General features: G+C 36.7%; 4 protein-coding genes across 4 annotated transcripts; 3 read left to right on the top strand and 1 right to left on the bottom strand.

Annotated features, from left to right (window-relative positions):
* The first annotated feature begins 20022 nt into the window (after window positions 1–20022).
* Window positions 20023–23241, top strand: MFL1 (Mitochondrial substrate carrier family protein). Its single transcript, XM_086431856.1, has 2 exons — window positions 20023–21451; window positions 22958–23241. Exon 1 carries the CDS (start codon window positions 20191–20193, stop codon window positions 21406–21408), a length of 1218 nt encoding a protein of 405 aa, XP_086287982.1. The 5' UTR covers window positions 20023–20190; the 3' UTR covers window positions 21409–21451; window positions 22958–23241.
* An 11083-nt stretch (window positions 23242–34324) lies between these two features.
* LOC147409794 (Concanavalin A-like lectin protein kinase family protein) lies at window positions 34325–45866 on the top strand. Its single transcript, XM_086431855.1, has one exon. It carries the CDS (start codon window positions 43394–43396, stop codon window positions 45440–45442), a length of 2049 nt encoding a protein of 682 aa, XP_086287981.1. The 5' UTR covers window positions 34325–43393; the 3' UTR covers window positions 45443–45866.
* A 14038-nt stretch (window positions 45867–59904) lies between these two features.
* Window positions 59905–61138, bottom strand: LOC147409793 (protein MKS1-like). The gene has a single exon (XM_086431854.1). It carries the CDS (start codon window positions 60824–60826, stop codon window positions 60155–60157), a length of 672 nt encoding a protein of 223 aa, XP_086287980.1. The 5' UTR covers window positions 60827–61138; the 3' UTR covers window positions 59905–60154.
* Window positions 61139–66763: 5625 nt separating this feature from the next.
* On the top strand, window positions 66764–67916 carry LOC147409792 (uncharacterized). The gene is made up of 2 exons (XM_086459738.1): window positions 66764–66953; window positions 67028–67916. Exons 1-2 carry the CDS (start codon window positions 66888–66890, stop codon window positions 67292–67294), a joined length of 333 nt encoding a protein of 110 aa, XP_086315864.1. The 5' UTR covers window positions 66764–66887; the 3' UTR covers window positions 67295–67916.
* The last annotated feature ends 4173 nt before the right edge of the window (window positions 67917–72089 follow it).

Here is a 72089-nt window from a genome sequence, read left to right as displayed (position 1 = left end):
GAAGAGAGACTCGATTCCTTCTTCATTTCTCGGCGAGATGTGTGATTGGCATTATTTTTTCTGTTTTTTTTGTTTCTTTTTATTTTGTTTTTTTTATTATTATTTTTTTTGTTTTGTGTTTACAAAATGTAATGTAAAACTTTTTGAAATGGAAGGAAAATAGGTTTTTTACTTACTTGGCCTCAGGTGTATCTATTGCTTTGAAAACATGATGTTTGAATAAGTCCTAGATTTTTCGTCATCGGCCAAAATAGTAGTTTTGAAAACATTTGAATTTTTGGTAATTTATCTTTGTCGAATAGATATTGTAGATCCAAAATATGAAGATTTTCGAAAAACCTTGTTATCTCGATGATATTGGTGTTTTTGCCAACTACTGAGGATATAGATGTCAGCAGTTCTCATGTTCTTCTTAGAGTCATCCCCAGTGCCCCAGTACTGGGTAAATATCGATCGATTGAGCATGAGACTTAGGATTCTGGAAATTTTTGCCGTTCACAGTTTATACTCATGCGGGCCAGGAGGATTTTCATTTTTGTTTTTTTTTGTTTTTTTTTTTGTTTTTTTTTTTTTTTTTTTTTTTTTTTTTTTTTTTTTTTTTTTTTTGTTTCCCTTATTGCCCCTGCCAGTTACGGTTTTCACCAGACCCGGTTTCCACATTTTTGCGCATCGATGCCTTTTTGGGTTTTCATCGTGCCGGTGGTTTTGATCTTGCCATAGTCTGATTTTTTTACTCATAGCGCCCTTCGGGTTTTCACTATGCCCTTTCAGACTATGCTTGTATTTTTTTGGATTTTTACATTGCAAATCTTGTTTGGAGCCTCTGTGTCTTTGTGGCTTGGTGACTCAAGTTGAGCTGCGAGATCGGCGACTCTACTCTTGTAGTGGTACTCTTTCTTGAGTAACAGATCTAGATTCCCCTCTCGAGTTTGCTGACGACTATTCGTGGCTCGGCAACTCAAGTTGAGCCGCGAGATCAATTACTCTACACTTCGAGTACTCTTTTTTTTCGAATATCCGACCTGGACTCCCCTCTCGAATCTTCCAACGACTAATAAGATTTGAGGTCCGGATCAAGCTGCCAGATCATTGGTGCTGCCACCGTCATTATGATGCTTTAGAACATTCCCTGATCTGAAAGGACTTTTGGTGGGACGAAATGTTGGCTAAGGCTAAGTGTGATGGAAAGGTACAAAAGAGGTTAAGGTCTGAGTTTATCTAAAGTGGGCTAGACATGGGGTTCGTCTATTTTTGTTTCGAAAAGGTGATCTATGTCTCCTCCCAGCGTCTCTCGAACTTGTTTAGGCTGGAGATTTGGGTCGAGCTCAGATCAAGTGTCCGAGTTTTTGAATTTTTTTTGATTTTTTTTGTATTTTAGCCGTTCACAGTTTATCCTCATGCGGGCCAGGAGTAGCTGATGCTTTGACATTTCTGATTTTCTTTTCTTTTGTTTCCCATTTTTTTTTTTTTTTTTTTTTTTTGACGTTGCTTGCCCAGTCTTAGGTTAAGAAATGAACGTGATGGCTCAACAGGGTTGACTAGGGTTAGATAGTTGTTTTCAGAATAGCAAAGATGGCCTTTCGTCATCTCAGGGTCAGATCTCAGGCGTAGTATTTCTTAACGGTGTCAGCATTGATCGGCTGAGGGAAGACTTGTCCGTCCATTTCTGTAAGGATCAAAGCTCCTCCCGTCATTACCTTCTGCACAATGAATGGTCCCTCGTAATTTGGTCTGAACTTTCCCCTGGCATCTTCTTGTATCGGTAAGATCTTTTTCAAGACAAGGTCTCCTGGTGAGAAATTCCGAGGTTTGACTTTCTTGTTGTAAGCTCGTGCAATTCGCCGTTGGTAAATTTGACCATGACAGATAGCTGCGAGACGCTTCAATCAGATTTAGTTGATCAAATCGAGCTTGAACCTATTCTGTTTCATCCAACTCTGCTTCTTTTAAGATCCGGAGGGAGGGAATCTCGACCTCGACAGGTAAGACTGCTTCCATTCCATACACCAATGAGTACGGAGTTGCCCCAGTTGAAGTTCGAAATGAAGTCCGATAAGCATGAAGGCGAAAGGCAACATGTCGTGCCAATCTTTGTAAGTGACTGCCATCTTTTTTCGATGATTCTTTTGATGTTTTTGTTGGCGGCCTCAACTGCTCCGTTCATTTTGGGTCTATACGGTACAGAATTGTGATGAGTGATTTGAAAGTCTTCGCACATCTTGATCATGTCCTTGTTTTTGAAGTTCTTGGCGTTGTCTGTCACTAAACCACTAGGAAGCCCATATCTGCAGATAATATTGTTCTTGACAAACTTCAGAACACTGCTCTTTGTGACATTGGCATAAGAAGCGGCCTCTACCCATTTCGTAAAGTAATCGATAGCGACTAGGATGAAGCGGTGCCCATTTGAAGCTTTTGGCGAAATCTGTCCAATGACGTCCATGCCCCAGAGTGAGAAGGGCCAAGGAGTAGTCATATTGTGCAATTCTGATGGTGGCGCGTTGATCTTATTGGCATAGATCTGGCAGAGATGGCATTTACGGACGTGTTGATAACAGTCACTTTCCATGGTTGTCCAGTAATATCCCATTCTCATGATCTTTTTAGCAAGCATGTGACCATTCATGTGAGGTCCGCAGACTCCACCATGTACGGTTTCGATCAGTCGTTTTGCTTCTAGTTCTGCCACACATCAGAGTAAGACTTCATGATGTGATTTCTTGTACAGAATGCCATTGCTTAGGAAGAATTGGCCTGCTAGCTTCTGATAGTCCTTCGATCATTTGACGTTGCGTCCGATGGGAGAGTTCGATCTTCGAGGTAGGCTTTGATGTCTAAGTACCAAGGCTTTTTTTTCAGATTCTTCAACTTCGACGAGTAAGCAGTAAGCTGGCTCGTCTTGAAGTCCAATCTCAATAGGATCAATGACTAAATCCTCTGAGATACTGATCATAGAAGCGAGCGTTGCTAGTGCATCAGCAAATTGATTCTTAGCTCTCGGCATATAAGTGAATGAGATTATATCGAAGCATGAGTTTAGTTCTTCTAGATACTCGTGGTAAGGGATCAATCTCTGCTCTCGAGTCTTCCATTCTCCAGTCGTCTGATAGACTACTAGGCTTGAATCTCCGAAAACATCGATCTCATCTACCTCGAGATCCAGTGCTGCTTTCAGCCCTGCTATGCACGCTTCGTATTCAGCCTCGTTGTTGGAACATTGGAACTTTAGTCTGATTGCAATTGGCACGTGAGACCCGTCTGGTTTGATCAAGACTGCCCCTATTCCGTTTCCTTTTTGATTTGCTGCTCCGTCGAAATACATTTTCCAACCTGGTTCTTCATCATCGTCCTCAATCTCAGTGAGCAATATGGCTTCGTCAGGAAAGTTTGTCTTCAATGGTTCGTAATCAGGTAATGGATGCTCGGCTAAATGGTCGGCAATGGCTTGCCCCTTGATGGCCTTTTGAGTGACATAGGTGATGTCGAACTCAGATAATAGTAATTGCCACTTTGCAGTACGACCTGTTAGTGCTGGTTTTTCAAAGAGATACTTGAGCGGATCCATTCGAGCAATGAGCATAGTCGAGTAGCTGAGGAGGTAGTGGCGCAGTCGTTGAGATGCCCAGACCAATGCACAACAAGTCTTCTCGAGTGCCGAATACTTTGCCTCATAATCAGTGAACTTTTTGCTGAGATAGTAAATGGCTTGCTCTTTTCTACCTGACTCATCGTGTTGTCCCAGTACACAGCCCATAGACGTTTCTTGCACCGAGATGTACATCAGTAAGGGTCGTCCTGGCGTAGGAGGAACCAAGACTGGTGGATTGAGCAAATATTTCTTTATCTTGTCGAAGGCTTCTTGACAGTCTTCGTTCCATGCTTTCGGCATATCTTTTCTGAGCAGCTTAAATACTGGTTCGCAGATAGGCGTGAGTTGCGCAATGAATCTGCTGATATACTGTATTCTACCCAGAAATGCTCGGACATCCTTTTCTGATACCGGTGCTTTCATTTCGAGAATGTACTTGGTCTTTGCTGGATCTATCTCGATGCCTCTTCTACTGACGATGAAGCCAATAGTTTGCCTGATGTTGCCCCGAAGACACATTTTGCCGGATTGAGTCTTAAGCTGTATTTCCTTAGCCTGTCGAACAACTTTTTCAGATTGAGCAGATGGTCTTCTTTTATGCCAGATTTAGCGATCATATCATCTACGTAGACTTCCATTTCCTTGTGGATCATGTCGTGGAATAAAGCCGTCATTGCACGTTGATAGGTTGCCCCTGCATTTTTAAGCCCGAATGGCATGACTTTGTAATGAAAAGTACCCCAGGGTGTAATGAATGCTGTTTTCTCTTGGTCTTCTTCTGCCATTTTTATCTGATTGTACCCGGAGAACCCATCCATGAATGAGAACATACCATGCCCTGCTGTGCTATCGACTAGAGTGTCGATGTGAGGTAATGGAAAATCATCCTTAGGACTGGCTTTGTTCAAATCCCGATAGTCGACACACATTCTTACTTTCCCGTCCTTCTTTGGCACCGGAACGACATTGGCTAGCCATTCAGGGTACGTGGAGACCGCGAGAAATCCTGCTTGGAACTGCTTCATCACTTCGTCTTTGACTTTGAGTGTCCATTCTGGCTTGAGTCTTCTTAATTTTTGCTTGATCGGCTTGCTCCCAGGAGCGATCGGCAGTTTGTGAACAACGAGATCTGTGTCCAAACCAGGCATATCTTTGTAGGACCAGGCGAAGATGTCTTGATAATTACGCAATAGTTCGATCATTTCTTCTTTCTGCTGAGGGGTTAACAAGGCTCCGATTTTTACAACACGTGGGTCATCTTCAGTGCCGAGATTAACTGAGTCTGTATCCTCAATGTTTGGCTGAACACCCTTTTCATGTCGTTCTAACAGGTCCTTGATTTCTTTAGGAGGGTATTCCACTTCGTCCTCAGACTCTTCTTCAATTCCCATGAGATCGAAGTCGAGTTCAAGATCGAAGTCATACTCATCCTTTTCATATTCTGTTCTGTCCAAAAGTCCATTCGATTGAGACAAATCCCTTAAATTTTGAGAAAACTCCTTTTTTGGTTTTTGGAATATATCTGTTTTTTTGAGATTTTGAAAACTTTTTGATTTTTTTGTTTTTTGAAGACTTTTGATTTTTTTTTGGTTTTTGAAGACTTTTTGATTTTTTTGATTTTTGAGTGCTATTTTCCGGACATCTGAAATAAGAAGAACAATCATGCATTAGTAAAGATAGGGAGCCCTCAAAACAGTCTTTACCCGAGGACGAGGGCTCGTTATGATCCTCGGGCAAACTGGTGCCGCCTAACGGCGTTTTTTTTTGGAGGCCTCGACAGCCTCAAATGTCAATGGGAATTCTTCCCAATTGTGTAGTGTCTCCCCTACTCTGAGGGGGCGGATGAGATGTGAAGGTGATGTGTTGGGTGATTTGGTTGATGGTTCGGAGATAACCATGATCTCCGTTTGATTGTTGTTGTTGTCAGGTTGGGGCACAGTCCCTCCCAAACTCGGTGGGATGACGACTGATGCCCAGTCAATGCCCTTTGGAAAGGGTGATTTGTTCCCTTGGTCAGTAGTGATTTTGACTTTGATGGATGTTGGCACGGTCTCTAATGGACTTTTCTCGGAATCCCCATTGAACAAAACGTCAATGCCTTCTACGAAGGATGGTTGGGACTCGACGATTGGGTCTTTGCGAATGTGCACGGGCTTGAGATTTACCGTTTTTGACCTTTTAGCCGTTGGTGGTTCTGATAAGCCCTCAGGTCTGATATGGGATTTCGGGAAGCTTACGCTGATGTGAGGGACTCGGCCCGGGTTCCAGACATTCGATTCCCGATTTTGCTTTCTTGCTAGTCGAAGTTCTTTCTTCTTTTCTTTCATTTCTGCTATGTCTTTCTTTGTGGGCCTGAACCCTAGACCAAAATAAGGAGTATATTTGCTTGCTTCGACTGGTGTAGCTCTTCCTTTTCCCCCTGGTCCTAACCCTTGCTTGGGCCGGTAACCTCCCCTTTTCATGACCCGACCAACCATAATGTTCGCTCTCGATAGCTTTGCCTTTACATTCTCCTTTCCTTTCTCGATGTGGTTGACAGCCGCAAATTGATACGAATGGTAGAGTGCCTTGTCCTTCGTCATCTCTATATCAATGAAAGGCACGTCTGGGGCTCTCCCCGCTGGAATAAGGTTCTCTGCCAATACTGATACCATCCTTTGCCCCATGATAAATTTGACTCTTTGGTGCAACGAGGAAGGCACAGCCCCGGCAGTATGGATCCAAGGCCTACCCAGTAACAAGTTGAAGGTCGTTGGTATTTCCATGACTTCAAATGTCACTTCAAAAGTGCAGGGTCCTATTGTGATTGGTAGGTTCACCTCGCCCAACGAGTCCCTTTTCGAACTATCGAACCCTCGAACAACCTTATTGTTGGGTTTCACATACGACCAATCGGCGTTCAGCTTTCGGAAGGTCTCAAGTGGACAAACATTAAGCGCTGAGCCATTGTCAATCAGCACCCTGGCAACCATCATGCCCTTGCATATGACCATAATGTTCAGTGGCTCGACATGCCCGTCCCCTCAGGCGTAAACTCACTTTCAGTGAAAATAATAGGATTGTGGGCCATGATTTGGCCAACTGTTTGCTCTAACTGCGCTGGTGTCGTGGTCGAAGGTACATGTGATCCTCTTAGGACTTTTAACAATGCATTTTGGTGTTCTTCCGATTTTTGCATTAGTCCTAGGATGCTGACTTGGTCTGGCTGCTTGTTTAATCTGTCTATTATATTATGCTCTCTCTTGAGGATGAGCTTAATAAAGTCAGTGGCTTCTTTGTCTGTCACTTTTGCTTCAGCTTCTTTATCTGCCGCTTTCACCTCCTCTTTCTTCTGGTCATTCTCGTTCATCTTGCCCTTTTCCTTTTTCCTTCCTCTTTTTCTCATCTGTTATCCCTTGTGTCGTTTCTTCAGTCTTTTCCTTGATGCTTACCCCCTTTGTTGGTATTTTTTTGCATCTCCCTGTCTTTGTCATATTACCGATATCGGCCACCAATGCCTTCTTCATTGTTTCGACCCCGGTGGTTGTGGTGATGGTAGTCTCATAACTCCAAGGAACTGCCTGGAGAGAGCTATAGGGGAATGGCTTAGGTGAATGTATGGTCATGGGGGGTGGATCGGGTTTCATATTGAGAATGAGAGGAGGTAGTGATGATTTGGGTGTAGTGATGGTAGGGGAAGTTATGTGAGGAGTCGATGGAGTATATGGAATGACGAGTGGTGGACGTGGAGATGAAGTATATGGTATATGGAGGGGGGGTCGAGTTGATCCTCGGGAATATGGTGGTGCGTAGGGTATAACAAGGGGAGGCCTGGTTGAATTTTGATGATGGGGTGATCCGTAAGGTATGACTAAAGGAGGTTGGGTAGTAGCATTTTGATGAGTGGGATGGATGGTGAGGTCGGCTAATCTGAGTGGTAGTGAATTTTGGGGTGAGTTGGTTGTGTAATGGTTGACTGTGCTGACTGTTGGTGCTTCTGATCCTTGAGTTAGATGGACCCTGATTTTGGACCCGATAGGTGCTATCAGATCCGAGGGATTGAAGTCGAGTTCTCCACAAATGACATTTACCCTATGCCCACTCCCCTCCCCGTTATGAGTAGGTAGGGGGTTTTGATTGATATTCTGTTGTTGGGGTGGGTTGGGAGGCCCATCCAGGATAAGAGCCTTCTTGTCAATCAAGTTCTGTACCTGATGTTTGAGCTGCCAGCATTGGTCTGTCGAGTGCCCCGGTGCACCCATATGAAATTCACAAATCAAATTGGGGTTGTACCCTGGCCCTTTGGCAGCTTCCGGATTTGGTGGACGTTTGACAAGATACTCACCCTTGAGCAAGATTGGCAGTAACTCAGATAATGTCATGGGTAGCCTGGTAAACACTCTATTAACCCTGTTTGGTTTCGCTTGTTGATTCTGCCCATATAGTGGTGCCTGTTGGTTCTGTCCATATTGTGGTGCCTGCTGCATTTGTGGAGGAACTGTCCGGAAGGGATTCTGCGGTGCTGGAGCCCAGGCAGCTCGAGGTACTGGCGCCCAATGTGCCTGGGGTGCCTGTGGCCGCTGAGCTGGTGCTTGAATGATGAGAGGTTGGCTGGGTTGTACATTATTGACTTGGGTATCCTCTTTTTTCTTGACAAAAGGCACTGATTTCTTTTGTGCCGAGGTCCCCGCTGCTGCACTCAAGGCTGTAAAGTCAAATATTAGACCAGTTCGGATCCCGTCCTCGACCCGGTCTGCTACTTGAACTAAATTTGAGAAGGTGCCTGTAGTGTGTCCAACCAAATGAGTGTAAAAGGCATGCCCCAGTGTCGAGATAAACGTAGTGTTCATCTCCTGTTCAGTCATCGCAGGCCGCACTTGTGAGGCGGACTCTCGCCATCTCTGGGCATATTCTTTCACTGTTTCTTTATGTTTCCTCGTCATCTTAGCCATATCATTCCGATCCAGACCCACATCTGTATTGAACCGGTAATTGTGCCAGAACATTTCAGCCAAGTCCTGCCAACTCTTGATGAGTGTATGGTCCAATCCTGAGAACCACTTGAGAGCCGGTCCTGTCAAGCTTCTTTGGAAAAGTTGTACCAGCAGTCTGTCATCCTCGCCGTATTGGCACATTGATCCGCAATACAATTTGAGGTGTGATAGAGGACACCCAACACCATTATATTTCTCAAATTCCGGGCATTTAAACTTGGCCGGCAGCTGTGCGTTGGGATAGAAACATAGGTCCCTGAATCTTGTTCCTCCCAGAGTATTTGTGCCTTTCATCCGTCGCATTTCCTCTTGGAGAGATTCAATCTGTCGGGCCATTTTGTCGTCAGTAGCACTCTTAGCTTCAGGAGCCCTAAAGTCACACTCGTCATCTGGGATCATCACGGGAGGTGGTGGGTTCTGTGGTATATAAAGCGGAGGACCCTGATATATTGGCATAGTAGGAGGTGGGGTGGTTTGTTGGTCTGGTCGTATTTGCTCGGGGGGTTCGGGGTTTGACCCGGATGCTTGATGCTGAGTTGCCTGTGCTTGCAGAAAATTGGTGCTACTCAAGACAGCCGCTAAGATTTGTTCCTGCCTTTTCGTTGTTTCTAGCAGCTTTGCTATCATTGCATTGGCTTCGGCCAGTTCATTTGTCGCAGGTTGTGGTTCATCTGAGTTACTCATAGCTGATGAAGATGATCGGAGAAAGTATGGAGGCTTCTCAGGATGTTTGTACTTTTTTCGTTTGGCCACCTGTGGGTACAGAAGACCAAGTGTTACTATCTTACTTGCAAAAAGGGAAATGCATGATGTTTTATTAAGTCCGGTAATTATTATGGGATGGTACTCAAAAAGGGAAATTTAGTTAGGTGAGCTTGAAAATACGGTTTGTCAGCGCGGAGCTGGATTGTTTTTGAGAGAAAATAATTACATCAGCGCGAAGCTGGCATCGACACGGGGTCGGTAAAACATTTTTTTTTTTAAAAAGGTAATTTCCTCAGCACGGGGCTGGCATCGACACGGAGTCGGGAAAACATTTTGAAAAGAAATTACATCAGCACGGAGCTGGCATCGACACGGAGTCGGTAAAACGGTTTGAAAATAAATTACATCAGCACGGGGCTGGCATCGACACGGAGTCGGTAAAACGGTTTGAAAGGAAATTACATCAGCACGGAGCTGGCATCGACACGGAGTCGGTAAAATGGTTTGAAAAGAAATTACATCAGCACGGAGCTGGCATCGACACGGAGTCGGTAAAACGGTTTGAGAAGAAGTTACATCAGCACGGAGCTGGCATCGACGCGGAGTCGGTAAAACGGTTTGAAAAGAAATTACATCAGCACGGAGCTGGCATCGACACGGAGTCGGTAAAACGGTTCGAGAAGAAGTTACATCAGCACGGAGCTGGCATCGACACGGAGTCGGTAAAACATTTTGAAAAGCAGTTACATCAGCACGGAGCTGGCATCGACACGGAGTCGGTAAAACATTTTGAAAAGAAGTTACATCAGCACGGAGCTGGCATCGACACGGAGTCGGTAAGATATTTTGAAAAGAAGTTACATCAGCATGGAGCTGGCATCGACACGGAGTCGGTAAAACGGTTTGAAAGGAAATTACATCAGCACGGAGCTGGCATCGACGCGGAGTCGGTAAAACGGTTTGAAAAGAAATTACATCAGCACGGAGCTGGCATCGACACGGAGTCGGTAAAACGGTTCGAGAAGAAGTTACATCAGCACGGAGCTGGCATCGACACGGAGTCGGTAAGATATTTTGAAAAGAAGTTACATCAGCATGGAGCTGGCATCGACACGGAGTCGGTAAACGTTTTTGAAAAAGGTAATTTCATCAGCACGGGGCTGGCATCGACACGGAGTCGGTAAAATGGTTTGAAAAAGGTGATTTCATCAGCACAGAGCTGGCATCGACACGGAGTCGGGAAGACTTTTTTTTTTTTAAGGTAATTTCATCAGCACGGGGCTGGCATCGACACGGAGTCGGGAAAACATTTTGAAAAGAAACTTCTGAGATAAATTGAGTTAGAATAACCTATATTTTTGGCAGCCCCCAATTCAGTTCTCTGAAATCATCGTCGGCCAGGCGGATCTCCAAGGAAGAGGCGGCGCACAATGGCACTCTTAAATCACCTTGTTCCCTGAATAGACGTAGTCTATCCCCCTCGTATCAACAGGGTAAGATCTTTCTAGGCACCGACTTTGATCAAGGACTGCAATTGGTGCTTTGTTAACATCTTTTTTTTTTTTTTTTTTTTTTTTTTTTTGAAAAAGTTGAATGTGTTTGAGTCGATTGATTGGTTGTTATCTTTATTAGATCATAGATGGATCATGAACTTGATTCGCTATGGGTCGTGGACTCGATTGGTTGTGGATCTGGATTGGACCTAGTTGAAGTGGATCTGGGTCGGGAACCCGGGTTGATTGGATCTGGGTCGTGGACCCCGTTTGGTTGGATTTGGGTCGTGGACCCAGTTTGACATGGATCTGGGTCGTGGACCCAGTTGACATGGATCTGGGTCGGGGACCCAGTTTGGTTGGATATGGGTCGTGGACCCAGTTTGAAATGGATCTGGGTCGGGGACCCAGTTAGAAACGGATCTGGGTCGTGGACCCAGTTGATTGGACCTGGGTCGTGGACCCAGTTTGGTTGGATATGGGTTGTGGACCCAATTTGAAATTAACACTCGATGAAGGACAAGTTTGGTTATGATCGAGATTGATAGTGAGCCGCGTTGGGCAAAATTCGTTTGGAGCGAGATTGATTACAAGTGGTAGGCCCTGAGTTTTATAATAAAGTGAATCATTTGATCGTTTTCAAGCTTTAAAACCCAAAATAAAAAAAACTTCGAGAAGAAAAGTTGTCAAGACTGACATAAGGAACAAAATGAAAAAAAAAAAAAATTTTTTTTTTTTTTTTTTTTTTTTTTTTTAGGGTCCGTTTTTCAAGTACGGACCTAGCATTTTTTGGCTGGTCCGTGCTTCAAGTACGGACCAGAACATCAAATTTTTTTTTTTTTTTTTTTTTTTTTTTTTTTTGGGTCCGTTTTTCATGCACGGACCTAACACTTTTTGGCTGGTCCGTGCTTCAAGTACGGACCAGAACATTAATTTTTTTTTTTTTTTTTTTTTTTTTTTTACGGGTCCGTGCTTCAAGCACGGACCTAAGAAAATTTGCCCAGTCCGTTTTCTAAGCACGGACTTGACAATATTTCTTGAGTCCGTGCTTCAAGCACGGACCAGAACCTTTTCTGGCCTTCCAACCTTGCTCTGTTTTTGATCCTTATCCCGTTTTGGCCCCAAATTCCTGGGTTTTGAGGCACATAGCCTCTATTTTTTTGGCTTGGGCCACAAAAAATGTCACTTTTTTTTTTTTTTTTGATGATGCATAAAAAATAAAAAACAGATTTCCCCCTTTTACCTAGGGGGGCATATAAATGAGAACAAAACATAAAAATCCTAAAATCTATACAACTTGCCATCGTGGGCTACAAGAAAAAATGATAAAATAAAATTACAACACACACAAGTGGGATGGATACGACATTAAATTTGGAAATCTTAGTGTCCTTTGTCTATTAATTACGCTTCGATGCATGCGGTTTGTAGGTAATTTTTCGGCTACCCATTCTTCAAACTTTGATGGACACCAAAGTGCACACATCTTAGGTTGGTGAATGGGGTGGATGTTCTCCTCCCAGCCACCCAAAATAGCGATCTCGGGGGCTTGAGAGTACCGGCATCCGGGGTTAGAAATTTAAAGAGGAGGGGGGTGGCTTATGCATAAGGGTGTGAATCGCAAGTGCATATACGTGCATTCTTTGAATCGTATCCATCCTTACATCCCTTGTCTAAAAATAAAAATAAAGCAAAATGTACATGTAAATAAATATTACAAACATTCCCATATGAAACTTGTAAAAAAAATAAAAAGGAAAGAAAGAAACAAGGCAAACGTTAGTAGATAAATCAAAAGAAAACAAACAAAAGGAAAACAAACATCATTTTTTTTTTTTTTTTTTTGAAATAACCGAATCAAGGAAGAGGGTTGGACCCACTAGTGTGTACTCCCCAGTGGAGTCGCCAAGCTGTGGACACAGGGTTTTGAATGTTTTTCAAATCTCCCTCCACTTTGGGGTGTTTTGGAGTCGCCACCATTCAAGTATGGAATTGGGTGTGAATGGTCACCCGATGTCTCGTTTTTTGAAAATTAAGTCATTTTTGATGTGATGACTCTCGTAGGATAATGCACGTGGTCCAACCTTTGATTCAAGGTAAGGGGGTCCATTTATGGGGTAGGGAAGGTGTTAGGCATCCTACTCCACCCACCATAGGTGGTAACCTCGGATCGGTCATTTTTAAAATAAAGAAAATAAAATCGAAAATGGTTTGAGGTGTGCCCTCAAGTGTGAGGGGCTTTGATATAGATTTAGTCCATTGAGGGCACCCTTATTGAAAAAGGGGCCCTTGAAGGACTCAAATCATTGTGGTGTGTGCAAAGTGTGGGAAAAGGGGAAGTAGAAGAGGGGATGTAAAGGGGGTGTTCCTTTTGTTGAACCCACCTTGACCCTTCCTTGACTTCCTTTGACCTTCCTTTGAGTTGGCTTGGACTTGCTTGAAGTTGTAGGAGAGTGAGTTGAGTTGAGGGTGAGGTGTTGAGAGTAGAGTAGAGAGTTTTGATTGTGGAGGATTTTTTTATCAAGTTTTCATTAGGTGTAGTGAGGGGAGAATGGAGGGATTTTTATAGAGGTTGGAGAGGTATTTTGAGGGTATAATGGGGTGAATGAAGAGAATAGTGGTTAATGGCATGGGTTTGAGAGGAAAAGGGTATGAAATTTGAGATGAAAATGAGGGTTTTTTGTAATGATGGAAATGGGTTGTGTTTTAACCCAAATGGTTTGGATCTTACCCAAATCCATTTGGGTAGAGTGTTTGGTGGGATGAGATGAGTGATGGTTGATGGGAGGAGTGGTGGTGTAAGGGAGTTGTTTGGAGAAGGAGTGTTGAGATGGTTGAAGAAGTATGGTGTTTGATTTGGAGAGATGAGTGGTGATTGGTTTGATTTTGAGAGGATTGAAGGGATGATGACATGTGGCAAATGGAGAGATGGAGAGATTGGTTGATTGGTGATGGTGGTTAGATGATTAGAGAGAAGAGTATGGGAGGTATGGGTTGAGGTATGGGTTGAGGTGATTTTATGGGAGTGTTTTAAGGGAAAGTGATGGATAGATATGGGTTGTGATGTGGGTGGTTAAAGAATGAGGGATAGGTTAGGGTGTATAGGGTATGGGTTGAGTTGTGGGTTGTTGATGATGAGAGGATGGGGAATAGGTTAGGTTAGGGTAGGGTTATGGGTTGAGTTGTGGGTTGTTGATGATGAGAGGATGGGGAATAGGTTAGGTTAGGGTAGGGTTATGGGTTGAGTTGATTAGATGAGGGAGGTGGAAGGGGATGATGACATGTGTCATCTCTTGGTGATTGGTTTGATGTGATGATGATGGGTTGGATTGGATTTGGGTAGTGAAGTAGGCTTTGGGCTTTAGTGGTAGATTGGGTAGGGTTTTGGGCTTAGGTGATGGATTTGGGTTGGGTTGTAGAATAGTGTTGAGTTGGGTTTTATGTTGGATTGGACTTAAGTTGGATTGGATTGGGTTGATTTTAAAGATGTATGAGAGTGGTGAGGTGTGCGGGTCCATGGGCCACGTGGGTGACCCCGGACACTTATTAATTGAAAATGCATTGTATTTTTCGTAGGTTTGGGCTTTGGGGCCCATCCCAATTTTCGATTTTTGGGGGCATCTTACGTCGAGGGCCCGCTCAAATTCGGGTGTCTACAGGTGTGTTTGCGGTAAGACTATGCATTAAGGAGTAATATTCATAGCAATTATGTAAATAATGGATTAGTTGGAGTATGAGTTTGAAATAGAGTGATTAATTAATGAATGTATTGGACTGACAAAATATGGGAGACATAAGTCTACGAGTTATAAATGAGATTGGCTTGGGACTAAGAATAGATAGTAATCGAAAATAGGTAGTATTTATTATACATGTCGTGTTAGTGGAATCGTGACAAAGTTTGATAAGTATGATTTCAATTTCGAGGACGAAATTTTTATTAAGGGGGGGAGAATGTAACACCCTGAATTTTTAATTCGTATCTCGAGAAAAAAAATAGTAGAATTTTAAGAAAATCTTGAAAGTGGGATTTAGGGGTAAAATTTTAGGATGTTTCTGATCATTTTTAATGGAATCTGACATCATCATTAGATTCAAAATGATCGAAAAACATAGTTTAGCCTGTAAGCTCGCTCAAATGCGAGTCCGAATATAAAAGTTGCAAAATCCTCGATTACCGAGTCGGACTAGGCTAAAATAGTGACTTTTTGTTAGAGCAATAATTTTTAAAATTTGATTATACCATTGGGTTCATAACGAAAAATTATTCAATATGGACTATTTATATGCCATTTTTGGAGATCAGGAAGTCGAATTATCGTCAAAAATGAAAACGACGTAAAGTTCAGGGGTCACATCAGGCTAAAAGTGTAAATTTTTATGAAGACATAATTTGTAGAAATTGACTGCGCCATTAGATCCAGAACGAAAAATTAGGCGAAATAGAGTATTCATTTGTAAGTTTTGGAGTCCGGATGATCAAGATATCATCGATCAAAACAATAGGCGAAATATCGATTTCGTCCCAACTTTTATATAAATAAAATTTAATTTTTTTTATATATCTCATCTTCTCCAACCGTCCAACAACCAACGAAAAAAAAATTCGTTTTTTTTTCTTCGAATTTCAACTGTAGATCTACGACAAACGGTCCACTTTCGACCATCGTCGCAGAAGAGAAAAAGATTCGCAGCCTCGACATCTACAAAACCCACCCAACCTTTCTTCGTTTCACTTTCTATTTCACCCGATATTGTCAAAAATCAGCCGTATTTGGATACGAAAAGTTCGAAACTTTGACCTCGGATTTCGTCCGTTTCGGGGTCAAACCGTCTTCCGACGTAGAAGGGAGAAACGTCCGCAGCCTCATTCTCTACATAACCCAACCAAATTCCTTCCGTTTTCTCATCTTTTTCACCCCGTATAGTCAAAAATCAGCCGTATTTTTATACGAAGATTTCGTAACTTCAACCTCAGTTTTCATCGATTTCGGGGTCAAACCGTCTTTCATCGTAGAAGGAAGAAGAGACGAGCACATCGAGATCTTCAAAACTACCGGGCCGATTTCGAAAATCAACCGCTTCGAAGTTCGGTTCGTCTCGATTTTCGCGCCGTTCGCCTCGATTTCCGTGCACATGCTTCAATTCCGTCGCCTAGTGATTGTAAGGAACTCTCAATTTCTATTGATAATCGTAGATTGTGAAAATTGCATTTAGGATTTTATTGAAAAAAAAATTTTGGATGTATTTCCGAAATGTAAAATTCTTTGTTATTTCAAAAATTCACGCCAGAAATTGCATGTTTGATATGTTTAATTGTATTTTTAACAAATTATACGTGGGTAGGGTATTTGAATGGGTTATTTCCATAAATTGGGTTTTGTGCACTGCTTGGACCCCGTTTTGATATAAAATTTATTTTCTTTTTCAATATTATTGATAAAAATAAATTCTTTAGTTGGAAAATGTGATTTAATATTTAATGAACTCATATTGAGTTGATGAATATCAGAAAGTGGATGTTTTATTGAAGAAATTAAAAATTGTAAAAATCAGAAATAGGGAAAAAGGGCACGAAACGGTAAAATGTCAGAGTCACACCCGAGGGGTGATGTCTGCATTTTACGTTGTTGTGTTGTGTGTAGGTTGATGAACAGATATCCAGGGATAATATTGTTGGTTGCATGTTTATTTAAATTTCTGTTAGCGTGAGGCGCTCCGTTATGTTATTTATTTTAGGCCGAGTGGCCACACTTGCATGGTAGGAAACTGAATATCTATTCTCAACATTGTATTGTTAATTTGCCTTTTGTTTTAAAATGAAAGTAATATATATATATGTAGCTATTTTGTGAGCTGTTAAAGAGTCTGTGAATGCCTGAAGGGATAGTGCGTCATATCATCCGGAGTGGTGTACTATCCTGGGATGTACGGCAGGGACCACCAAGCTCATACGTGGTATGGGACGCGTATGATAGTAGAGTCACAACTGAAATCCGGGTTTATTCCTCTCTATCTTTATTAGTGAACTTGTAATGTAAAGGTGGTCGTATACGAATGGTTTGTATATTTGGGAATCACATGTACGCCTGATAGGCATAGACGAAGATGATTGGTCAGTGATCACTAACAATCTATAGTAATCGAACGTTCTGACATATCGAAAAGAGACCCATTGCTTACGGTCACGTCAAACGGCCAACCTGAGCCGGATAAATGGTCAACCAAACGTGGTAAGTGCAGCGACCGACCACAAAATCAGGAACTAAAAGTCAGAGAGAAATTGTAAAATCATGTCCCGACTGGGAGCGATCCAGTCGTGAATCCCAACACACTAATTCCAATACTCCACCATTGTGTATTATGTATCTGTTGCTTTACTTTGATATATAAAATGAAATGCATGTTTAATGTTTCCATTTGATCAATTAGATTTGTACATAAAGAAAATGGTATAGTGAGTACTGTTGATTGATGTAATGTCAGTTTGAAAATGTTTAGTTGCTCATCCCTGACCATATGTACCAGTTAATCGTACTTTATTATGTAAGACTTTGATTATTTTAAAATGATTCAGTATGCTTATTCGTTCATGCTAGGAGGGGTTATTGGTAGAAATTGTTTGTTTTCCTACTGGGTAACCATTGTTACTCACCATTTCCTTATCTATTTTTTAGTTTCAGATTCAGAGCTTGACGAGGCAAGTATAGAATACGAATGAGGATCATCTGGTTGGTTAGATAGACAGCTAGAGTTCGTCACTTGGTGAGTATTGGGGTTATTACCCCTACTAGTGTCGATTTGTTCAAAAAAAAAATTATTATAGATTTGTACTGAGTGATAGGAATTTTGTTAGAGTGAGGGATTCCTGTATAATCCCGTAAATTTCTTCTTCCGTACTTTGATCTACCGTATATTATTGGATGTATATAGGCTTCCGCTCGTATTCTATTTTGTATCTGTATGCAGGATTGTATGCCGTTTATCAGGTACTGATTAAACGCCTTGGATTGCTAACATAAATAGAGGAGACCATGCCGAAATTTCGAGGTACCACTTAGTACCTCGAGATCTGACATGGGGATTTGTGTTAGCGTTCGGCGGGGCGCCACACTATAACCCTTGGTGTATTGAGGAATTATCCATTGTTCTTTCAAGTAATCTATAAAAAGACCATGATTTACACCATCCTGATCAACACTCAATGAGGGTTGAACATATATCTAGGTTCTTTATCTTTTAAACTTTCCTTTAATAAGTGTATACAATTTATATTTCATCTTATCCTATAAGGTGTTAAGATTTTATTTTAGATGTTTAGCTTTATTTAATCATTTATAGATAATAATGAAATGTAATTGTATTTCTATGTTAATGTCTCAAAAAAGAACATTGAAGTTTATGGTGCACATATAAACCTAGATAAGTGATCTATGTTTCAATACGAATATCATTATGTTATAGAAATTACATTAATGCATAACACAATTGAATACATAGATATCTAAATTCTCTTTGAAACAACCATTTATAGGTCTTAAACAAGTTTAAATTACCCCCGAAATTTTCAAAATAATGTTTGAGGGTACAATAGTCATTTTCACATGCATTAGTTGATGACCATTAACTTAGTCAAGGCCTAATTAGACTTATTAAGTCACGCACAAGGGTAACCAATGTTAACTAGATCTTATCAAAATATGGTAATTCATAAATGTTGAATTGATCTTTAAATGTATTGTATAAAAGCTGATCTTTAGCATATGCTACAACAAATAGACCCTTAATAGAATCTGATTTAAAAATTGATTCTCAACAAGTTTTGAAACCAAATGGTACCATTTAAGAAATAGATTTTGAGTAAATTAGATTCTGGAATATATAACCAAATGGTTATATAATAAAACTAATTTCAAAAAATACTTATTTCTAAATCCAACCAGCACACATTAATTACCTTAATGTAATTGGTTTCAAAAATATTTAATGTTTTACATACAAATCTATCAACCTTTAATGCATGATAAAGTTTTAAACATGTGCTTATTGGATTGGATGAAATACTATTTTTATTAATTTATAAATACACGTTTAAACAATTAAACACATGCTTTAATGGTCAAATAAATGTTGTTAACCTTTAATGTATGGTTAAACACTTAAACACATGCATGCATTAAGATTCATGCAAATATCAAAATATTGTTAACCTTTAACCTTTAGTTGAACACTTAAATAAATTGCCAAAAATCATTATCCTTTATTGCATGCTTACACATTAAATTCATGCTTACATATTAGAATGCATGCTTTGGATGATAGGTGTAATATTGGTGTCGAATGGCCTAGATGCAGGCACCATGATCGGGATTGGATTAGTCATCAATTTAATAGTGATAAAGAGGTTAATCGGGGATGACCTCGTCATATTTGGGGAGTTTTATATGAAAAATTGAATTTTCATGTCAATATTCAACCTCTCTAATATTAATTTGACTGAATAATGATACACATCTATGACTCTGATACTAATAGATGGATTTTCTAATCCATTTCATTAGGATCTAGGCACCATGCTTCAATCAAATTAACAATAAAATGTGATTCACAAAACAAAATCTACATACCTTTGAATCGTGAATGATAATACGACAATCAACAAGGTGATCTTCTTGATGGCTCAAATGCCAATCTACAACAATGACAAAGAGCAAAATTGTATAGATAACTCTACCTCAATTCCTGTTAGATAGCCAAATAGATGAGAATTTACTATATTGCCTATAGGAGGGAGACGATTACCTATTTATAGGATTTTTTTTATTTTCCATACTTAAGCCCATCATAACGTGGAGAGATTTATAGTTCATTACTCTTGTGCTAAAGGAAAGTCAGGACCGACGTTTTGAATTGGAAACCATTAGATTATATGACGGTTCTCCATTTCGAACCTTATTTAATAAGTTAAGCAATTAATCAATCTATTAAAATAATATTGTGAGTTAGACTAAAATAATTTTCAAAATATAGTAATTTCTTAGAAATTACATATTTAAATTAAAACTATTTATTTTAAAAATATTTCAAATAGAAAACATGAAGACCCTTGACCACGTAAAATGACTCTTTACTATAAAATGCCCAGTCGAATATCAAACAAATATGCCAATTTAATGAGTAATAGTAATTTTTAATTGACATGTGGCACCTTGCTATTGATAAAACAGGTTAGTACACTCGTTTGTTGGCAGTAATCTACGTGGTGGAGATTTCATTTGAAAATGGAAGGATCGGATATGAGGAGGCGTTTTGATACGAATTGAATCTTGATTCCCAATTCTTAATATGGATTTATAGAATTTAGAGTCTCGGTCAGGAACTAGAGAGGGTGACGTGAGATACATTCGAGGAGAGAGAGAGAGAGAGAACAATGGAGGCCAGACTCTCAGCTTCTCTTGGTCTTCCATCTCCAACCCCCGATTACCATCCCAGTGTCACTGATTTCGACAATCTTTTTAACCATTTCAACACCCTCTTATCCACATCAAATCTTCATTCCATAAACCCTAACCAATCCAACAACAAAAACCCCAACAAATCCAAAACCACTCTCACCTTCTCTTCAACCTCCTTATCTTCATCTCCTCTCCACCAAAACCCAAAACCCAAATCTCAAAATTTCCCGAACCCAACTCTAAAATCAAAATCCCATCTAAAATCACTCATGAAAAATCTCTCAATTCTCGAAAAAGCTCTCATTGGAGCATCTGCAGGAGGAATGGCTGGTGCTTTCACCTATGTATGTCTCCACCCGCTCGACACCATTAAAACAAAACTCCAAACCAAAGGAGCAACAAAGATCTACAAAGGAACATTTGACGCCATTATCAAAACCTTCCAAACAAAAGGAATTCTGGGTTTCTACAGTGGTGTCTCTGCTGTTATTGTAGGCTCAACAGTTTCTTCTGCAATCTACTTTGGTACTTGTGAGTTTGGTAAATCTTTTTTGTCAAAATTCCCAAAATACCCATCTGTGTTAATCCCTCCTACAGCTGGTGCAATGGGCAATATTGTATCTTCAGCCATAATGGTTCCAAAGGAGTTAATTACACAGAGAATGCAAGCTGGGGCAATGGGTAGGTCTTGGGAAGTTTTGTTGAGAATTCTTGAGAGAGATGGGGTTATGGGTCTTTATGCTGGTTATTCTGCAACTTTGCTTAGAAATTTGCCTGCTGGGGTGTTGAGCTATTCTTCGTTTGAGTATTTAAAAGCTGCTGTTTTGAGTAGAACAGAGAAGGGTCAATTGGAACCATTTCAAAGTGTATGTTGCGGGGCATTGGCTGGGGCAATTTCAGCGTCTCTTACGACACCTCTCGATGTGGTTAAGACGAGGTTGATGACTCAGGTTCAAGGTGAGGTGAAGAATAAGGTTGTTGTTGCAGTTTATGGTGGAGTTTTAACAACTGTGAAGCAGATTTTGAAGGAAGAGGGTTGGGTTGGGCTTACTCGCGGAATGGGTCCTCGGGTTCTTCATAGTTCTTGTTTTGCAGCATTGGGTTACTTTGCGTTTGAGACAGCTAGGCTTAGCTTGTTGCATCAGTATCTTGCACGAAAGGAGTCTTATGGGATAGATGGTGTTCCTGCCTGATTCAACAGTTCTGATTGTTCAAGATATTGGAAGTCTCTTGGAGGTGATATTTATTGTTTCGTTCTATTTTTTTCTTCTCATTTGTATTGAAAATTTTATTAGATTGTCATCCTGTTTATTTTTTAAATTCTGCCCTATGTTTAAAATATTGTATCGAATGAATGTTTGGTCCCGCAATGTTTAAAATATCGTGTCAAATGAATGTTTGGTTCATGAACAAACAGATACTGTATTGGCCGATACATTTTTATACAATCCAAATACATTTCTGATGCATTCAATGTTTTGTATCGATCTCGGGCGATACCGATACGCATCGGCTGATTCATTGTTATATTTTAAACCATGGCTGTGCCCTCAATATTGTGCATTCCTTGTAACTTGATCTTATATTTGGTTATAGAGAGTTATTTTTTAATTAATGCATCAAAGATATCCTTTTCTCTAAAAAACATTCAATGTGAGATATCGAGCTCATGCTGGTACTTTATTAGGTCGAATCTTGGTTTTCCTTTGCTTTTCTTTTTGGTTTTATTTATTTTTGTATCTTATTTCCAGAAATATTGTTATAGACTATTTCAATGTGTCTTATATGCAAGGAATCAAATTTTGTTCGAATCCCTTAGTTATGCTTTTAATACTAAAGGCAGGGTCCTTGGATATTGCTTCCATTTGCAGTTCGTTGGTCAATCAGTAAACTAAGAAATATAAGGTCATTTGAGGGGATGGAGGAATCTTTGCATGATCCTATCCTTGCAGTTAAAGGTTGTATTTTCCTTTGATCTAGAAGCTATAGCAAGTTCAAATGGGACTCAATGTGATGTAGGTAAGGAGAGTAACTTGCAAGAGCGTATTTTTAGTATTCTCGGTTTGTGATTCCTTTGGTGTAAACAATTTAAGGAGTTTAGGGGTTTGTTTTTTTGAAGGTTTTCTGTTTAGAAGGGAGAATGTAATTAGGGAGTGATTGTTTTTAGTTCTCTTTGCATGTTTGTTGTATTCTCGTTTGTGGACAACTTGTCCTCTTTTCAATAAATTTAACTTATCAGAAAAAAGAAGAAGAAAGAAAAAAGAGTAAGTAGGATTATGTGCATAGGTTGAATTATCTATTTTGCTTTACTTGTTTATCATTTAGCTTAGTTGCAAGTCTCCTTGGCCTCTGCATTACTTTGTACGTTCTCTGATTTTTTAATGAAATTTTTATACTTTCAAAAAAAAAAAAAAAATTGCTCGATTTGGAGCATACAAGCCATATGATCATGTTAAAGTATATTAAGCTATATTGAATGATACAATTTTGCATATGTATGCATTGTTGATAGCTCATAGTTTCATTTTTTCAATAGTTATTATTATTGAAGTTTTTCATTAATCTTGATATTAGTAGTTTGGTCAGTTCAACCCAAATGTGTCATCCAAACTTACAAGTTACAACCATGCTTATGCACAAATATTGTTTGCTGAGGCCACCTAACACATTTATATATTTACAGATCACATAAATTATGTACTTGCTTATCCATATATATTGTTTGTTTTCTACTGGATTTAGGTTGAGAACATGATCATCGGGGTGAGTACTGATTTAAATTCAAGCAAGCTGAAGGAAAAAATGAGCAAAGTTTGAATGAGAGTAAAAAGGCTATCTTTGAAAGTAAAGTATGAAAGCAAGCTATCGTAGAGTTTGAAAGAAATGGTGTAGTTCTCATATCTGTTGGGTGACTGAAGAAATGATGGTATGCCATTTGTAAGTTTTGAAGATTCCCATATCTGACAGTTGTTAGGATCAATTGTTTAACTTGCTGAATTGGGAAAAATAAATTATTTTTGTGCTTCTATTTCGTTATTTTATTTTTATAAATAATTATATATGGCTGTGATAACAAATATTTGCTTGACAAGTACACAATTTATCTTACTGGATTTTCTTTTGTTAAGCTGGAACTTTCTCTATTACCATCCATGTTATGCTTCTACATTGGTAGATATTTGGTTGAAACTCCAGCTTGAAATGCTTAGGACTTTTAAGGGCCACCTTACTAGAATCTCCTGAATGTTATGCTAAGGGTTAATTCCTGTTTCACTATTAATTTAATGTATTGCACCAATAAAACAGTGGTGATTTGGCCAGAATAAAATATCAGAGATTTAATAAATTCAACAATATTAAAAGTTTATAATCTATTAGATAATCCAGGGAATCTCAAGAGAGCCTTAAATTCATGACTCATGAGTGAGATGATCCATTTTTTGCAAGGATATTTACCATCTTATAATACCTATGGAAATGCTAGATTTTGAGGGAAGCAGTAAAGAAATAATGGAGGGCATAGGAAAGAGAGGCTGGTCAAGGTCAAATAATCTCCTGCAGTGAGGGTCTATATGAACCTAGCTAGAAGTTCATAGGCTGTAGATTCTGAAGACTTAGCTTTGTGGAGTGGAGTGAAGCTTTTTTGGTTGGATGAGGTTAGTTTTTGGAAGAGAGTGGAAGACGGTGCATTTTATCATCTTTGCTAAGTAGGGAAAGAAGGTATTTTCCTTATACGTGAAAAGGGGGGTTAGTTTAGAAAATTTTTGGAGGTTTTCGTTGGTGCTTTTGGCTTTCTCATTTTTTTTGAAAAGGTTTCTTTGTCATTCACTTTTTTCTTTAGTCTTTCCAGGATTGGATCTTTTATCCAAATGCTTGCCTAGTTAAGAAAGGAACCTTTAGATGCAGCAGGAATCCCTAGAATCAAAGGTTACCCTACCAATTAAATTGGTTGTCTTATCCATGACAAATGACCTCGAATGGACCATGAACAAAAAATGAAAAATCAGAATGTGTCAAGAATGAAGAGTTTTTGGGTATTGGGGAGCCACCACCTAGTTATAGTTCTAGGAGCCAAAAATGAACGTCAAATTTGATTTGGGTTGGTCCACAGGTAAGAGACAATGGGCAAGGGTTCAAGTTATAGGTTTCAGAAGGTGTTAGGTACCAAACCCGCCTGATCAAAGTGATTAGTCTTTATTACGATCCAAACTAACTAAAGATTAAAAAGAGAAGACTAAGGTCTAGAGCCCTTTTTGAGGGGGATTTCATCTTCATCATTTTATGTCTAAGTCCAAAAATTAATTTATAAAAAAAAACGTTTGAATATTTTGCAAAACCATGTTACTTTGTTGCATTGTTGTTGTGGTGTGTAGTAAGTAAAAATGATATACACCTTGTAAAAAAATACACTAATACTGAAAGGCACAAAGTAATGGTGTTTTTTATTTGAAAATATAGCGTGTAAATATAAAAAACACACCATAAACACAAAATTAATGTGCCTAAGACAAAAACGAGATTTTAGGGGTTTTTTAGCCTTGAAAATATGATTTTCTCAATCCAAATATTGCTATACCTTTCCCCAAACAAGGTGAAATTATTTAAAAGGGTTAACAAGATGAATTATTAAAAACAATTATCACGATGGTCTGAGGAATTACTGAAGGCAAGAAATGATGCCAAATCGGTTCAAGCCTCACCATAGGGAAGGGGATTTACCCAATCAGTTCAATTTTCACTTTAATAAAAATAATTACCAACACGGTAACCTTTCCAAAATGGTTGAACACCTATCTTAAATTACCAAAACAACTCATAACTTACCATAAGCTAGAAAAATACCAACCTTCCTTAGTCACTAAATCGGCCGAATATCTACCACCAATGAATTGAATTTTCAAACTTTGAAAATCTTATTATCCTTGAATTGGATCGAAGGCATGTAAACGTATTCTAAAGGAAGTTTGAGACTTCAAATCTAACCCGATTCAATGGTCCGAAATTGGCTTTTTGGGAACCATGTCATAGCAAGATCAACATAGTCATGAGAAAAGAATGGGAATAAAATAAGAAATCTCTCTCTTAATAAAGAATGGATGCTTTGACTATAACCTGCAAAAAAAATTAAATCCATGATCATGAACTTCTTTTTGGATTTCATATTGTTTTGAACCTTCCACGCTTTAATTGTATCAATGGATTTTCGTATTCAGATTGATCATGAGAGAGAGATTTGATTTCAATCTTTATTACACGATACATGTGATGGTTACAATCTCAGATTGGACCTATCACGTATAAACAAGTCATTGGTATAGAATATGAGAAAAGAAATAAAATAAATGAAACTTTACCGTAATTTTTACTCAGTGAACTCGATTGTGATCGAGTGTGTCTGCTAGGAATCCTTTAGAGGACGTAAGATTAACAGAGAAGAAGAGTCTTTCTTGCATTAGTTGAATGGCAAAGCAACCTGCTGTTGTTCCCTTTCCATCATTCCTTTTCCTCTAGTAAAGATGGGGCTAGGGCCCTCTCTTGACTTTGGTTCTTTGGGTGGAGTTGAGTTGTGTAAGAGATGGAGAGTTCTCAAGGGTGGGATTGCTAGAGAAAAGATAGACTAAAGAAAAAAGTGAATGAAAAAGAGCTTAGATTTTTTTTCTTCTCTTTTAATTAGGTCTACTAGGCTATAAGAGAGTTGGAAAAGGGAGAAATAAGGATGAAGTGATGAATAAATTAAGAGACGTGGAGAGAGTAGTTTTTTTGATCTGAAGAGATGAAGAATGCAACAAAGGACATAGGATTTTGTGTGCTGAACACAGAAAGAGTGAGGGTGAGAGAGATGAAGTTGAGAGGGTGTAGAGCTCACTAATCTTTTGAATAATTTCACCTTGTTTGGGGAAAGGTATGATAATATTTGGATTGAGAAAATCATATTTTCAAGGTAAAAAATCCTTAAAATCTCGTTTTTGTTGTAAGCACACCAATTTTGTGTCTATGGTGGATTTATGATATTTACAAACCATATTTTTAGATAAAAAACACTTACTTTATGCCAATCCGCATTGGTGTACTTTTTACAGGGTGTGTAACATTTCTGCTTACCACACACTACAACAACAATGCAACAAAGTAACATGGTATTGAAAATGATTCAAAAGTTGTGTTTTTGAAAATTAATTTTGGACTTAGGCATAAAATGACGATGATGAAATCCCCCTAAAAAGAGGCTCTAGACCTTAGTTTTCTCTTTTTGACCTTAGGTTAGTTTTAGATCATATTAGAGACCAATCACTTTAATCGGACGGGTTTGGTGTCTAACACTTTTCGAAATCTGTAATTAGTGTTGTTAAATAGCATATGTGACCAGCATAGGTTGTGCGCATATTTGAAATCGCATATGGCACATGCAGTTGCATATTGGTCAATTTTTTTATTTTTTTGAAAAATTAGAAAAATTAAATAAATCAAGAAAAAAGAAATGAATTAGGAAAAAAATCTCAATAAATTATGTAAGACTCATAAACATGTATATAATATAAAAAATAACAAAATTTTATAAAATTCAAGTAGAAAACTTCAAATCTTTAATAAAAATGTAAGTTAAAGTATATGGCTAGATCGATCTAGCTGCAACGAGATCCTCCCTTGTTCTTCCTGCGTTGGAATCATTTTTTTTAAGACATCAAGGAATTCAAACATATGCGTCGAATCCGCCTCATCACGATTGGTGGATTGGAAGTATACGGCTGAATTAAGGATGTTGGCAGTCGAATATAAGGCATATGACATTTGGCTACCCCATCTCTTATCTATAATATCAACTACTTTATTATAATTTCTTTCTCTATATCGATTATTTTTCTTAATTTTATCAATTGTTTTTTCAATAAAATCATAAATATAACCCATGGGTGGTTTTTCATCGCCATCTACTAATCTAAGCACAATAATTAAAGGCATGGCATCTCTAAGTGCTTTAACACCCGTCCAAAAGTTTTGGGACAAGATAATTTGGGCAACCAATTTGCATTCGGGCTTTTTAGACCAAGGCCCATTGTTCTAATTAGCTAACACTACAAAGCTTCTAAGTTCTGCCTTTTTCCCATGAAGGTTTTGTAGTGTTAGAAAGGCAATAGCAAAACGTGTTATTGTAGGTCTAAGTAAATTATCATTTATATGAGCACACATTCTTTGTAAAAGTAAACCATATTTATATATAAAAATAACTACTTTTCTAGCTTTAACTATAGTACGTATATGCAAATTACCTATATCTTCTAATATGAGATCTATGCAATGTGCCGCACATGGCGACCAATATAAATGAGGCCTCTTAGCCATTTAGAGGCGACCGACAGCCACATAGGTGGCGGCATTGTCCGTAACAACTTGGACAACATGTTCATCACCAATTTCATCAATTATTTTATCTATCAATTGAAATAAATACTCTGCCGTATGAAAATGGGCCGAAGTATCCACAGATTTAAGGAACATTGTTCCTGTAGGACAGTTAATTATTGTTCGACCAGTTCTATCTATCTATCTGTCGGCCATTAGAGTACATCCATAGATTTTCTAAGATTCTCGATATTCAGTAATTGAACCTTGGGTAAACTCTACCTCCTTTCTTAGACATGGCTCTTGTATTTCATGGTATGAAGGTGGTTTAAAGATAGGTCTAAATTGACCAATCGCATCCGCCATTACTTTGAAGCTTTTTAGTTTAACGGTGTTGAAAGCAATATTGGCTTGGTATAACCATTTAGCTATGTATTGAATGGTAGTTTTCCTATCTTTAGTATTATGTTCGATGGTTGTTTGAATAGGACCTTTACTCTTTGATTGACCACATACTCTGGATGTGATATACACCACTTATCAAGTGGATCACGTGCTCGAGCTATTTTAGTAGTTCTTCATGGGGGATGAACTTGTGGTCGATTACGTCCCGTCGACGTAAAAGGATTGTCATATGTGATGATGTCATCGTTGTCTTCATCAATCCCACCATCTTCAATGTAGTTTTCTAAGTTCATTGTATCAACTTGTTTTTTCTTAGAACTCTTATCCATGTTTTCATGATCTTTCTTTGGATCTCGGGTGTAACCTTATCACTTGCCATTGCATTTGATCCTGACATATGCACTAGATGTTGTTTGTGGCATGCAATACCATCTTGGCTTATGTAGCCAGATAACTCACACACAACTTGACTTTTTTCGTTTACACTACGATAATACCCGTATTTCCAACCGGGGTCATTAGATTTTGTCATTAGGGAAGAGTTGACTGACGAGGAAGACATGATGGTGGTATTAGTGATAGTGAATGTGTGATGTAAATATGTAATGTTCTTCTAAATTCTAATGTGTGAATGTGTGAGTGTGACTTTGTTCTAATTTAAAACTTCTACGTTCTAACTTCAAAGTTCAAAGCTCTAGGTAATCAACATGTGAGTCAAAATATGTTCTAAATTCTATTTCTAATCTAACTTCTAAGTTCTAGTTTCTAACTTACAACAAGTTAATAAACTAACAGGTAACAAAGTAACAATAACAAATTAACACAATTAAAAAAATATATATAAATACCTCAAGTCAAGAGTGAAGAGTTGAGATTGAGAAGATGAGATTTGATTTTGGAATGAAAAATAAAGATGATGGCGAGTTAACTTGAGACTTGAGAAGATGATGATATTTAATTATTCATTACTTTGAATGCTTGATGATTGATGATGTATTGAATCTTGATCTTGAGTCTTGACTTCTTGTATTGTTGTACACTTGTACTTGTATACTTGTATGTTGTGTTCTTGTTTCTTGAATCTTGAGTCTTGATCTTGATTCTTCAATGCTTGAGTTGAAGGCTTGAAGCTTGAATGCTTGATGATGAATGATGAAATATTGATTGATTGCTTTGAATCTTGATCTTGGCTTTGGGAGTTGAGACTTGAGAGTTGAGAGTTTTGAATCAATTCAAGACTTTTGATCTTGAATCTTAGAGATGGTAGTAGAGAGTATTAGAGAGACGATAGTAGATAATACGTTGTAGTAGAAGTGTTGGGGGAGGGGTAGGAGGGGGTATTTATAGGAAAAAGTGGAGTTAAAAAAAATGTGTCCAATGGTCATATTTCTGACTGTTGGACATTATGCCATAAAACAATATATTTTCACATATGCAAGTGGTATATGCGAAAATATGCTTGGAAATCGCATAGGCGATTGCATTTGACAACATTGCCCGTAACTCGACCCTTTACCCATTGTCTTTTACCTGTGGACCGACCAAAATCCAATTTGGAGTCATGATTGGTTCCTAGACCTATAAGTAGGTGGTGGCTCCCCAATCCCCAACTTTTTGTAAAAAGTGTCGATGTGCTTTCAGTGGCGACTCCACTGGGGAGCCCATGTTCGACAACCAACAATCATATTTCTGACTGTTGGACATTATGCCATCACATATTGCACAAACAACATATTTTCACATATGCTAGTGTGGCATATGAGAAAATATGCTTGGAAATCGCATAGGTGATCGCATTTGACAACATTGCTCGTAACTTGACCCTTTACCAATTGTCTCTTACCTGTGGACTGACCAAAATCCAATAAGGAGTCATGTTTGGTTCCTAGACCTATAATTAGGTGATAGCTCCCCAATTCCCAATTTTTTTTAAAAAGTGTCGATGTGCTTTTAGTGGTGACTCTACCGGGGAGCCCCTGTTCGACAGCCAACATGAAGCCAACACCTTTGTCCTATATGACTTAAAGTTTTGGATTGGGCTGATTTTTTGTGAGGATGATTTCTATGGTGAGTAGATCATCCTCACAAAATATCAGCCCAATCTAAAACTTCTAATCCCATCAAAAGTGGTTTAGAATTGTGGACCATTGATTTTTTATCGTTAAATGGAAGTTTAAGATTGGGCTGATTTTTTGTGAGGATGATCTCTATCCGAAACTGATCTCTATCCGAAACTTGTAAGTCATATAGGACAAAGTTTGGCTCCCTAACGTTGGCTGCCAAAAGCTACCAATATATATGTTGGCTCAAGATCCCTTGATTCATGAAGAATGACTCATGGAAAAAACACATGATCCCAACTATTTAAATACAAAATCCAATGGTTGAGATTTATCTTTGGGATAAGTATCTCCGAGATATGTTTTATCAAGATTTTATATAAAAAAAGATGTGTTATCAAGATACGTATAAATCTCAATTGTTTGATTTTATATCTAAACAGTTGGGATCATGTGTTTTCTCATGAGTCAAGGGATCCTGAGCCAATATCTATGCATATATATACACTAGAGTTTACCCGTGTTGATTGGTTTAAAAGAGGGAAGATAGTAAAGTTAGAGGAGTATTATTGTAAAAGGGGTAAAAGAGCAAATATAGCAAAATTGGAGGGATATTATTGAAAAGAGGGGGAGAGGGGAGAGGGGTGGAGGGAGGAGAGGAAAGACAATAAAGTGGGTAGTGTGGACCCCACTTCACTGTCATTGGATGGGATGTTTATATCCCACAAAACTATTGCTAGAGTGGTATCCACAATTGTGTTTTATCATATTGATATACCGGTGTTTTCAAGTACCTAAGGTGTACTTGAGGCGTTTTGGGTTCTTGAGGCGAGGTGTAAGCCTCAATTAATTTAAAAAAAAAAATTCCTAAACAATATATAAAAACTATAATAAATTCAGAAAAATATAAAAACGTATAAATAACCTTCAAGCATCAAATAAAAATTAAACATTAAAAATGTTGGGAAGCGGCAATGTAGTATAGTAGCAAAATAACAATGTATCATCACTCATAAAGTATCAAACATCAAATTAACAACTATTCTAGGTCTAGGAATAAAGTTTTAAACCCTATTGTAAACTAGAGAAGAATTAAAAACTAAAAGTCATCCCCATCTTCTTCAATAGGGTCTTTTAAAGAATCATCATGATATCGGATTCTTCTTTCATCTTCTGGTCTTTCTCTATGTCTTCATAGTCCTTTTCATCTATCAAATACAATGGGTTGGTTGCTTTGCCTTTACCCTTTCTAGTATCTAAAAAAATTCAAAATTATCACAATTACTATAAAATAAAATGGCATGAAGAAAGCTTGAAATTATTGTATAAGTATAATTGTGAACAACATAGACTAAACTAATTATTTACTCACCTCTTGTCTTATGTTGACTCATTGGACATTTTCTTTTCTTATTATAAGTGGTTGATGTGGTATGAGATGTTGGAATTGAAGAGGGTACCATTTCAATGTCCTCATTTACACCCCTGGTTTTCTCACCCTTGTGGGTCTCGTCTTCATCAACCCCATGATCCCCATCCTCATGGCCATGGTCTACAAGCCACTCATCATCCGACTCAATTTGCTCCATCAACAATGGATCTTCATCTGTTTTCTCTTTTGATTTCAATTGTCTTTGCCTCAACTTCTTATTGCACATGACATATACTAAGGAGTTGAGCCTAAATTATTCCAATTGATTTCTTTTCTTAGTGTGCACCTATTGATAGAGAAAATACATAAGTAAAATAACACTATAATCGACATTAACAAGAGATAAGTATGATAAATTACTTGATTAAATGCACTTCAGTTTCTTTCACACCCCGAAGATGTGCATGTAAGGCTCAAGATTCTCACGACAAAACTTGTCAATGCTGGTGTTGCATCTCCATAAGCAATCCACCAATTTGCTATAACATAATTGACATTAATAAGATACAAGTATAATAAAATATTGAAATGTTAAAAACTTAACATATTGTTTGACATAAATAGAACTTAGAAGTAAATTTTGTTTTTTAAAAACTTATCAAGACTACGCTTGTTCCGGGTAGATATCGCTTGATTGAGACCAAAAAAGCCCTTTTTATGTGTGAAGTTATCAATCTGCAAGCGAGCCTCATCTCTCTCTTGTGGATCTACAATCAACTTCTCCATATAACTATACAATCCATACTTGACTTCATGGTGGGTAGAGAAGTTGGGCTCATAATGGTATTGGGGGTTCAAGTAATATGCCGTTGAATGAAGATGACAATGCAACTAAAAGTTCCATCTCTATCTGTCATATGGGTTTGTATTTGTCTTTATCACCACCCAAATTCTTTGCAATGTCTTCTTTTGCAGCATCCATAGACCCATAAATGAAACTCATTGCCGGGACTTTCTCCTAATCCACCCTTCTCAAAACACCTACTAAGGGCTTCGTGGTCTTTATTGCAAAAGCAATATCAGACAAAAAATTTTTGTCTTTCAAAACAAAATCTTTTACTTATTTTCCTTCTTTCTTTTTTGCCCAAGAACTCGTAGCCTATTTTTTGGATGCAAACATGGCTTCAAGTGGTTGTTTTCATTGCATCATGCTCTGCAATGTTAAGTAAGCAGTGGTGAATCGAGTCACCGCATGTTGAACAATCCCTTTTTTTGTGTAGCTTCTCATCAAAGTTAACACCCATCTATAATATAAATAAAATTCACCACCTTCTTTGCATTCTTTAATGCAAGAGTATGTCTAGGTTGCTTGCCAATCTCTTCAAGCATCAAGTCGATGCAATGGGCTGCACACGGGGTCCAATACAATCTTTTTCTCTTCCCCATTAACATTGTCCCGACTGCCTTCATATTAGAAGTATTTTCTGTAACAACTTGTACAACTAACTGCTCCCCAACCTCCTCAACAACTGCATCTAACAATTCGAACATGAAATTAACATCTTTAACTGCATCAAATGCATCAATGGATCTCAAGAACACACTCTTTTCAAGATTATTAACGAGGAAGTTAATCAACTGTCTTCCCCGAATATCCTTCTAACTATCCGCCATAATGGTAACTCCTGATTGTATCCAATTTTTCTTGTATTCATCCATCATCTTATCTACGGTTTTCACCTCTTCTTTTAAAATCCAAGTGCATATCTCATGTCTAGTTGGTGGCTTTAAACCCCTCCCATAACTTCCAATTGAGCGTACCATGTTGACAAAAGATGGACTATTACATACATTGAGAGAAAAAAAAACATTTTCATAAAAAAAAACCTCCCGATGTCCAAGCAAACTTGGTTTCTCAATTCTTTTCGGTTTGTAATTAGATTTGGAGGAGTATTTTGGGGTAATGAATTGTCACCATCTTCGTCAACATTTACAACATACCTATCCATAGGCCTCCTAATCTTTCTTGAAGAAACAACTCCAAACTCCGAATAATCTCCTCCCCACTACTACTACCTCTTCCAATACTTGGTGCGGAGCCAACATCTTCTATAAGGCCACCAAAATATACTCCTTCATTAGTCAAGTTTTCAAAATTTCTTTGAGTCATGGTATTTTTTTCTTGCCTCATCACTATGTAATTTTTCATTTCCTTTTTCACATATTCAGGTACACGTGGGCATGGAGACTTTTTTTCTCTTGTACACACAAGGTGAACTTTCAACCTCTTGATTCCATCCGTTACGGTTTTCGAACAATATAAACATTTTATTTACAAATAAGTTTTTGGCCCACCCGAATTAGGTCCATCAATTGCAACCCTATGTTTCCAAGCATGTCTTTTCTATTACCCCCCATCTTTTTGTCCTTTACCACTTCCTCTAGGCATTTCTATCAACCATCATTAACATTCAATTGTCATCATTGATCAACCACAACCAACATTCAACCATCATCAACCACAACCACAATCATAAATATGTAGAACAGAAAAAAAAAAAAAAAAAAAAAAAAAAAACGAATTAAACACAAAAACAATAGAGAAATATGAGTTTTTGAAAAAAATAGGTAAAAAGTTTGAGAATGGACATAGAAAAATAATGATATACCTCAAAACCTTTGCAAATCCTTGATTTCTTGCTTCTATTTGATTATAATCTTTGTAAGAAAGTTGTAGGAACCGACAAATTTGAATTCGGATGAGTTTTGGAACCTCTAGGAAGAAATCTTGATGTAGGGAGATTTTAGGGTTTCGAAGAAAGATTTTGCGAAATTTCTTAATAATCTAAGTTTAGAAGACAAAAAACATTCCTATTTAGTAAGCTTATGTAAATAAGAGACACGCGGGGGGGGGGGGGTGTATTTGTGTAAAATAAAGTAAAAAAAATTAAAAACAAAAGTGTTTTTAGACCCATGATATGGGTGCTGTCGAACCAAATTGAGGTGTATGCCTCATAGGGTATTGAGGCATGAGGCGTAAGCCTCATATCTTACTAATACTCGATTGAGGCTTAAGCCTCGAGGCATGAAGTCTACGCCTCGCCTCGAGGCGTACGCCTCATGCGTGGAGGCGTAAGTTTTTTAAAACATTGGATATACCTAAATGGCCAATGTGTTTTGTTCTACATGGGTTAAAAGTTTTAGAATGGGCTGATTTTTTATGAGGATGATCTCTATGGTGGGGAGATCATCCTCACAAAAAACCAGCCCATTCTGAAACTTCTAACCCCAGTTTACAAGTTGGAGAATTGTAGAAAAATAATTTTTTGGAAAACCACTTTTGATGGGGTTAGAAGTTTTGGAATGGGCCCATTTCATTGTGAGGATGATCTCCTCACCATAGAGATCATCCTCACAAAAAATCAATCCATTATGAAACTTCTAATCCATATAAGATGAAACACGTTGGCTCTTTAGTTGACTTTTGATCTTGCCCCTAGATATACATATACACACTAGAGTTTGCCCATACCTACGGCACATGCATCCTCTTTGGGGTTAAGGGGGTAAAAGAGGAAAAATAATAGAGTAGGAGGGGTATTATTAAAAACTCTTCGGGGTTAAGGTGGAAAAAGAGGAAAAAAGCCAATAAGGTTGGAGGGGTAATATTGGAAAATGGTAGAAGAAGAAAGAGAATAAAGTTTTGGGTATTTTTGGAAAGAGGTAGAAGAGAAAAGGTAAGACCTGTACTTGAGATATGTTATTTATGGGGTATAAATCATGAGACAAAGAGAGTGGGTTCCACCGTGTTGTTTATGGGGTATAAATGTTGAGAAAAAGAGAGTGGGAGTCATTGTTGTGTTTTATATGTATGTGTGTATTAAGTAGTTACATGGCTCCTAACTTTAGTTTGAAGGCTAAGGAGCCACAGAAGGGATTTGTGCTGGGGTTAATTGGCAAGGTTATGACTGGGACTATCCCTTATAATGGACTTTGTGAGATACTTGGTATTTTACTTGAAGGATGGAATTTGAGGATCCACCTGTTAAGTCATTTGTAGGAGCTGCTTTAGTAGTGTTAATATGTTTGAAGCACAAAACATGGATTTGGTTTTCATCTTCTCGTAACTTTGGACTGGGGACTGTTGCTTAGCAAATCACATTGAAATGAAGCTATTATAATGGGTAACCTAGAAATTGGTGGATAAATTGGTCCTTATTTAAACAGATTTCAGTTGTTTTAAATGATTACTTATGAGAGTTTTAGGGGTAATATCCCGATGAAAGTAATAATAGAGTTAATCTATTAGTTAGTTTCTATGTTGATACTTTTTTCGGATGGGCTGGTAATAGCTTAAGTTTAATGGAATCTCTATTGGAAACCTTGAGATGGCCTTTTTTGCAGCTTAGAGCTCTATTCATATAGGCACCATTGGGTCTAATAAGGGAAAAGCTAAGGAGGTGCTTCAAGATCTACATACTTTTTTATCCTGACGGATTCAAGTGTAAAGTGGGATTTTGATCCTAGTTATGTGGTAATATCATACAGGCTTTGCTACCTTGCCATGGCACCTTCAAGGCTTACTTTTATTCAAACTTTAATTTCATGATGTAGGACTGGGAATGTGAGATGATTTAGATGCAAGAGTGGGGAAACCGTGGTTCCTAACAAGCTTTACATTTGTCTAATTAGGAGGGAACATAATCTAGGGTGGAAGATTGTTGCAACTAAATATTCTCTTTCAGACCTTTTACCATCAAAACAAGTTGCTCCAGATGCTTTTGTTTGAGCCTATACTGTGTGTTGTTTGTCGGAGGGTGGGGGTGGGAGAGGACAGCATTTAGAAGCTTACGTTCATACGAGATGGTATTCATCACTTGAGATGCTGTGAAGCGTTTGAATGCTTCTCTTGGACGTGTAGAAGTTCCTGCATGTTAGCGGCCGTTGTTTTTTTCATAAGCAACAAAACTTGATTAAAAGTGAAGGGGGATGTAAGGGAACAAAAAAAAGGTAGAAATTATATTGTCATCTCTATTTTAAAATGGAAGGTATCCCTCCACACACCCTTTGGCAAGGAAATCTTCCAAGAACAAGGTATCCAAGGAAGTGGTCTGGTCTCAGATTTTTCTTCTCAAATGCCTAACAACTTGCATTGCTCTAATCACCCTGAACAGCAAGGTTTCCTGATTTCAAGGACACAGAAACTTCTAAATCTCTCCCGTGTGTTAAATGGTAATAAATTGTTGTTTGTGGAGATATTATTGGATTCCAATGGTCACCCCGTTTTTTTTATTTTCATGTTTTCTCCAGCCATTCTCCATGACTTGAAATGGCTTGGGAATTTGAATGAGAAATTAACTATTTTTCTTTCATTAATACCAAGTGGCACCTTAGAAGTTAGATTAACTCCCTTCCTTGTTGGGTGCCACGTCATCATAAGTTGCTTGTCTTGAAGTTTTCTTAAAGATAATAAGGTTTTAGATTAACTCCTTGGGTGTCACGTGATACCATGGCTTTCAAACTACCTGGTCAAATCACCTAAGTCAAACTGGTTTTGTAAAGTGTTAAGGTTGGTTTGATTAGGTTGGCTTTCCTGATTCAACTACTACTTGTCTATGGCTCAAATTTCAAATGTAATTTTTTTTTTTTTTTTTTTTTTTTTTTTTTTTTTTTTAAATATTGTAAGGTTTCCCCACACCCTTTTGGGATGTGACCAGTGTCTACGGTTGTATGCCCTGACCCCACAGAAATTTCCCAATGTGCAACAGGGTAAGTCAGGAGGCCACCAAGTTGCGAGCCCCGTGGGTAAATTTCAACTATACTTGGTCTTGAATTTGGATTGTGTTGCATTTTTATCATTGTAAACAACTTTAGTATAGCCTCAAATGTTCTAGAGCATTGGATCAACTTGATAAGACATGAACTTGAATTTGTGAAAGGATCATTGCTGACTAATTATTTGGGATTAATTATTTTTAAGGTGATTGACCAGGGAAAGTTGCTGGAGTTTGGTGGAAAAAAAGAAGATGAAAAGAAAGTGGGTAATTAGATGGAAATCAAAATTGCTATAAGAAGGTGGTCATTTTTTCTAGCAAATATATATACCCACTATATATATCCTCCCCATACCAAAATATGTAATGGAGACAATAAAAAATGCTATCAAGTTTCTTTCAGGGTAGTTTGAAGGGATTAAAAGAACTCATATTAGTAATTGGTGTTAAATTTGCGAACCGTATTCTGAGCAGGCTTGGGATTAGAAGATTATAGGACATTCATAAGGTTGGGAAACTAAAAGATGGCATGGCGATTACAAATGAAACATGCTTTATGGGTCCGAGTCCGATTCTTTTGGAGAAAATATTTGGATGGTTTAGTCCTTTTGCAGGCTAGAACAAAGGCCTGTGACTCTTAAAGATTTGGAGATCTTTATCTTCTTCGATTCAACTAATGATGAAATACTCCAAATTCATCTGTGCACACAGTGAGTTTACATTCCTAATAATTAGACAGGTACAGGTCCTCTTATTGAAAAGGTTATTTATTTTTTATAATTGGAAAGTAGAAGGGAAGATGGATGGTATGAACAAGACTTAGTGATTCCTAGGGGCTGCAGTAGTAGAGGAGGTGGCAAAGTTTGAATTTGAGCCTGTTGTTTTAAAAGAAAATAGTGTGGATGCCAAATAACTTTGGAAATTATTGTTTGCAAGGATATTTTTCATCTCATAATACCTATGGAATTGCTGGATTTTATGGAATCAGAAAAGAAATAATGGAGGGCATGGAAAGGAGAGACTGGACAAGGTAAAATAATCTGCAAAGATGTGGCCTATCTGGGCCCTTGCTAGAATTTATTTATTTTGCTAGGCAAGCAAGGTTACTAGTTAGTTTTCAATGTGAAATACATCAATTTCATAATCCTGGCTAATAGTAGAGAAAGAAAGTAATTTCCTTTTCAGTAATGGTGGTGGGGGTTGTTTGGAAAATTCATGGAGTTTGTACAAGCCTTATTTTGGTTTATTTTTCGTTTCTTTAAATTAATTAATGTGGTTTCTAATGTTATTTGAAGGCAAAGGGGCTGTACCAGAGGTTTTGAACTAGGGTTATTGGGAAGGCTGTGGTTGGAATTGTGCCTTAGATTGAGATTATGGATTTGTGAGATACTTGGGGTTGTATTAGAAGAATGGAAATTGAGGGTCCACCTGTTAAGCTATTAGCCTGAACTGCTTGAAAAGTGTTAATATGTTTGAAGCGAAAAAGATGGATATTGATACTTGTTTCTTTGTGGAAGAAGTTAATAAGGTTTTCTAGAGCTGGAGTTGGGTCATTGTGCGTATTTTAATTCCATGTCTTGACCTTCTTGTAACTTGGGATTGTTGCTTGGTAAATCACATTCAAGTGAAGCTATTTGCATGGATAACTGAGAAATTGGTGGTTACATGAGCACCTATTTTAAACAACTTTCTCTTGCTGAAAACTCATTTCAAATATCTGCACTGCTACTGAGAAATGTCAAGGTTTTGCAGAATGTGTAAACTAAAGTCTATACCTAGAAAAACTATAAAATCTTTGCCTATCTAAAATTCTGTGGTTCCTCCTGTTTGATGTTGATCAGCTTTCAGTGTCTGAGAGTGCTTGCTGCTCGGCAACCTGCCTATGAAGTCCCATTCTGATGTGTGGCTTAAAAGGCTTGGACTTCTTGATTGAAGTGAAGTTTTTCAGTCTCCTATCTATTCTATAACGTTTCCCTTGGCTTCTTGAAGCGAGGAATAATTGATACATCTGCAACCAAAGGACACTTAAAGGAGCAAAGATAAAGGACCATAATTTTCACTTGATTCTGATGTTGAATGCGTCATGTGGTTGACCTTCTTAATGCATTATTGAAGTATGTTGGTAGATTGGCTTGGCTGGGAATTTTTATCATACATATGGATTTCCATGAAAAGAGATTTTTAAGTGTACATTCATGGAGATTAGGCCATTTTCCGGGTTCAATCCATGGTCAGGTCCTTGAAGACTATCTCTAACTACTATCCATTCATGCACTTGGGGAAAGCTCATTTCATATGCCTGCGCATATTGACCTGAATCGATGTCCCTTTCCAGACTTCTGAAACTTTTGGTATTCAATCCTATGTGAATCAATCAATTTCGTTGTTTGGTTTTCTGTTCAGGAGAGAGGGCGAGAATGTTGTCTGTATGTACAAACATGAATCAAGTGGCCCTGGATAACCCATCCATCATCCTCCTAGAGTCATTTTTGAAGCAATTCAATTACCCATGTGATTCAGTAGGAAGCTATCTGTGTACACTGCTTATTGAGAAACATCAAGGTTTTGTAGAATATGCAAGCTAAAGTGTCTAGCTAAAAGAAAAAAAAAAAAAAGTAAGAAATTGTGGCCTGTATAAATTTTGTGTTCGATGTTGACAACCATTTACCCCAAAAGACCGATCTGATGGAGGAGGCGTGACTATGAATATAAGAGGGTCATGGGTCGAACTGGGCATGATACTTGACACCCGGGAGCACAGGCGGATGACACAACACTAAACACTCTCCCTCATCCATAAGGGTGGAAAATTCTCTTAAGAAGACTCGAACCTGTGACCTATAGGGTCCTAGCGCTCTGATACCAAATTGACAACCATTTACCCCAAAAGATTGATGTGATGGATAAGGCACAATTATAAATATAAGAGGGCCACGGGTCAAACTGGGGCACGTTACGTGAGCACGTGACACCCGGGAGCGGGAGGCAGATAACACAATACTCAACATTCATCTCTGTCAAGCAGCATGTGATGAATGATAGTCCATGCCCACCACCTGCCTATTAGTGCCATTTCTGATAGGTGGCTTAAAAGAGGCAGTGCCCACCATCTGACGATGAAGGACTGTTTCCACTTGGTTGGTTAGAAGGCTTGGATTTCTGGATTGAAGTCTAGAGAATATGTTTCCATTTCTATAATGTTAATCTTGGCTTACTGAAGTGAGGAAGAATTTGTACATCCACAACTGAAGGAAAGTTGAAAGAGCAATGTGGTAGGGTATGTATCGATTCTCTTTTTGTCTTTTTTTGATAAAAAATTTATTGAAGCAAAGATAAACAAAGGAGGTAGAGGAGACCTAAACTAATACAGATGAGAGAGAAAGTAAAAAAAGAAAGAAACAGATACAAAAGAAGTCTAAAACATGTATGCTTACACTTGAACGTGCTCTCGTAGAAGTTGACGGAATCATTTGAGTACATGCCTTTCCTACCGTTTCCATACAAACATGAACTCACCAAATCTTGCATTGAAGGTCATAAGTCAAGAAATTTTGATGTTGAATGATCATAGACCTCTGTTGTTTGCATTGTATATTTTTGAGTATATTCTTTGGTCGGATTATCATTTCGTTAATTATCCTCTTTATGAAATTTCATCATCATCTAACCAATTTGAAACTCAAATTTATATGCTCAGGAATGTAATCATTATAGATTTGATGAACAGGTGCATTTTTATGCATTGCATATTGTACATTCTTTCAGTGTCTTAGGTAGACTTGTTTTTCTAAAGCTGGGTTCGCGTGGCTTTGAACATTAGTGTCATCAATTGCAATGCAATCCATCAGTTTCACTTGGAAGGAAATTTGGTGTTGTTTTATAAGCCACTTTATCAGAGCAATGGCTTCCATCATCATCATCAATTGTTATTATCTGTGGGGGCAATTTTTTTGCTTAAACCTTTAATACCTCAAGGTTACCAATGAGCGAGTCTTGATTTGTTGATATTGCAATCTCTTCCCTTGCTATTGAGTTGGGGTACTAGTGCAGTACTTGTTAAAGAGTCTTGGATGCTTAAGTTAGTAAGACTCAGAGATTGATAAAATAAATCCTATATTATGATAGGTTTTACTTATTAACAGGATCACTTTCCTTAAATCCTCATTTTTAGATTGATCAAAAAGTCATATATTATGATAAGATTTACTTTTGTATAGGATCACCTTCCTTGAACCCTAATTTTTGTAGTTGACTTATCTTAGGATTCTCATATGAGTCTTTCCAAGATTTCAGGGATCAATAACTATTCAGGATTTTCGTCACTAGTTACACTCCCAAGACTGTTGTCTTCCTTTTTTCCAATCTTCTTGTTTTGCGGCTTTCTCGGACCAGGAGAATGTCTCTTATAGGATTACATTCCATCCTGTGGTACCCCTTATATTCTTCTTTGGTCTGTGCAACATTGTATTGGCTTATGCTCTTACCATGCTTCACATAAGTTTCGAGGTGATGCTAGGTCAAGATTAATTGCATATTTTTACCTTTACATTACTGATGTTAGCATTATAAGCATACATCTTATTTTCCCAGTCAAACTCTATAAATTTACATTCACAATGTGTCTTTGGATGTACTCCTATTAGGACAATGATATGTCTTTTGGTGTTTATCTCACCTATTTATGATTACTCATTTACGACCACATTGCTCTTAAACCTTGACACCCATCCGCCAAAACTCCAAGGGGGTTGGGGTTCAATGGTAAAACTACTGACAAGGATATGTTCCATTTGGTCTTATGTTCAAAATTGGATGGCCTCCTGACTTGCTATGTTGCACATTGAGAAACTTTTGTGTCATGCATTTGAAATTAGATGGCCTCTTGACTTTCTTTGTTGCATGTTGGGAAATTTTCTTAGGGGGTGGTCTCTTAACTTACTCTGGTACATTTTGGAAAACTTTCTTGGTGGGGTGGGGCAGGCGACTATTATTAAAAAAAGAAATGTATCAAAACTAGGAGTGCAGTTTTGGTTTGGTCAGTCAGAGGCCAAATGGAGCCTATTTGACCACTGCACCCAAGCCAACAGCTCCACCATTGGGTGTCAATGTTTCCTGTTATTATTGTTGTTAATAGCGGTGTAAGACAATTATTTGAATGAAAAAATAAAAATAAATTATAATTTAGATAAAATATATTTACTCCTGATTTCATCTTTAATTAAATTACTTAAATAAAATAAATCCTCTATTGGGTCCCTAATAATTGGGTTGTATGATGATAGATCCAAAACCAACCAATTGATTCGGATTCACCAGCTCCCATTCGAGCGTCCCCCCCGCTAGTTAAAAATTCTTCGAAGAGGATTTGGGAGGTTTCCAATTCACTTGTGTAGAGTTATAGTTCAAAGTATGGTTCAGTTTTGGTGGAATATTTCAATTTCAACCAGTTTTTATCTCGAGATGAGAACAAAATGTTCATCCTGAAAAGTGTTCAACATTTCGAACTATTTCATAATGATTTGGAATGTCTCGAAATGCATCGTTGAGAACATCTCAGCTCAACTCAACTCAGTCCCTCTCTTATGTCACATTCCCTTTGTTTTGTTAAAGTTATGCTCAACTCAACTCATAAAATTTTTATGGTCATTTGAAAAAGGAGAAATCCAATGGCTGCGATGGGAAGTCATGTATTACGGAAACTGATCCCAAGGAAACCTATACCCCATTGGAATACCTATGTTATAACTCGTCTCAACATTCAAGAACATATTTATTAAATATAAAGTTAAATATTACTTTTCAAACGTAGATATACATAAATAAATAAATAAATATATTCATTAATTAAGACAACCAGTTTGAAAGGATTTGACTCAGATCGTCCGGTTCAAACCGGACTCAGATGGTACCGATTCGATCCCAAACGACGGTTCATGAACACGTATCCGTACTCTTCTTGCAGATTGAAAGAAAACTCTCTCTCTCTCTCTCTCTCTCTCTCTCTCTCTCTCTCAATTGATTATGTCCGCTTGAACGAACCATGGAGGTTTCAGAAATCTTCCTTCAAAAAGATTAATCTTTTAGATCAAATTACAGGCAAGAAATCACACCTATATGTCCTTTTTTTCTCCATAAATTAATTCTCCATTTTCTTTAATATCTCTTGAACTTCTCTTCTTTCTATATCTCCTCGATAACGAAAGAAACTGTCTGTTTCTTTGTAACAATGCATCCTTCTTCTACCCTTTGTTCCTATACTTTGTTCTTCATCTTCTTTATCTCTCTCTCATCTTCTCTTTCTCATCCTCTCTTCTCTCAGAACAACAACAACATCACTCTCCTTGGTGATGCTTACTTCATTAATGGAGCCATTAGTCTAACTCAAGAAATCGGAAACTCTAACAGTATTGGTAGAGCTCTCTACGCGTACCCAATTCGATTTCTTCATCCGAAAACTAATTCAACTGCATCCTTTGCTTCTCATTTCTCCTTCTCTATAAACCCATCTCTTCCTTCTCCATTTGGAGATGGTCTCACCTTTCTCATCACCTCAAATGCTGCAACACTTGGCAACTCTAACGGTTACATCGGTCTTCCCAACTGTCCTAAAGGGACAACCCATGAATCGTTTATCGCAATCGAATTCGATACTAGTTTCAACCCATCTCTTGGTGACATCAATGATAATCATATCGGTCTTGATATCGGGACAGTTGTTTCTTTGGCTTCTGTTGATGTAGGTTCGATAGGTATCGATCTTAAGAGTGGGAAACTGATGACTGTTTGGATTGAGTATATAGATTCCAAGAAGATGATCAAAGTGTGGATCGGGTACTCTGGATTCAAGCCTCCAAGTCCTGTTTTGGTTACCCAAATTGATCTATCAAAGCAATTCCAAGAGTTTATGCACGTCGGGTTCTCTGCTTCAAATGGGCATGGAAAAGCTCGTCATCTTGTCCAGAGATGGCGATTTAAGACTTTCGTATCTCACCCATCGATGACAACTGTAGATACAAATCAAGAAGATGATTGTTTGATGTGTCTATCTGATGATTTGGATTTTGAATTTGGTTCTTTCAATTCCCAACCAAGAAAAAGCAAGTTAGGAGAGATTACTCTTGGTTTGGGAGGAGGAGTTGCAATCCTATTATCAATTGGGTTAATAATTTGGGGAACAAATTGGTATCTTGTTAAAAAGGGGAAACTTGAAGGTAATGGAATTGAAACTTGTCGAAGAATTCGAGGAATCGAAATGAAGAATGTGGTACCCACAAAGCTATCTCTAGCAGAGATAAAATCAGCGACGAGGGGATTTCATCGGAGTAGAATCATTGGTGAGGGCGCATCCGGGATTGTCTACGAGGGATCCTTTGGTTCTGGTAGAGAAGTAGCTATCAAACGATTTAATCAGATCAATCCGATCGATTGCTTTAGTGACCCATTTACGAACGAGTTAGGGGCCATGTTGGGTTGCTTAAAACACAAGAATTTAGTTCAACTTCAAGGCTGGTGCTGCGAAGGAAATGAGTTAATACTCGTTTACGAGTACATGCCTCATGGAAGCCTTGAAAAGATCCTCCACAAGACCTCGGATTCACCGATGATTCTCGAATGGGAAGTAAGATTGAAGATAATCCTTGGTGTTGCATCGGCTCTCACTTATCTTCACGAAGAGTGCGAGAGACAAATAATTCATAGAGATGTCAAGGCATGTAACGTGATGCTTGACTCAGAATTCAATGCCAAGTTAGGAGATTTCGGGTTGGCTGAGCTTTATGAACGAAATGGAAGATCACGAGAAGCAATCATACCGGCTGGAACGATGGGGTACCTCGCACCGGAGTATGTACATTTTGGTGTACCAACCGAGAAAACTGATGTTTATAGCTTTGGTGCGTTGGTGTTAGAGGTAGCGACGGGGCGACAACCCATTGATATTGATGGAATTGTGCTCGTTGATTGGGTATGGGACTTGTGGGCCCAAGGGAAATTGATGGAAGCTGTTGATTGTAGATTGATGGGGAGGTTTGATAGGAGGGGAATGGAAGGAATGTTAATGGTAGGACTAAGTTGTGTGAGGCCAAATTGTATGGAAAGGCCAAAGGTGAAGGAGGCAGCGAGGATGCTTAGAGGCGAAGCGCCACTCCCGGTGTTACCTACAAGGAAACCAGAGGTAAGACTTGTGTCTCACTTACCTCAAGGCGCTGAAGAGATAATGCGTGAAGATAGGAATCATGGCACGCCATGGTCGACCCCCCGGACACATTTCAGCTAAGACCAGCTTTAGAAACTCCTCAGGTTGCAAATGTGCCAAGTTTAGATGTGTTGCTAATGAATTTGATTCTTTTGTTTGAGGTTTGGAGTGTTTGGTAAGGAAGTTAAAGATATCACTGTTCCAATTGAGTGCCAACATTGGTTTAAAACTTGTCTTCTTTCTGGATCGTATCACTAACCATCGAGTTGGTTTGACTCGTACAATCTGATCCAAAAATTCTCAAACTAATTTCGACATGTTTATATCTAAAAATAATTTTTTGACATAATCCGGATTTATGATCACAAACATTTTAAATTTTAAAAGTCATCATTATGTACAAAAGGATATCAAAGTTGTACAAATGTGGACAGGAGTGTAGTAACCATATCAGGGATTCATCAATTATTCAGAGGCGTTCAGTTCGGTTAATTCACATAAATCTCGGGAGGCTTTGAAAGAACAATTCAGGAAAATTTTGGGGATTATTTAAATGATAAGTTTAGGTTTCTTCCAAAAAATTCATTATGCTCAACCTTCCCTAAAACTCCTATATTTTTTTTATTGAGATTTCAGGTTGAAGAGGATAAAATGTTGAGGTTGAAGGGTAAATATTTTACCGTAAGACCGGTAAATTAATTGATTCGTGGATTTAATCGATTCAGTCTTTTATTTGTTGAAGTTTTTGCGACAGTAGGCAGGATGACTTTTACCAGTTCATCCTCGCAGATGTGTATCCCAAGGCATAAAATCTATTATTCTAACACATCATGCCACGTCAGGAGAGTATTTTGAGTATGCCATGTGGGGGAGTCCGATTATCATGACTCATCTTTTAATACTACTAGGTTGCCATTTCTTAATTATTTTTTCAATTTTAATTATTATTAGTATAATCTTGAATTTGATTGGACCAGATCTTAGGAATACAGTTATTTACACGTTTTCTCTCCTCTCTTTTAGGAGAATCAATTCAGATTTTATTCCTCCTTTCTCTCCTCTTACCTCTATCACACACTTCTTTTCTTATAATTTCTCATTATTGTAATATATAAATACAAGGAATAAAGGTAGCAACCATACATCATTTTTTGTGTGATTTTCTTTTGAGGACATAGGTTATCATTGCCAAATCTCGTTATACCTTTATGCCCATTTTATTTATTTGTTCTCAAATTTATCATGGTATCAAAGCAGGCCTTTCTCTCCTCCATGTCACACATATAGTCCTATATCGGATGCAAATTACCTCGTCCTCTCTCTTTATAAGCTCCTGGGTTTCTTCACTCATTGCCGACCCTCAAATTTATCATGATTTTCAGGATTTTCACTACTTGATCGCCAGTATGACCATTGCAAAGTCTCCTCTTCGTTAGACCAGTACCTCTCACCCTCTCTCCATTAACCTTTCCTATGAAATTTTTGTCTCCTTCTCATCATGCCTTTGTCACTACTATTAAGTCCCATGTTAACCCCACTGCAAAGTCTCCTCTTCGCCAGACAAGTACCTCTCACCCTCTCTCCACTTACCTTTCCTATGAAATTTTGTCTCCTCATCATACCTTTGTTACCATGTTAACTCCATTTCTTTCGGTGACGCCATGACATACTCCTATTGGCGTGATGCAATGGCCTTTGAGATTCATGTCCTTGAAAAAAATAAAACATGGGTTATCACTTCAGTCCCTCCTGGGAAACAACCTATTGGTTGCAAGTGGGTTTACAAGATCAAACACCATTTTGATGTCTCCATTGAGTGCTATAAAGCCTGTCTCGTGGCTAAAGGATACACCCAGCAAGAGGGACTAGATTATCATGAGATATTTGCTCTGGTCGCCAAGTTGGTTATTGTTTAGTGCTTACTTTTCATTGCCTCAATTAAGATTTGAGAATTACATCAATTGGATGTTAGTAATGCTTTCTTTCATGGTGAATTAGATGAGGAGGTGTTCATGAAGATTCCTCTAGGTTTTACCAAAAATAATGCCAACAAAGTGTGCAAATTGTAGAAATACCTTTATGGTCTGAAGCAGGCCTCTCAAAATTGGTTTTTAAAATTGTCCAACTCACTCCTCAACAACGGTTTCATACAATCTCTCCCCGGTTACTCTCTTTTAGTAAGATAATGTCATCTTCTTTCATTCGCGTTCTTGTCTATGTTGACGATATCATCATTGTTGGAGACGTCATCACAATTGAACAGTCAAAAGCCTTTCTCCACTCACAGTTTCATATCAAAGATTTGGGAAAGCTTAAATATTTTCTTCTAACAGCCTATTTTTGAGCCAGCATCAATACACCCTTGAGTTACTCCAAGATACTAGCGTGTTGGGCGCTTGCCTAGTTGAATTTCCATTGGAACAACATTTGAACCTTACCAGCACTGATGGGAAACCCCTAGCTGATCCTTCATCCTATCAACATCTTATTGGTAGATTAATCTATCTTAACATCACTAGGCTCAACATTACCTATTCAATGCATATACTCAGTTCATTCAGAACCCTCCTCAACCTCATCATGATGCTGCCATGCGTCTTTTACTCTATTTGAAAGAATTTTGCTTTCCTCCTATAGCTCCTTACATTTATCACGCTACTGTAATTCCAATTGGGCAAGCTGTCTTATGACCTAAAAATCAACTAGTGGTTATTGCATTATGCTTGACACCAGTCCCATATCATGGAAAACGAAAAAAATGCCACCGTTTATCGGTCTTCTATCGAAGTCGAGTACAAGGCTATGACTTTCCTCAGTTGTGAGCTTGCATGATTAAAGTATCTTCTCACTAACCTTGGTATTGTTCATACACAACCCATTAGTATGTTTTGTGACAACAAAGTCGCTCTCCATGTTGTAGCTAATCCAGTTTTTCATGAATGGACCAAGCACATTGAGCTCGATTGTCACTCTGTTTGGGAGAAGGTTCAATCCAGTTTTATCAAGTCAGTACATTTGTGTACCTCTCATTAGTTGGCCGCCATCTTTACAAAAGCCTTGGATCATGACCGTTCACAAATGCTTATTGGCAAGTTGGGCATGCATGATATCCATGCTCCAACTTGAGGGGGTGGACGAGATCTTAGGAAAACAGTCATTTACACATTTTCTCTCCTCTCTTTTAGGAGAATCAATTCAGATTTTATTCTCCTTTTTCTCCTCTTATCTCTATTACGCCAACTTCCTTTCCCATAATTTCTTATTATTGTAATCTATAAATACAAGGAATAAAGGCAGTAACCACACATCTTTTTTTGTGTGATTTTCTTTTGAGGACGTAGGTTATCATAGCCAAACCTCATTATACCTTTGTGTCAATTTTATTTATTTGTTCACAAATTTATCATTTTGAAAAAATAGATTTTTAATTTTAATAATTATTATCAACATAATCTTTTAAATATAATTGATTTGAATATTATAATTATAAATTTTAATTATGTGCAAATTTTACTAATTAGCATTGAATTTGCTTATGAGCCACAACATAAAATTATGAGAAATATAAAAAAGAGAGGTTAGAATAAGAAATCATGATATCAAATAACTATCTTAGGTTCAAATCAAGGAGGATCTACTCCTTAAGTTATCTTCTTATTTGGACAATTAAGAAATAGAGAGACTTACTGGGAAGACCTATCAGTTGCAATTTTATTACAAAATCTCTCTCTCTTTATCAAGTGTGTTACTCAACTGACCTTGAAGTTGGATCCACATCTTTTAAAAAGATTAAATATCTATGATACCTTTAGCTCTATCTATTATGTGAATCTCACTTCAAGATTTGTTAAATATGAAAAATACTTTCCTTACTAAATTACTGAGAAATTTTTTCTTAAAGGATCAATTTGTGACATTTAAGGATATGATCTGCAGCCACAAGGTTCTAGAGGGCAAATCTGAGAACTTTCAAAATAAATAAATAAAACATTAATTTTTTTTACTGTTGAACTTTAATTTTAAATTGGAGAGTTTGGTAATGATCCATTTTCAACATCTTGGATCAAGCTTGAAACATATATTTTTTTCATATTGGATTGTCAATGGGATAATCCATGTGTGCCCTAATGACCCTTAGAGATATTAGAAATCTTACTAACTTAGTGGTGGTAGTCTTGTTCATAAGGTAAGGTTTGTTGCGTACCAAACTTGATTTGGAAAAGCTTAAATATTTTCTTCTAAACCATAACCATAGTGTACCTTAGAAACTAAGGGTTCGTAGATAAATACGACCAAAATGGAGTTGATTCAATGAAATTTTAGTGAATGTAATACTCTTAAAATAGAGATATCCCATAGAGACCACCTTAATAATTTAAATTCAATTAGTATAAACCTTGGGGGTTGGCTTAGTAGAAAGTCGAGCTTTGATAAGCTCCTCAGGAAGAGTAAGGGGGTGTTTGTTTAATGTTGATTTCAACACTTAATGCTGAATGCAATTCAGCTTCAGCAGTTAGCACGTTTGTTTACTCCACATTTTTAACACTTATTGTTGAAAAATAAGTGAAAAGCATTAAGTGAAGTTTGATCACTTAATTTTTTTGCTGAAGCGATAAACACCGATCTTTTTCAATACGGACAAGTATGCCCTTATACTTGAAATGATATTACCTCTTATGTCCTATAGATAATGATATAAACACCCCACAAATTAATAAGGCAACGCACACAAATATTATCTCTCTCCTATTTTCTTTCTCATCTACGTATTTAAATAATATTAATTCAAATTAAAAAAATAATATTAATTCAAATTAATATTTTAAAAAAATAAAAGAGGAGAGAGAAATTTCCTCTTTCCTTTTTTATTTTTTTGGAATATTTAATATTTAATATTTAACGAAATATTTATATTTAATATTCTCTCTCTTTAATTTGAATTAATATTATTTTTTAATTTGAATTAAAAAAAATTTAAAATTTACTTTTTAAATGATGTGGAGGAGAGAGAATTTGTTCGACTAGGTTCCCAAAACGAATTTCATTAAATTTAGTAAATAATTTTTATTTTTAGATTTTATTAATAATTTCTCCTTAAATATACAACTGTTGAAAATGGTAATATAGTCAATTTATCAGTTTTCAGCATTAAGTAATAAATAGATTTATGTGATTACAACGCTTAATTTAAATCAGTTCAGTACAATTCAGATCGGTAAACAGACAATAATTTCAGCACTAGAATTTAGTGCTTATACAGTTTCAGCAATTATAATAATTCATCACTTATTTGTTCAGTTTAACAAACAACACTTAAGTCAAGTGTTTTAAACTCCACGAAGCAATTAACTCCTTGGGGACACCCTTTAGGGTTTGGTTGGCCTGACTCAATCAGTTGTAGGTAGGATTTTCTGAGGGGGTGATGTGTGTGATCGTGGGATTAGTCTCACCCGAAGAGTGAGGATACCCACACTAAGAAAAAAAAGAATAATGATCTTCAAACTAGTAAGTCTTCACTCGATCAAATATTCAGCTAACATGGCATGGACATAAAACACGAAATCATAGATTTTTTACTTGGGATGCACAACTGCACATTCTTATAAGACTTCCCGGTCAGAAACTCAGCACTCAAAAAAGAAAAAAAAATCAATTACCATGGTGGTGATGTGACTAGTGAGAATATAACTCTTGAAATTGGTGTTGAGTGGACATGGTAGATGGGACATCTGGAGTATTATGTTATCCATATGTGTAGATGCAGAAAGTGGATGGGAACTGATGGTGCCAATAAGTCTTAGTTTGATAAATGTGCACTGAGTTGGTGATTGCTTGCACAGGGTGAGATGATAAATTGTTTTCGAAAGTTAGGTTTTTTTTGGGACAATTATCAAAAAAATACAAAAAAAAAGTATTTATCAAAACAAATCCAATTTTTAAAATATTTCAAAAAAGATACAAAACCGATCTTTCAAAGACCGGTTTTTCTCTCTCCTCAATTTTTCTCAACACATTCTCTCCTCTAATATTTAAAAAAAATGAAATTTTTTTTAAAACCAGTCTTTCAAAGACCGATTTTTCTCTCTCTTCATTCATTTCTCTCACCATTTCTCTCTCCTCTATTATTTAAAAAAAAAATGAATTTTTTTTAAAGTTTTTTTCTCTCTTCATTCATTTCTCTCTCTTTTCTCTTTCCTTAAAAAAAACGAATTTTTTTTAAAAAGCTTTTCTCTCTCTTCATTCATTTCTCTCACTCTTTTCTCTCTTCTTAAAAAAAAACGAATTTTTTTTAAAATTTTTTTTCTCTCTCTTCATTCATTTCTCTCTCCTATTATTTAAAAAAAAATGAATATATTTTAAAAAAATTTCATTTTTTTAAAATAATAGGAGAGAGAAAGGGTGAGAGAAATGAATGAAGAGAGAGAAATTTTTTTTTTAAAAAAATTCGTTTTTTTTTTTTAAATAATAAGAGAGAGAAAGGGGTGAGAGAAATGAATGTAGAGAGAGAAATTTTTTTTAAAAAAAATTCGTTTTTTTAAGGAGAGAGAAAAGAGAGAAATGAATGAAGAGAGAGAAAAACTTTAAAAAAAATTCGTTTTTTTTTTTAAAATAATAGAGGAGAGAGAAATAGTGAGAGAAATGAATGAAGAGAGAAAAATCGATCTTTGGAAGACCGGTTTTAAAAAAAATTTCAATTTTTTCTTTTAAATATTAGAGGGGAGAGAATATGTTGAGAAAAATTGAGGAGAGAGAAAAACCGGTCTTTGAAAGACCGGTTTTGTATCTTTTTTGAAATATTTTAAAATTTTGATTTATTTTGATAAATACTTTTTTTTTTGTATTTTTTTTGATAATTGTCCCCTTTTTTTTTAATAGAAAGAATGACTATTTCAAGGTCAATTAAGTAATTTTCCCCTTTATTCATGGATTATGGCACAAAAATCAAGCATTTTTTTTTATTTACTATTAATCTCTGCAAACCTAAAACATAGATTCTATTTATAAATTCTCTCTTGAGGATAAGAAACTTCCTACCATAATATAATTCATTAATTCTCTACTCTTATTCATAAACATCTCCATGTGTCTCTTGATGTGGGTTTAGAATCGAAAAATACCAAATTAATTGCTGATTTGTAATTACAGCATTTGAGTACCGAAAATGATAATAGCTAATGATTAATAAATTTTAAAAGATATCCCACAAGAGCAAGAGAGAATTCTATTGGACGACTTATCTTGCACACACTCGAGTGTAGTAGTGGACTTTAGAAAAGGGTGAGGGGTGTGTTTCCTTCTAACCCCTAGTTTATCAATTAAAAAAATAAAAAATAAAAAATAGAATGTGTCGTCAAGCTTTTCGAGATATATATATATATATAGGGGGGCGTTCAATGGCCAATTTTTTGGCAAAACATTTTTCAAAACATGAGTTAGAGGTTTTGGATTGGGCTGATTTTTGGTGAGGATAATCTCTATGGTGAGGAGATCATCATCACCAAAAATCAGCCCATTCCAAAACTTCTAACCCATGTTTACAAGCTGAAACATTGTGGACCGTCCATTTTTTGTAAACTGTTTTTGATGGGGTTAGAAGTTTTGGAATGAGCTGATTTTTGGTGAGAATGATCTCCTCACCGTAGAGATCATCCTCACCAAAAATCAGCCCATTCCAAAACCTCTAACCCATGTTTTGAAAAATGTTTTGCCAAAAAGTTTGCTAAAAAGTTTGCCCTTGAACGCTACCCATATATATATATATATATATATATATATATATATATATATATATATATATATATATATATATAGGGTCCCGTTCAGCACCCTAAGCTTTACCACACACTTTAACAAACGTGTTTTGTCTTACATGGGTTAGAAGTTTTGGAATGAGCTGATTTTTGGTGAGGATGATCTCTATGGTGAGGAGATCATCCTCACCAAAAATCAGCTCATTCAAAAACTTCTAACCCCTTCAAAAATGGTTTACAAAAAATGGACGGTCCACGATTTTTCAACGTGTAAACATGGGGCTAAACATTTCGGAATGGGCTGATTTTTGAGGAGGATGATCTTCTAATCATAGAGATCATCCTCACCAAAAATCAGCCCATTCCAAAACTTCTAACCCATGTAGGACAAAAAACGTTTGTTAAAGTGTGTGGTAAAACTTAGGGTGCTGAACATTTCCCATATATATAGGGTCCCGTTCGGCACCCTAAGTTTTACCACATACTTTAACAAACGCGTTTTGTCTTACATGGGTTAGAAGTTTCGGAATGAGCTGATTTTTGGTGAGGATGATCTCTATGGTGAGGAGATCATCCTCACCAAAAATCAGCTCATTCCAAAACTTCTAACCCCATCAAAATTGATTTACAAAAAATGGACGGCCCACGATTTTTCAACGTGTAAACATGGGGCTAAACATTTCGGAATGGGCTGATTTTTGGGGAGGGTGATCTTCTAATCATAGAGATCATCCTCACCAAAAATCAGCCCATTCCAAAACTTCTAACCCATGTAGGACAAAAAACGTTTGTTAAAGTGTGTGGTAAAACTTAGGGTGCTGAACATTTCCCATATATATATATATATATATATATATATATATATATATATGGGTTGGGTTATTACGACCCCCTTTGCAACACACCATTTTGTCTTATATGGGAAAATTTTTTTAGAATGGGCTGATTTTTTGTGATGATGATCTCTATGGTGAGTAGATCATCCTTGCCAAAAATCAGCTCATTATGAAATTTCTAGCCCCATGTTTTCAAGTTGAAAATTTTCAGACCATCCAATTTTTGTAAATCAATTTTGATGGGGTTAGAAGTTTTGGAATGAGATGATTTTTTGCCAGGATGATCCCCTCATCACAAAGATCATCCTCACAAAAAATCAGTCCATTCCAAACATTTTTGCCCATATAAGACAAAATTGTATGTCGCAAAGGGGTCGTAATAACGCCATCATATATATATATATATGGATGACTTTATTACGACCCCTATTATGACTCATATTGCAACACACCGTTTGTCTTATATGGGCAAAAATGTTAGGAATGGGCTGATTTTTTGTGAGGATGATCTCTGTGATGAGGGGATCATCCTGGCAAAAAATCATCACATTCCAAAACTTCTAACCCCATCAAAATTGATTTACAAAAATTGGACGGTCTAAAATTTTTCAACTTGTAAACATGGGGTTAGAAGTTTCATAATGAGCTGATTTTTGGCAAGGATGATCTCATCACCATAGAGATCATCCTCACAAAAAATCAGCCCATTCCAAACATTTTTACCCATATAAGACAAAACGGTGTGTCGCAATGTGAGTCGTAATAGGGGTATACGGAACCGACCCTATATATATATATAACCCCCTTGCTTATCAATTAAAAAAAGAAAAGAAAAAAAAAAAGAATGTGACTACAAGCTTTTCGCTATATATATATATATAGGGTGGCGTTCGGAGGCCCTAAATAGAGTCGAATATTGTGCCAAACATTTTTTTAATGTACGAGTTACAAGTTTCAGAATGGGATGCTTTTTGTTGATGATGATATCTATGATGAGGAGATTATCCTCATAAAAAATCAGCCCATTCGAAACTTCTAACCCCATCAAAAGTGATTTACAAAATTTGGATGATCCATGATTCTTCAACTTGTAAATTAGGGTTAGAAATTTCAGAATGAGCTAATGATGGTGAGGATGATCTCTTCAACATGGAGATCATCCTCACAAAAAATCAGTCCATTACGAAGCTTCTAACCCATATTTTGAAAAATGTTTAACACAATGTTTGACTCTCTTTAAGGCCTTCGAATACTTCCCATAAATATATTGCTAAGTTAGGAGAGATTGTAATGATATAATTGAAAATCTCTCTCTCTTTGATAGATTCATTTTAGAGAAGTCATGAAGGCTTAGACTATCCTTAAACATGTCATCAGTTGGTCTCTTTATGATAAATATATCTAGTAGAAAGATCCTGTAACTCTAAACACCCCCTTTAGTTGACACTTGGCCACCTACTCCGTATTATGCTATTTATCATAGAGCATAATTTAGCATGGATTAAGGAGAAGAAAACAACAATTAGATGCTTAAGAATATTGTTTTACTTATTTGTGTGATGCCAATACTTTCTCAAAAAATAATAAGACATCATAGTACCCAACATGATATTAACTAATAGTATCAAAATGCATTGATATAATTATTCCTTCTTTACCCTTGAAATTCATGGATAGTACAACTTTTTTATTTTTTAAATCAGATTGTCATTAGCTAAGAGATCTGATTGTTAAAACCAACCATGAACCATAAATTAGAAGATTTAATTTGAATCATGAACCAATTACTATTTGTAAGGATTTGGGTTTTAATTATGTAATTTGTGAGTTAATAGATGGTAGGCTCTAGTTGCTCAATAAATTTGCACATCGCACCATCAAAATTAGGATCATAGGAATGATTTTTTCTTTTCTTTTCTTTTGATAACGGGGGTGTTTGGACTTACGTCCAACTAAAGGGACCAGATGAGCTAAGGCCAAAACCATGAGCATATGGGACCCTACCTTAGGCAGGAGCAATGCCCGCATATCACACACATCAGGTAAGTGAGGAAATATCATTACAGGTGGTTCCGAGGAAATATTGCTCATATTAGGTATCAAACACACAACCTACAGATTCTCATCGCTTATTGGATTTGAAATTGTCATTGAGCCCACCACCACCACCGGGGTTACCATACGGGATGATTGTTAGTATTGACAATTTCTTGTTTGATTTGGTGGCATGGTTGCTATCATCATTAACTGATTTGTGTTCTATGAAATGCAGTGAGTTATAACAACATAAAAAAATATAATGTAACAGATTTAAAATATGTGTGAAATCTTGTCAATAAGAACTAAGATATTTGAACTATAATATACAATATCGGCTAAATGGGTAGGAGCTCTACAGAATACCATCATATCATGGGTATGCACTTGAATTGGAAGAAAATAGAATTTGTGTGTGTGCGCACATTTTTGACTATGTATCGGTCAACAATGGCCAAAGAAATATGAGAAGCTCTGAAATTTTTTGGGGAAATTTGACTCCTATTTTAAATTATACAATGTTTTAGCATCTTTGAAATATTTCTCAAATTTAAATGTTCTAGAATCTTTTTTAATTCTTGAGAATAGATGAAACTCAACATGATTTACAATGAGAGTCACGTTGAGTTTTCTCAATTGTCGTCATAGCTTGTGGTGAGGGTTTCGATTACTGGTCTGCAAAGACTAATAACATTGTTCTAAACCTCCGACTAGGCTAAGACTTTTCCTAGGTTCAAGCATAGGGCAAAGAAAAAAAATGTATATTGAAAATACTGACAAGTCAAAGATATTATGACACAATTTTAAAATATTTGCCACTTTTGGTTTGTGATTGTACTAAGCCAAATAAGTTATGAATTGACTCTAATTCCTGTGACCCCAAGATTGTATCTCATATTGCACGTTTTTTTTTTCTTTTTTACGTGAAAATGTGTAAGAATCATCGAGATACAAGTGAAAAAGCATTTATGGTTCCTACACACTTCATATCAGGAACGTATGATACGAGATAAAATCTTGAGGTCACTTCAACATTATTCTTTCTTTTATCATTATCATATTTGCACAACCGTGCTCTTTACCCACTTTTATGATCTTGATTAAATTGTAAATTTTGAAAACAATCAAACATATTTCAAGAGATACTATATATTTCACAGGATGTCACTGAGTCATGTGTGGTAACCGTAGTATATTTGTGTGAAATAACTCCAGTAAGAATGTATTGAGAGGAGGATCGTACCCATATTACATTTTTGTAGATGGGTCATTCTCCCGTTATTATTTTGTTTCTCCTGGTATGAATGTATTAGAAATTTTTTTTGCTTTTTGTATGGGAAATTCCCATTTCAATGCAATAAATTTTAGTTCTGAAAAGGGCACATCTATCATTATCATAATCATAACACTCTATACAAATACCGAAAATTTTATTATTATATAAAATAGTAAATGTTTTTCTCACTTTTATTTAATAAATAGTCAAAAATAATTTGCCAATGCATCCTTCCAAAATAGAAAAGATTTTGAGTTCAAACCCCCTTGTTGGCCATCGACATAGATTTTCTGTTGCTTACCTGGTATATGTAATTTGTAGTATATTGCTTATAACCAGGGGATTTGGACTATATATGGTACTCTAAGAGGCTAGTTGCCTCGTAGAGCTAGTCAGGCTTACGGGTTTGATTCGCCCCCACCCCCCCTAATTGTTGGACAGGGCCCAATGATCTATGGACTTGGCATAAGCCCAAATACGATATTAGGGCTCGCAATCTACGGGAATACCACTTTATCCACAAAAAAAAAAAATTTAATTTTGTTTTTCATTCTATGACATAGTAAATTTTTTCCCAATTAAATGTTTTAATTATGAAAATGGTAGATTTATCTTTTCCGAAATTAAAATGAATAATGCACTGAATTGAAATTTTCATTTTCATTGTATGTTTTTGGTAATTCAGCCTTTTATATTTGAATATTTATGTTTAAAATATTTTAATTTACAAGGATAACTTTGTCTAAGCCACAAGGTCAGGTCAAAATTGGTAGTCGCACACGCTAATTGACCCGATAATTAAGCGCAGTGGTTGGATGGTGTGCTCGTCCCATATTAAGTTGTGTGCGCGATTGCTTCAGGTCTCGAACAAGGGATTCATCAACAAACAAGGAAATTACTCTGTAAGATTTTCTATTATAATTTTCAAATGAGAGATTCTAGGCGCAACCAATTGAAAATGCTGCAGTTCTAACAAAAAATTATCACTGACTGACACGTGTCATATTTATTTTGGAAAATGCTGGAATGACACAAATGGAGACAGAAGGGTGAAAAAAATGATGTGGTGGTGCGCACATAATCGTAGATGCTTTTTACTTGTATCTCATGAAAAAGCATCTATGGTAATGTGCACAACACCACATCATTTTTATCACCCTTGTGTCATCCCAGCACGATTCATTCATTTATTTTATTATTATTTATTTATTTATAAGAGTGTCACTTTTGTCTTATAGTGGTCCTTAATGACTATTATAGTTTTTTTTTTGTCTAATCTAACATGTGACTTGCACGTAACTGACCACATTAGTGGCCAGAGATTTTCCCAACCTTAATTAGGTAAAATTTTCACCACTAAAAATAAAGATTTTTTAGGAAAGTTTGTCTCACATAGTCTCGGATTGGCTCAATCACTCGATTTTACGTGTATTGTGAGCATCCCCAATTTACAAAACTACCCTCATTAGGCTTCATGCGACTGGTCATCTAGAACTAGTGAAATTCCGAATTAGTTTTATGTAAACAAAAACTTTTTTTTTTCTACTGTTAGATTTTTTAGGATCATGGTTTTAAAACTTGACCGAGACAAAGATAATGTATATGAGTTACCTTGATTTCTGAGGCATTCGAGGTAAGATATTCATTATGAATTGTTCATTTCATTAACTTGCCTGAGATGTTTGGCTAAACATTTTTCAAAATATTGGCTAAAAGTTTAGAAACGAGTTGATTTTTTGTGAGGATGATCTCTATGGTGAGGAGATCACCCTCACAAAAAATCAGCTTATTCTGAACTTCTAAAATCTCATCAAAAGTGGTTTATAAATAGTTGACAGTCCACAATTCTTTAACTTATAAATTAGGGTTAAAAGTTTCAAAATGGGTTGATTTTTGGTAAGGATAATCTCCTCACCGTAGAGATCATTATCACAAAAAAATGAGCTCACTCCCAAACTTCTAGCCCATGTATTTGAAAATTGTTTGACTCTGTTTAAAGTCTCCAAACACTCCTCTCTATATCTATGTACTTTTCCTTTAAACATAATTGATTTTAAAGATTTTTTATGCGAGCAAATGAAAATGAGATTTTGTGATTGAGCATCAATTAACTCAATTTATAATAAAATAAAATATATGATTGTTAAAAGAAAATTTAAATTTATTTTAAAGTTTTAACTCATCAAAGTCGTCTCGATCTCGTTGAGTACTGATATGAGGAGGGAAACCGAGTTTAAAAACATGATAGGGACTCATTATGGATAACAAGCTTGGTAGGGAATATCTTCCCATTTAAGCCATTGGATTAGATTACTCACATTTTTCTTATGGTTAATCTAACTTTTCTAGGGAATCTTAAGGAATATCTTCCCATCCTAGCTGTCGATTCAACAATGTATAAGTTGGTTTTCTTAATTGAACTTACTCTCATAAGTCATAATCACTATTAAATTATTACAATAAAAAAATAAAAATAAATAGGTTACTATATTGGTTCATTGAGCTTCTTAATGAATCCTAAATTTACAAAAATAACAATCATTTGGAAAGGGAAATGCCAACATACCAAGGGCTTTATTGTCATTCATGTAAACAAATGCAAAAGTACCAAATAAAGAATCTATGACAAATAAATCAAACAAATGAATAATTAAATAAATAAAAGTTGTTATTTTTACGAATTACATTTCCAAGTTACTGCCAAAATGAAATTAAGATAAAAGAGAGAAAAAAAAAAAAAGTATAACAGACATGTGGGTGGCAATACAAATCACATGGTCCACCATGCCAATAAAGGCCCAACTGCAACAATTGAATTGTAAACAAAAAAGACTTTTGTCCTCATATGCCTCTTCTTCCTCTTTCCCCCAAAGACCTTGGATTTGGAACAGAACTAGAAATCTAAGAATTGGTTAAAAAGATCAAAAGATGGTGTAGAAGGGGAAGTTATAGGATTTGAAAGGAAAGCTGTGGGACTAGGAACAAAAGTTCCTTCTATATAGTTTTTGTTACCATGGAAAATAGGGCTTAGATCATGTAAAAAACTAATAGAATTTGGATCCGACATTGGAGAAAAGAAATTTGGTGAAATTGGTGGAAGGGAAGATGGTATTGGAGATAAAATCCCTGGGAACGAACCCGTTGTTCTCTCCACGTTTGGACCTAATTCTAAACCTTCCATCAGACTAACATCACTTGTCCTCAATGATCTCTCGCCTTCAGATGGATTAGCTTTCTCAATTGAGGCAAAACGTGCAGCGGGCGAAATTGCACCACTATTATTAACATTACTAGTAGAAGAAGAAGAAGTAGAATCTGAACCCGTGAGACGTTGAACTAATGACATAAAGTCATTAGGGTTTGTGTGAATTACCTTTGGAGAGATGGTGTAGATTACGACGGGTGGTCGATGTTGTTGAGGTTGTTGTGGATGAGAAGGATTGGGTGCGATAGGGGGCTTCTTGATCTTGTGTGAATCTTTTCGAACTTTGAGTGGTGTGGGTCGTGGGCCTTGGAGTTCACGCCTTGGAGATGGCTTACCAGACGGCAAGTCAGGTGAGTCCATGTTGATGATGATGATGATGAGAACAAAGGAGGGGTCGAGTTGTTAGGAGATAACAACAAGGGGTTTGTCTAGTCTAAACCCCTTGAAGAAATATATGAGGCTCTAGATTACATGAGTAAAGTCAATGAAAAACATGGATTATTTAAATACCTATTTTAAACAAGAAATGTTCAATATTTTATGAGGGCTGATTTGTTAGTACTTTGAACTCGTCCGAGAGAGAGAGAGAGAGAGAGAGAGATACAAAGTCAGGTTCTACAATGATGATGTAGATTGGATGTCATCTTATGTAGTAAGAAATTCAAGGGTAACTTCGACGTAATTATCCACTAGGTTTGGAGTCTTTGAGAGGCCACTTGGGTTTTGGAAATGATGGCATACTCCTTTGGCCATAGTTTTATAAAAGAGAATAATAAAAAATGACTAAAATATCCTCAACTTAAATCTCATTATTTTCAACCCTTTGTGATTTTTTTATGCCCCCCTTGATGTGGCATGGGCTAGAACTATAGATTTTTCTCTCAGGATACACAATCGTACATCCCGTTATGTATTCTATGGAAAAAAAAATCTATGGTTCTAGAACATGTCACGTCAAGGGCATGTGCTGGAGGGGGGCGTAAAAAAATCATTATTCTTTAGGGTTTTGTTTAGTTTCTTCTTAGACCATCAACGACTTAATTTTTTTATACTCAAATTTGAGTAAAAGCTTCATTTAAGTCCAATGGCAAATGAAAAATCTCTAATCGTATATTCAAATTTTTATTCAAATCTTTTTTTATTTTTTTTTTATGTCTATAATTATCGTCTTCTCCTATTATTTATTTATTTATTTTTATTTTTTCTTTTAAATTTTTATTCAAATATGACCATTGAGAATTTTGTTAAAGATTTGAGTCTTTTTTGATTTGATATCAGTCTGAGTAAAGGAGTGGAGTTCCTTTTTACTCAAATTTGAATTTGAGTATGGGTTTGAGTTAATTCTAGAGAAGATCTTAGGGTCACGTGAAATATGAATTCTTAAAAGAAATAATTATGGGAAAATGAATCCTTAAAAGATTACATTTGGGATATTTTTCAAAATAAGGCTATATATCACATATTAATTAAAAAAATTTCTTTTTGGCGGATTCACATATTTTATTTCGCTTAAAATGTTACTAAAATTTATTGAGGGTATAATTGAAATTTCTTGTTTGACAATATAAAAGGGTCTTTTTTTCTTTCTTCTTTTTTTTCAATAAATAAGCTTGTTTTTAATGAGACCAGAACTTGGTGATGAGAAGAAGGGAACCCAGATCTATTGTATCATCATCAATAGACTTTACTAAATAAGCTAGTCGACACCTTCAACTAATAGGGATTCTAAATTCTAATTATGAATTTTTACACCATTTATGAAGGATAACTGTCCATGTACTTTTTGCTATTTTATTCTTTTCCCATCACTTTGGTTGCATGTTACCTTGAGTTTGAATATTACGTGTCCAATTCGATGAATTAATCTTTTTTTTTTTTTTTTTTTTAAAGCTTAAAGATTTAATGTAGTACTTAATCAAGATGCATTTAGGTTTATTTTGGAGGTGATAATCATTTATTATAAATTTTAATTTAATTAATTATGAAACCTTTTATGTATTATTTTAATTGTATTTGGAATTTTTGTAGCATTTAATTGCATCTAGGAAAATGACAAAAAACTGAGTTGGTTTCTTGTTTTAAGTTTGGGATTATCCTCAAGAGGAAAAAGTTGGGAGATGGGAATATCAAGTAAAATTGTTTCCAACGAGAAAATGATTTTCTAGAAATATGTACTATTAAACTCTTAAAAATTGCATTTTTCAGGAAAACCAATTTTCCATCTACAACCATACATGCCCTCGTTAATAAGTCAATCTTGGTTGCTAAACTGGGATTTCCGGAATAAGTCAAAGAATTTTGTTGAAAGAGTCAAAGGGTTTTCGGCGAGAGAGAAAAGAGAATGTATTTCATTCATTTTGCACATGGTCAAGGGACAATGTCTTTAGTTTAAAAATTCCAGGGACTTATATCAAATATATACCAAAAACGAAGGGTGATATCAAAAGTATCCTATGTCTAATTTTTGTGAAATTACAATAATGACCCATATTAAGTGCTAAATGATTGGGCCTACTATGCAAGTGGATCAAGGTGAGCTATGGTATGAAATTGACAGCACAGTCGTTCAAGACTTGACTTTGAATTATAATGCTTGACTTTTAATTATAATGCAAGGAATTAAGATCACAGACAATCATGATTTTGATCATAGTGATCATGTATCTTATATTTCTCTTAAATAGAATAGTATAGAACTGGGGATTTGACTCGAAAATAGGTTGAGTCAAGTCAACTCGGTTGGATTTCAAGATGACTTATCAAGTTAATTTGATTGAGCCAATTCAAAATGCATCGATTCTGGTGAAAACGTGATCAAGTTTTGTGATTATATTTGATATTAACATGTAGAACAATAAATAAATATTGTGAGGGTCCTTCAAGCTTCACCTTCATTAGATGTCACATTTGATAACAAAATTTATTGTAATTGAGATATTCAGTCTTCTTGGAGAATCCAACTAATCCTCAAAGCACATGTAATGTCCTGCTCCACTCATAGAAGGTAATTTTTTGGATAAATCTTTTAAGGTGACTCTAAGAAGGGATTCGAAATCGAGTCCTCTCTACTTCTTAAGGTGTCAACTCTTGGGGTTTATACCCAATAATTCTTCTTTTTGAATTAGTAATATATTTCTATTTGACTCATCCAAGTTGACTCGTTAGTCATTGAGTTTTCATGTTCTAAAACTAAGAAATATAATACCTATGCTAAACAAAACAAAAAAACAAAAAATTCCTCAAGTTGTCTGAACTCATTTGAATTTCAAGTTGACTCGGCCTTGAAATTCATTAGGCGCCAGCTTGCCAAGTCAATTTGGAAATGTACCTAATTGGACTAAAACCTCTACCCAGCTATGTGAGTACACTTAATGCTCAATTTCTTTTTTTATAAAGAAAATACGTAAATATTTAATAAATTCAATATATATTTATTTGATTCAGTCAAATAGACTTGAGAGCCCTCGAGTTGACCATGACCGATGAGTGAGACAAGTACAAAATTTGGATTTAACGTCAAACTTGAGTATTAGAATCAATGCTTTAAAAATCAGATTATTAGTTGAACTACGGGTGGCAATCTCAACACGACCTGCAAACATAATTCGAAAATGACATGAAGTTAGTGAGTTTGGGTCAAGTCTAATTGGATTTGAGTCATAATAGTGTCAACCCATCTAACACGATTATTAAACGAGTTGGGTTTGGGTTTTGGGCATCAACCCGCTTAACCCGTTTAGACACGTTTACTTACTCTATCATTAACGTGTAATTTTAAATATATCAACACTTATTTAAGAATTTTTTAAATTACTTAATTTTTTCTAAAATTAGCTAAAACTTTTTTATAATACATTTTTTTATATTATCAAATTCTATAAAATTTATAGGGTGTTTTAAGATATTTTTAAATTAATAAATTGTTAAGCTTCAGTTTGAGAAAGAAAAAAATACTTTTCTTAATAAGTTATTTATTTGTATTTATATTTTTTAACTCTAGTTTTTTCATCAAAATCTCGAGGTATATAGTGTTTGATTCCTAATATTGACAAAATGACCCTCAATAATGTAGAGGCGAGATCGACTTTGCTTTATTGAGCCGAAATAACTCCTAAGTTCCTCCTGTAAGCATCGGTGTGGTACTTGACAATAATCTTCTGACGCCTAAGTTAGAGTTGTAGAAATAACAATATTCAAGAAAAACAGTATCAGTCTTTCTCCTCTCAGCCAAAAGATCTTTTTTCCTTTATTGATTCGTCTATTTATAAGTTCTTCATTCAAATCAGGGTTTCCCTTTTAGTTAGAATTTGATTACGATGAAATCCCTGATTACAAGAATTGTAGACGAAATCTGAATAACTGAGATCAAGTCTAAGATTCTTGGGAGATATCTTTTGAGATCTCCAGACTCGATATGCATAATCCAAAATTAGGCAGATATTCGGATTAGACCTGCCCTGTTAAGTAGGCCAGGTTTCCGATTATGCTGTCTTGCCCCATCAGTTAGACTAAACTCTATTAACTTGGTATATCCTACTTTTAGGCAATATTAGGTTTATTGGCATGCTCCAAGTACTGCTTAATCAGCTAGGACACGTGTACAGTTTAGATAACATACCATTATTACCCTCTACATTTACCCTTTCTCGAGGAGACGCGAAATCTCATCGTATTCTCAAGACATGTATCTCTCTTCTAATTGGTTGCCATTATCTCCCATTATTACTTTTGTCGTTAACATATCAACATATTAAATATAACGTCATTTCGACTCTTTTAAACGGTTGAGACGAATTGTCTCTCATCTATAGTCGTACACGTGCCCCATTAACATTGTCACTAAACCCAAGAGTTGCGATGGTTAGGTTATAAGAAGTTACCTTCCACAGGTGCACGTCTTCTTCTTTGCCCTACTATAAATAAGGGATCCCCAATTTCTTTTCTTTTCTATTGTCCCTTTACCTTTGCGAATTCAACTTCTGGTGCCTTCGAAGCTTTCCAGACCTTTAGTCATTTTTTACCTCTCTCGTTTAGAGGTAATTTTCTACTCTCCATCTTATTTTTTACTCATCTTAGATTTCTAACTCTCTAATGGCTATCAATGTTGCCAAACTTTGTAAGGATTTTTTGATCCCAACTTTTGTGTTTATTAGGGTTTGCAGAAACACTGACGAAAGTCATCAGGGGGAAATTTTAGTTTATGCTAGCTAAATTAAAGCTGGCCTAAGTTTCTCTCTATCTCTCCTTTCATTAATGAGGTATTGAGAAAAATCAATTGGGCCCCAGTCTAGATGTTAGGTAATTTCTATCGCCTGGTGGAGAACGTGGATGAATTGGGGATAACCCCCAATCACTTCCTCTCCAAATATAACCTGGAGGCCATCCCTTAGTATCATGGGTACTAGTCGTTATCTTCCAAAAATATAGTTGTCGCTTTGGTGTATTCCCTTCCCAATACTGACAAAGGGTGGTACAAGGACTCCCTGATCATCTATGGGGATTGGGAGTTTGGCTCAGGTATATCTCGTGAGGGATTTAGGGTTCCTCGGACCTTTCAAGGTAAGCCACACCTTTGGCTTCTTTTATTTTTTCTACTACACTTTGGTTATGCAAGTCAGTTTAATATAACCTTGGCTCTTTTGCATATTCTTTTGCCCTTTCTGTTGCAGAGGCTAAGACAAAATAGCGTCGAACGGCCAAATAAAAGAAAGGAATAACCAAATGAGGCCCAAACAAGGGAGATCGAAGGGGAAGATGCATATCTTTTTCCTCGCCCACCTACACAACGCATTTCTATTCATCTTTTCGAGCAGGTCGTAGAGAACTCCTCCTCACCCCATGTTCATCTTTTTTACCAAATTCCACCTTCCCTTGTGCCAAACATCTCTTCTGATGCCATGAACATCGACCTCTCAGACTTCCCCCTTCCTTCCATTCCTCGTTCTCCCAGAGCTTAACCACCCCCTAACGAATAGAACAACAAGAAGAAGAATTTAGCTTATCATGATAGCACGAAGGCTATTGGAGTTGAGAAGCTAGCATTGGTTCGTAGCGAACATGCTACAACTGCCGAGCTGCTTGAAGAGGTCCTAGCCCAAGAGGGGCAAGGCTCCCACGATGTTAGGGAGATTAACCTTGCTCTTGAACTCAAACAAAGCAAGAGGTGCTAGCTTAGGAAGAATACCTCTTTTTCTCCCTCGGAAGAATCAGATTAGGATGGCCTCACTGACTATAAGACCCCCTTGAGGATCTAACCTTCCGCTGGTTAAACAGGGAATGATACCTCGTGAAAGGGCACGAGAACCTGACTTAGTGGCCTGACTTCAAGGCAGGTGTTGGCCTGGTCAACAACAAGGACAACGAAGTGATGAACCCTATGATCGCTACCTAACTTCCCTCCCACTCCATCCTTCCCAGGGACATGAAATTTGTTGATCGGGTCAATCCTGATATGGCCTTTGGAAAGTTGGCCCAAAGCTTTTATCAGGTAATACAATGTTCTATATTCATATATCTTTGATTTATATCTTATCACTTTTCTAATTATTTTCTTCCTTGTAGGCCAACATTTATGAATCCTTGGCCTTCCTTAAATGGCGTGAAGCTCAAAACCATGCAGCTGCCCTAACTAGGGAATATGAGGAGAAGCTGGCTTTGTTCAACGACCAGCTAACCTCCTCTGATCATGTCATTAAAGAGGCCGTGGAGTATCTTGAGGCGAACTTAGCTCAGTTCTCCAAGGTAAAAAACGCCTTGGACACTAAGAATAAGAAGCTTGTGAGCACCGAGACATATCTCCAACTGGAGCTCGCTAGCTACAAGGAATGAGTGGAGATAAGGGACGTAGAACTGGTGGACCTCTAAGAAAAGGTAAAACAACAGGAGTAAGAGGCAAAACAGCAGGACCTCGAGCTCGACTCCTTCAATGCTGACTTTGAGCAGCGCTTGGAGGCTGTCCTTAGTTCTACTATGGCGACCCAACTCTAGTTAGCACAAGTAGAAGCCATGGTAGAATAGGTCAATAAAGATGAAGTAAAGACCAAGAAGCTACTAAGTCAGCTATAGGCTCGTTATAACCAGGTTGTCGGGGAAGCAGCTACTAAGGCCTACCATGAAAGTTTTGAAGCTGCTCGACTACAATATGAAGATGATGAAGAAGATGAGGATTATGATAGTAGTCTTATTCGTTCTTTTTTTCAGGGATTGACCTAAATGGATGGGTAGTTACGGATGACATCCCCTACCCTCTGAGCTGGATGAAGAAGACTTGCCAGCCTCTGGTTAGGCCAATGCTCATGGTTAGGTTCATGCTCCTGATTAAGTCATTACTTTTGATTAGGCCAAGTTGGTTGATCGAACCAACCCTGTCGAAGACTTATCTTCTCCTTATCAGACCCCTTCTATTGAAAACTCAACGCTTATCTTCTGATTTTACTATGCTTGCCTTTCCTTATGTAATCTCCAATTTTGAGACTATGTAATCTCCAACTTTGAGACTATGTAATCACTCTTTACAATTAATGAAAGATTTTGTTTTTCATCTGAATCTTCACTATGTTATCAATTTTCATAGTTAATGAAAAAATTTTCCATATGAAAAATCTTACTTTTCATTTTAACTTGTTCTATTTCATTGAACCATTACAGTGCTCTTTGCTATTATGTAGCCTATAAGAAATCTTAGAATTCTTATTTGAACAATGTTTGTTCTGATATTGCACCCTACTTCTTACCCTAGGTGCTACCTCATATTTCTATCTTAGGTAACACCTTTTTGAAATGATAGGTGCATTATACCATCAAGTGGGGCTTTATACTGCTGAGGTTGACTTAAACATCCACATGCTAACAGGTGTCACTCTGACTCCTAAGCTATTAGAGGTAAGATTTCATCATTTTGGCGCAATGGTCTTCTTACCTTTTCGGGCAGCAGTGGTTATATAAAACCTTGGATTTTTATTCGTATCTTGAGAAAAAATAAATAGTGAAATTTTGAGAAAATCTTGAAAGTAGGACTTAGGGTAAAATTTTAGGATTTTGTTTTGATCATTTTTTATGAAATTTGACCTCACCATTGAATTCAAAATGGTTAGAAAACATACTTTAGCCTGTAAGCACGCTCAAATGCGAATCCGAACAGAAAAATTACAAAATCCTCAATTATCGAGTTGGACTAGGCTAAAATAATAAGTTTTTGTTAGAGCAAGAGTTATTAAGATTCGATCATACCATTGAGTTCGTAACGAAAAATTATTGAACATGGACTATTTACTTATCAATTTCAGAGCCTAAAAAGTCGAATTATCTTCAAAAATGAAAATAACGTCAATTTTAGGGTCCCATTGGGCCAAAAATATAAATTTTTATTAGATATATAATTTGTAGAAATTGACCACACCATTAAATCCGAAACAAAAAATTAAACGAAATAGAGTATTCATTCGTCATTTTTGGAGTCCACACGGTCAAATTATTATCGAATGAAACAATAGGTAAAATACCGATTCCGTCCCAAAATTTATATAAATAAATTTTTAATTTTTTTATTCATCGTCATCCCCAACCCGTCCAAAATCAACCAATGAGTTTTAAAAAAAAATTGATTTTCTTCCTAATTTTCAAACTCCGATTCATCGCGAACAGTTTGTCTTCAACCATCGATGTAGAAGGGATAAACGTCCGCAACTTCGTTCTCTACAAAACCCACCTAAGTTCTTTCTGTTTTCTCACTTTTTTCACCCCGTATCGTCAAAAATCAGTCGTATATATATACGGGGGTTTCGTAACTTCGACCTTGAATTTCATCTGTTTCAGGATCAAACCATTATCCGTTGCAGAAGAGAGACAGGACGACGACGTCGAGATCTTTGAAATCACCGAGTCAAATTCAAAAACCAACCACCTCGAAGTATAAGCCACCTCGATTTTCACGTCGACTGTCTCAATTTCCACGTCAATCATTTCAATTTCTATACATGCCCTTTGATCCTATCGTTTGAAGATAGTAAGGACTCTCAATTTCTATTGGTAGCCGTAGATTTATGAAAATTACATTTAGGATTTTATTAAAAATTTGTGATATGTTTCCAAAAATATAGAATTCAATTGGTTATTTCAAATTTACGCTAGAACTTACATATTTGACATGTTTAATAGTATTTTATAAAAAATTATACGTGGGTAGGGTATTTCATCGGGTATTTTCGTAAGTTGGGTCCTGTGCACCGCTCAGACACTGCTTTGATCTAAGTTTTGTATTTTTTCAATGTTATTGATAAAATAAATTTTATAATTGAAAAAATGATTTAATATTCAATGAACTCATATTGAGTTGATGAATATCAGAAAGTGGATATTTTGTTTGAGAGATTGAAAACTATAAAAATTGAAAAAATGGTATGAAATGGTAAAATGTTATAGTCACACTCGAGGGGTAACGTCTGCATTTTATATTGTTGTGTTGTGTGTAGGTTGGTGAACGGGATATCTAGGGATAATGTTACTGGTTGCATGTTTATTTTCTTTCTGTTAGCGCGAGGCGCTATTTACTTTTTCGTTCCGTTATTTATTTTAGGTCGGGTGGCCATAGTTGCATGGTAGGAAACTAGATATCCATTCTCAACCTTGTATTGTTAATTTCTCTTTTATTTTCAAATGAAAATAATATATATATATGTAACTATTTTGTGAGCTGTTAAAGAATCTGTGAATACTTGAAGGGATAGGGCATCATATCATTCGGAGTGGTGTACTATCCTGTGATGTATGGTAGAGACCACCAAGCTCATACGTGGTATGAGACGCGTATGAGAGTGGAGTCACAAGTGGAATCCAAGTTTATTCTTTTCTATCTTTACGAGTGAACTTGTAATGTAAAGGCGGTCGTATACGAATGGATCGTATATTTGGGAATCACATGCACGTCTGATAGGTATAGACGGAGATAATTAGTCAATGATTACTAATAATCTATAGTAATTGAACGTTCTAACATATCGAAAAGAGACCGATTGCTTACGGTAATATCAAACGGCTAGCCTGAGCTGGATAAATGGTCCCGCAAGTATGGTAAACAACGACCAGCCACAAAATTAGGAACTAATACTTTATTATGAAACATCATGTCTTGATTGGGGGTGATCCAGTCGTGAATCCCAACTCTCTAATTCCACTATTCCACCATTGTGTATTATGTATATGTTGTCTTATTTTGATATATAAAATGAAATGCATATTTAATGTTTCCATTTGACAATGTAGATTTGTATAAAAAGAAAATGTTATAATGAGTACTGTTGATTGATGTAATATAAGTTTTAAAATATTTAGTTGCTCATCCCTGGCTATATGTACCAGTTAATCGTAGTTTCTTCTGTAAAACTTTGCATATTTTAAAATGATTCAGTATGTTTATTCGTTAATATTAGGAGATGTTATTGGTATAAATTGTTTGCTTCCCTACTCGGTAACCATTGTTAGTCACTCTTTCCTTATCCATTTTTTTAGTTTAAGATTCAGAACTTGGCGAGACAGGTGTAGAGCACGAGTGAGGACTATCTAGTAGCTCAGATAAACAACTAGAGTACGTTACCTGGTGAGTACTGGGGCTACACCCCCTAGTGGTGTTAGTTCATTCAGGTAGTATTATGGGTCTTGTATTGAGCATTAGGACTTTTGTTAGAGTGAAAAATGTTTGTATAATTCTGTATATTAGTTGTCCTTCCGCACTCTGATCTATCGTTTGTTATTAGATGTATATAGGCTTCCGCTAGTATTATATTTTGTATATATATATGCAGGATTGTATGTCGTTTATCAGGTGCAGGTTGAACGCCTTAAAATGCAAACATAAATAAAGAAGACCATGCCGAAATTTTGAGGCGCCACCTTGTGCTTCAAGATCTGACATGGGACTTTGTGTTAGCGTTTGATGGGGCGTCACAGGTCACTCAGGATCCTAAGCCATACATGGCTTAGTTCCATGCTTTGCCACTTTGGACAGAACAAGGTCACTAAGACCCTGACTCACAAAAGGGCCCAACTCTATGCTTTGCCATTTCGGACAGAGTAAGGTCACTAAGACCTTGACCCACAAAAGAACCCAACTTTTTACTTTGTAATTTTAGGATAAAGCAAGGTCACTAAGACCCTAACAATAAAATGACCAAATTCTACGTTTTGCTACTTAGGACAAAACAAGGTTACTAAGACCTTGATCCACAAAAGGGCCCAACTCTATGCTTTGCTACTTAGGACAGAGCAAGGTCACTAAAACCTTGACCCATAAATGGCCCAATTTTATGCTTTGCCACTCAAGACATAGCAAGGTCACTAAGACCCTAACCTAAAAAAGGGCCAAACTCTGTGATTTGCCACTCATGACAGAGCAAGGTCACTAAAACCTTGACCCATAAAAGGGCCAAACTCTATGTTTTGCCATTTAGGACAGAGCAAGGTTATTAAGATCTTAACCCAAAAAAGAGCCCAACTTTGTGTTTTGCCACTCAAAACAGAACAAGGATACTAAGACGTTGACCAATAAAAGGGTTCAATTTTGTGTTTTGCCACTCAAGACAGAGTAAGGTCACTAAGATCCTTACCCATAAAAAGGTTCAACTTTGTA

The sequence above is a fragment of the Akebia trifoliata genome, chromosome 2, assembly GCF_017979445.1.
Source record: "Akebia trifoliata isolate Shusen 1 chromosome 2, ASM1797944v1, whole genome shotgun sequence".
Classification (NCBI taxonomy): domain Eukaryota; kingdom Viridiplantae; phylum Streptophyta; class Magnoliopsida; order Ranunculales; family Lardizabalaceae; genus Akebia; species Akebia trifoliata.
The sequence above is the reverse complement of the archived record's forward strand: the minus strand, read 5'-3'. Positions and strand labels throughout refer to the sequence as shown.

What these genes read in the sequence shown, in the direction of transcription:
- MFL1 (XM_086431856.1), top strand. Translation starts at nt 20,191, where the DNA reads ATGGAGGCCAGACTCTCAGCTTCTCTTGGTCTTCCATCTCCAACCCCC.
- LOC147409794 (XM_086431855.1), top strand. Translation starts at nt 43,394, where the DNA reads ATGCATCCTTCTTCTACCCTTTGTTCCTATACTTTGTTCTTCATCTTC.
- LOC147409793 (XM_086431854.1), bottom strand. Translation starts at nt 60,826, where the DNA reads ATGGACTCACCTGACTTGCCGTCTGGTAAGCCATCTCCAAGGCGTGAA.
- LOC147409792 (XM_086459738.1), top strand. Translation starts at nt 66,888, where the DNA reads ATGAAATTTGTTGATCGGGTCAATCCTGATATGGCCTTTGGAAAGTTG. An exon ending in TGGCCCAAAGCTTTTATCAG is followed by an intron (nt 66,954 to 67,027) that starts GTAATACAATGT and finishes TCTTCCTTGTAG; the next exon opens with GCCAACATTTATGAATCCTT.